Here is a 53,373-nt window from a genome sequence, read left to right as displayed (position 1 = left end):
TATAGTCCTCGCTTCGTGCACAACGGTGCTGACCCCCAAGCGGTGTAAAGACCTGCGGGGACTCAGAGCTCGCGCAGGCGGGCGGGCAGTCAGTCCAGGCCGCCGGCGCCAGGATCCCTGCGCGTGCGCGGCGCCCGCCGGCTGCAGCACTGGGGACAAACAGCTTCTGGAGCACCGCTCTGCCACCACTGTGCCGGACTAGGGGCTCCGGGGGGCCTCGTTTGGACCCTAAGGACCTCGTCGTAACTGGGCTGCCTCTATAAAGACTCTAAATAAGGCCACACAGTCTGAGGGGTGGGGGTTCGGCCCTCGCCGGGTGAACTGGAGGGCGGGGGTGCAACTCCACCGCGACAAGACTGGGAGGAGCAGCGAGAGACACACTAAGAGGGCGAGCTCTCCGCGGTCCCGCGAGTTCCCGCGGGTGCGGGCAAGGGTTTGGGCAGGCTGAGAGGTCACACCAGGGGTCTTCTGGGAAGCATACGACGGAGTGCTCCGGGGTGACGTTCTGGGCCGCGGGAGGCCCCCGGGAGCCTGGACTCCGGCCGTGATGGGTGAACCAGGGAGTCGACAGGCTGGCCCTGGTGCTGCGGGTCTCTTGGGCAAGATGGCAACCAGTTCTGGCTCCCTCTCTTCCACTCTTGGTAGTTCGCTGCCTGCTGGGAGCGCAGGCCTCCTCCGGAGCCGTTTCCTCGGGTGGTGTGGAGGGTGGCGGGGGTTCCTCCTAGAAATAAAGGGACAGGAGTCCCCCGTACGGCCATCAGGGAACCGAGTTAGCACTGCTGAACTCCACTGACTGTCCTGTGCAGAGGGAGGTCCGTGATCATTCCAGAGCCTTTTTGACGTCCCTCAGCTAACCAGAGGGCTCACCCCGACGACTTTCATTTTGTGATAAGATGGAAAACAACACCCCTAAGAACCTGGAGTGCGCTGAGGGCCCTTGGGAGGCGTCCGCCTTGGTGAGCGGAGGGGCAGGGATCCCTGAGGGGGCGGGGGCAGCCGCCCCTTGAAGACGAGCAGGTGATGCAGAGAATTTCTGGAGCCCACGAGAATCCGTTGCACCAAAGGCCGCCCCACTGGCCAGGCTGAAAGGGAGAAACAGTGCAGAGGGTCAAGGCCCCGGGCAGCACCCAGATGGGAGAGGCCCTGATGACCTTGACCCCGGGACCGATGGCCCCGTGTACCCGGAGTCTACTCAGTCTCCCCCCGCTGCCTCCTCACCAACACCCAGCCCCCCTCCCATCACCCAGGATGGTGTGGCGTCAGAGACCACGGCTGTCCAGTCAGCTCCCCCACTCCCAGGCTAATCACCCCAACACACATGCTTACCACTTCCTCTGCTGTACACAAGAAACTGTCAGTTCAGAAGAATCAGATGAGGCAACACGGAGAGCAGCCCAGAGATAGAGATCTGGCCAAAGCGTGGGGTGGACAGAGGCGGGAACCGACGGCGGACCTCGGGGAAGATGCGCTGAAATGAGTCTGAGTACCACACCGGTCCTGGACGGGGCGGCCGACAGCGGGATGGGGTGGGGGTTCCCCGAACGGGGAGAGGAGCCCCATGGGCCTCAAGCTCCCCTCCTCGCTCTGGGAGGCCAGTGCCCCAGGCTCCCCGTGGCTGTGCGGGACCCCATCCTCTCTGAGCGCAGCCCCCCACACCCACGTCTCCTGGCTGCTCCGTGGGCACCTCTGTCCTCGGAACACCCTTGGTCAGAGGCAGCTCCATGCCTGGAGTCCTACTCACAGGACCTCTGTCCAGGCCCCTCCCCAAGGTGCTGCCCAGGGGCCTCTGCGTTCTCCCCTAGAGCACGGCCCCAGGACAGTGTCCTCAGTGATGTCCTCAGACTCTCCAACACCCATGACCAAGCCACTGTCCCCTCAGGCCCCAGCTGGAGGGAGACACAGGTTCATTCTCAGCCGTAGCGCCAGCCCTGACCCAAGACGGGAGGGCTGCCCGGAGGGGCAGCTGCTCCTCCCCTCCCCTTGAGACCATCCCCACCCCTGGGCCAGCCTTCTTCCTGCGAGCCGGGGCCCACCTGTGCCCGACCCCTGAACTCCTGCGCTTCTGCCTAAAAACGCAGGGCGATGCTCGACGTGTTGAAGAATGTCTACAAAGAAAGCCTACCTCTGATGTTACACTCATGACGAGGATCCCACTAGGATCGGGTGCAAGCCGAGGGTGTCCCCTCTCACACCGCTTCTCAACGTCGCACCGGATGTTTGAGTGAATGCAGGAGATAAGAAAAGAAAGTGAAAGGTATACAGACTGTAAGTACTAAATAAAACTGGTTTTGTTCACAGATGATGCGATCAGTTATGTAGAAATTCTAAAAACATTGACAAAACACTTCCTGGAAATAAGTGATTACAGCAAGGTTGCAAGATAACACAATTAATGTACAAAAGTCAAAGGTCAATTCTTTCCCCTATAGCAGCAATGAACAAGTAGAATTCTAAATTAAAAACAGAATGGCATTTACATTAGCCCCGACAATAAAATGCTTATGTATAAATCTATCAGAAAAACATACAAGATCTATATGAGAAAATCTATAAAACTGATGAATAAAATCAAAGAAGAACAAACTAAGTGGAGAGGTACTCTGTGGTCAGGAACAGGAAGATGCATTATTTTCAAGATGTCAGCCCTTACCAACTTGCTCTACAGATTCAACACAATCCCATTCAGACCCCCAGGAAGTTGTTTTGTGGGTATCAACCGACACATTAGTTGGAGAAGCAGAAGACCCCGAATCGCCAGCACAGCGCTGAAGAAGAACTGAGTGGGAGGGCCGATGCTACCTGACTCGGACCTGCTGTAAAGCTACAGCAATCAAGATGGTGCGATCGTGGCAAGGAAACAGATGAACGCGCCAATGGGACCGAACAGAGAGCCCTGAATAGCCCTCCATCTGGATGGTCAACGGGACTCAGACGAGGGAGCAAGGGCGGCACAGTGGCGCACAGCCAGGCTCTGCAACAAACGGTGCTGGAACAACTGGACATCCGTGGGGGGTGGGGGGGGGTGGGGAATGAATCTGGACACTCTTCGCACAAATTGACTCCAAATGGACCCCCGACCTAAATGTAAAATGCAAACCCACAGAACGCCCGGAAGATAACACGGGAGAAAAGCTGGGTGACTCTGGGGACAGGGATGACTGGTACCTTCACCAGCCAAGGCACAGTGCATGACAGAAAAAATCGGTCAGGTGGACTTCATTAAAATTAAAAACTTCTGCTCTACGAAAGGCAATGTCATGAAAATAAGAAGGCCAGCCACAGAATGGGAGAAAACATTTGCAAAAGACACATCTGATAAAGTCCTATGATCCAAAGTATTCAAAGAACTCTTAAAACTCAACGACAGGAGCACCAACAACCTGAGTGAAAAATCGGCCACGTCACCAGAGAAGATGAACAGGCGGCAAATAAACATGTGAACAAGTTCTCCACGTCCTGGGTCGTCAGAGAAATGCAGGCGAAAACGACAAGGAGGCGCCACCACACGCCTCCCAGGGAGGCCAAGCCCAGAGCAGGGGCAGCCCCCCGGGGACGGCGCGGCTGTGGGGCGCCAGGGAGGCCCGTGCGCTGCCGTGAACAGTTGGGAGGTCCCTTCCAAAGGAGCTGAACATGTATGTCCACACAAAAACCTGCACATGGATGTTTACAGCAGCTTCACTTACAACTGCCGACACGGGAAGCGGCGGAGATGCTCTTCAGTAGACGAATGCATAAGCACACTGTCGGACGTCCAGACAACGGAACAATGTTCAGTGCTCACAAGGCACGAGCTAGGAAGCCATGAAAAGACACCAAAAAACCTTAAATGCACGCTACTAAGTGAACAAAGCCAGGCTGCAAAGGCTTCATGCTGTATGATTCCAACTATGGGGCTTTCTGGAAAAGGCAGGACACCTGGCTGGCATAGCTCAGTGGATTGAGCACGGGCTGCGAACCAAAGTATCGCAGGTTCGATTCCCAGTCAGGGCACATGCCTGGGTTGCAGGCCACGGCCCCCAGCAACCTCACATTCATGTTTCTCTCTCTCTCTCTTTCTCCCTCCCTTTCCTCTCTAAAAATAAATAAATAAATCTTAAAAAAGAAAGAAAGAAAGAAAAGGCAGGCAGGACGATGGAGACAGGAAACAGATCAGCGGTCGCCAGGGGTGGAGACAGGACTGCGTAGGAGCATGGAGAACGTTTAGGGCAGTGAAGCTATTCTGTGCGGTGCTGCAGTGGTGAACAGGTGTCATTGCACATTTGTCCAAACTACAGAATGCACAAGACCGAGAGTGCAGCCTAATGTGACCTGCTGTGGGTGACGATGCTGTGTCAGCTTCACCGGCTGTCACCCATGTGCCCTCTGGGGCCGGATGTTGATATTGGGGGAGGCTATGCATGTGTGGGGAAGGGGGTGTAGGGAAAATCTCTGTATGCTCCTTTCAATTTTGCTGGGAACCTAAAACCGCTCTGAAGAAAATGAAGTCCTAAAGTTATTTTTAAAGCTCAAGATGAGGGCCTGCCGTGTTCTGCCCCTCACCAGCTGGCTCCTGCACCCGGCACCGGGTGCTCCCGGCCCCCAGCTCTTGGGGGCACCGACAGCCTGCCCTTCGGAACAAGCCTGCTTTCCCGGTCACTCTCCTGGGCCTCGGACAGGGACACCCCACTCCTTGGGTGACTGCTGCCTGCCACAAGTAACTGCCTGAAGTCTCTTAGCTCTGAGCTTTCCTGCCCGGAGAGCTGGTGAATCAGACCTCTCTCTCAGAAAGGAGCGGCCTGTCGGGCAGGGATTTTCCTGGAACCCCTGGCGCCGGAGGAGTTGTCTATCTGCCTCTGCACAGAGGAAACGCCGACAGGCTCTAATCTCCCTCGTGACTCCAAACCACACAGTTCGGTTCCTGCTATCTCCTTCACCACTCTGGCCTGCCCTTGAAAAACAGCAGGCGGTTTCGGGGGCCCCCTTCACAGCTCCCCCTTTGGGGCTCAGGACGCCCCTCCCTGGGAGATGTGTGTTGGGCCCCCTTCTGGCCTGGGAAGAGCTACTGGTGCAAGGCAAAGCCGCTGAGATGGTCCGGTGATGGGGCGGGAATTTTGAGGGCTCAAAACACAAATCCTCCAACTCCAGGATGTCAGAGCGGCACCCCCAGCAGGGAAACCAGTTCCTCCCACGAGTCCTGAAAGAACATTTTCCAGGTCTAGGACTCAGCAGCTGGCCCAGAGCAACTGCTCTTGGGGGCCTTGTGCCCCCTAGCCCTGCCCCTGCCCTCCCTCCACCCCCTCAGCTGCACAAAGAAACAGCTAGTCATCCCCCTCCCTGCTCTGCAGGGTTATGGGTCAGTGTCATAGGCAGACCCTGCGATCCTGTCCTTTAAATAGGTCTAGAGTCCTCTCACTATTCTCTCTTCCTGCTGTCGCCACCAGAATCCCAACCAGCGTCGTCTTCCTCTGGTGACTGCCCACCCCGTGGTGCCCCGTCTTCAGCCCGTTCCCAGCACAGCACCCTGAGCCATCTGTCTAAAACATAAATCTGATCCGATCACTCCTCTCCTTGAAACGCTCATAGCTTCTCAGTGCCCGCAGGATAAAGTCCCAAATTCTACCGTGGTCCCAAAGGCCCCCAGAACCTGGGCTGTTCCCGTGTCTCCAGACACCTGAAAAATAAAGGTCTCATGGAAGAGAAGAAGGCGGCGGAAAGGAGTACAGAAACTATCCATTGCTGTGCGTGAACTGCCCCAGAGCTCAGCCATCTGAAGCAACGACCGTTACCTGAAACAGTGTTTGAGGGTCAGAAATCTGGGAGTAGCTCAGCTAGGCGGTTCTGGTTCAGGATCATTCGTGAGGTTTCATTCAAGTTCATGCATGGGGCAGCGGCCCTCTGCAGGCCGGAGCGGGGCTGAAGGATCCATGTGCAAGGTCACTCGCATGTTCCTTGGCAAAAGGCTTCAGCTCCATGCCCAAGGGCTGCTCATGACATGGCCACTGGCTTTCCCAGAGGGAGGGATCTGGTTGGCGGGGGCGGGGGTTGGGGGTGAGAGGGACAGAAAGAGCCAGGATGGAAGCCACAGGGTCTTTTCATAGCCTAATCTGAGAAATGGCGTGCCATCGCGTGCCCTGTGCTGTTGGTCCCACAGACCGGCCCTGGCACACGGTGGGGGGGACTCCATGTGTGTGAGTGAGTTCGGAAGATGGGAACCACTGGGGGTGACCTTGGAGATGACTGTCAGCAGACAGCAGGTCTCGGCTGCCACGTTGCCCGCTCGCTGAGTTGAACGGAACAGAAACGAAGGGAATGTGTTGAAGTGAGGGGTTTCTGCTTCCAGGGGGAAGAGAAGGAACAGGAGAAGAAAGCTCACACTAACTCTGTGCCTGCGACACACGAGCCATGTGCACAGGCCATTGCATCGACTTTCCCCAACGGCGCTGCGACAGGTAGGAGGCGATGCCTCCGTCTGGTGAATAAGAGCACCGGAGGCCAGCCCTCGGCCTGCCCTCCCTGCCGCCGGCCCTTTCTGAAGCTGCCCCCACCCGCAGCTGGCTCCCGGTCTGTGCTGCTTGAATTAGCTGAGTGTGTTTGATTCTCTTCCTTGAACCTGCACAAGGGAGGCTTGAGGAGAGAGTGAGGATTTGGAACCGGGAACAGAAGCTGAGACCCACACTGTGGGGACCACTGATTCGCCACTGGGACTCCCCATCAGTGAAGGACTGGTACCCCAGGGGCTGGGAGGGAGGCTGGCTGACAGCCCTCGCAGGGGCAGCCTCCGCCGCAGAGCTCCGCCCTGCTCTAAGTCAAGTCCCTTGTGTGGGTGGGGGGAGAGGTGCAGGGAGGGGGTAATACAGTGACTAATGGATACAAAAGGCCTGACCGCCTTGGCCCAACTCAAGACAACTCCAAAGGGACCTCCTGGCCCCTGCGGGGTCGTCCAGGGCAAGCTGTAGGTCTGAGTCACAGTTCAGCGTCTCCCTCTGCCCGGTCCTGCTCCCATCCCCGCCCTTTCCCCCCGTTCTCCCCAGGGCTCGCCTTAGCCAATGCCCTGCGCACGCAGCAGCCTCCGAGTCTACTTCTTGGGAAACCTGACCTGTTGCCACAGTTCAAGAAAGCAGGCACGGAGACGGAGATGAGGTTCTGGATGTGCCCCTGGCAGGGAGACCCGGCCCTGGTGGTCAAGATGCAGGGGGGGTGGTCCCCACCGTGACTCCAGCTAATCCTCCAGGGCACAGCCCCTGGAGAGGGCCAGTGGTCTACTGCGAACTCGACCGGGCAGCCGCAGCTCCAACGGCGGCTGACGTGCCTCGTGTTGCCTCTCTATTCTCGGTGACAATAGAATCCAGAAACACCCGGACCCCCTGGACAGCCTGTAGAACAGCCCATTGACCCCAGTGACCCGTCGCAGCAACGGCGCCACACTCATCAACCCAGGTGAGCGAGCAATGGCCAGCACATTAGCAGCCTCGACAAGGCACGTGAACTCCAGTGGGTAGAAAACAAACTTTCCCATGGAAAGTCAGGGATTTTCACTTTTTCAGGGTGTAGTGGTTGAGGGAGTCCTGGGCCATTCCATCCACAGTGAAGGACAAAGTGTCGCATATTCCAAACCTGGGAAGACGGCTGTGACCTGTCCCCCCGCCCCCGCCCAGGGGGCCACATAAAACGCTGCCAGGTCTGAGAGGGACCCAGAGAAGCAAAGAGTTCGGCAGTAGGTCCAGCTACGGTGCCAGCAGCCCTGCCACTCGGGCCCCATGGCGCAGCAGACTGTACCCTACTGGAGGGGTCAGTGGTGGGTGAAGACGCCACGTGGCAGGCCCCGGTCGGTGAGAGCGTCGTGATGGGGACCCCTGGGGTCCTGGGGCAAGGCCATGCCATCTGCAGGGGAGAACGGTGCACTGCTTGGAAGACAGCCCTTTGCACGCGATGCGGCCCCAATAAAGACACAATGCTTGGATGGGGGGCACCCCATGACCATGTGGCTGCAACTGGCTACAGTGATCTGGGTTCTGTCGAACACACCAGGTCATCCGGTGGAGGTGGTGCACCTGGGCTCCAGCGTGAACAGGACCGAGGGCAGAAAACAGACACGCGGCAGGAAGGGGCAGCTGCCTGCACCGGGGTGCCTACTGAGCTCACGATTAGGTGATTAGGAGGCAGAGGGTAGGAGGCCCCGTAGGCCAAGCTTGACAGAGGAAGTAAAAGCTAAGCGTCATTCATACGTGGGCCAGCTGGGTGTGCGGGTACCAGCAGACAAGGAGAGGCAGCCCACAGAAGAGTGATCTGGAACGACGGGGCAGGAAGAGTCCTCCTGCTGGGCGGAGCTTTGGGCAGGGCATTTGCTCCTTTACTCTGTGTGGGAGGAGAAGCAGACGCAGGTGAGAACAAATGTAGACTCATCACGGGCCCAGGCCGTGGCTGGTCCCGCATCACAGCTCAGCTTCTGCTATCTGTCCTGCTTCCTGTCCTTCCCTCTTCTAGGTTCGGGTCCCGAGGGCATATAAACACCCGCAACCCGCTAACCTCCATCCATCTCAGAGCCTGCCCATCAGGGGGGATCCCAGCCTGTGACACAGAGAGAGAGGCAGGGGGCAGACCCTGAGACAGAAGAGCCCGGGGGAGCCCTGAGCAGCGCAGGGAGCCGGACTGAGGGTGCCGATGGGCAGGGGCAGGAGGGAGGGGGTGGAAACAGAGGGCAGTGGTCACAGTGGTGGCAGGTGCCGCTGTGCAGGGACTGACAATGTAACCGGTTCCTAGAGCTGTCTAAACTTCTCAGCCACCTGCAGCGCCGCGACCACTTTCTCGGTTCTGCAAAGCTGGGCTCTGTGGGTTCTCAGGGGTACCCATCCTCCTGCACGGGGGGTAGGCTGCCCGCTGTCTCCCAGTGTCTGTACCTCCCTTTTAATCCTCCTAATAAAAGAATGTGTACTGGACACACAGTGTATTGGGTTAAATGGTGTCCCACCCCCCCCAAAAGATATGTTCACATCCTAACCTCTAAAAAATACACATGTGGGCATGACCTTATTTGGAAAAAGCTTCTTTGCAAACACAACCAAATTAAGGATCTTGAGATGAGATCATCCTGGATTACCCAATCGGACCCTAAATCCCTTCTAAGGACAAGCATCCTCCTAAGAAAAAGGCCGGGGAGAGCTGTAAGGGGAGGAGGGGAGGCCGTGCGAAGGCAGAGGCAGAGATGGCGGTTATGCAGCCGCAGCCTCGAGCTGCCAGGAGCCACTGGCAGCTGCAGGAGGCCAGCCTGCACCCTTCCTAGCATCTCCAGAGGGAGCACAGCACCCCCTCCCCACCCCAATTCAACAGATTTTGGCCTCTGAAACTATGAGAGAATACATTTCTGTCGTCTTAAGCCACACAGTCTGTGGTGATTCGTTACTGCAACTCTAGGAAGCTAACACGCATAGCGACCAGGAATGAAGAGGAGGACAGTCCCACTCTCCCCTGCTCCTCAGTGTGGCCAGAAGACGGAGCCCTGGTCCGTGGGAAGAAGCGGAAGGGACGTGTGACTCTCCCAAGTGTCGCTGCTACCAGCCGAGGTGGCCTTGAGACACTGAGGACCCAACAGTGGAACCTGCAGAGGTTCCCTCCCAAGAAGAGCAATTAACCAACTGTTCCCAAGTTCAAGTCCAAGACTGAGTTCTCACCAATCCACAGTGTTAAGGGCGGGGGGGAGGGGATAACAATGATAAATGTAAAGGACCGTTCTTTATTCTGAGATTAAATCTTTCCCTTTTGGGGAAAGAAAAATTCCCTGGAGAAATTAGCAACGGTGGATGGTGTGGCGACCACCCCTGACCTTCACATCTCCTGGTTCCTCTTATTCCTGACATTCCAGGAAGGGAACTAGAAGAAGAAGGCACATCCCCAATTGAAGAATTAGGAATTGATGGCAAGTTTCGTGAGCAGCCCTTAACCAGAAAGGAACCGCTAGCCAGTAAGTTGCTTTTAAAAATGTTCCTACCTAGTACCAGACCTCCAGCCAAAGGCTGGCAACGCTGCAAGGGTCGCTCCAATAATCTGGGGAAAAGCGGGTGGGGAATGTCACTGGGTCTGAGACCCTTCCGGTAGCGCCCAGCGTGGGGCAGCGGCCAGGGGCCAGGCAGCATTTTCTGCAGAGAACTCCGTGTGTTACAGGCTCCTGAGAGGGTTCAGAGGGGGAGAAATATCCAGGTGAGGAATCCGGGAAGGTTTCATGGAGAAGGGCAACGTGTCTGAAATGGGTTTCCAGGATGAATAGAATTGATTACTTTGTACATATTTTGAATAGGTAATACAATCGAAAATTACAGGGAGAATTCTTGCTCTGACCCGAGAACAGTCCCCTTCCATCCAAGGTCGAATTTAAACCTTGAGTTTTATTATATATTTTTTAAGTGATTCTAAAAGCTCCTACATCCCTACAGTATAAACTTGAAAAAGTTGGCGGATGCCATCTGGTTAGTATCTCTCCACCTCTCCGCACCCCTACCCCCTACCCAGTTATTTCCTAGGGTTTTGTTTGTTTGTTTTTTGCGGGGCGCGGGTTGCGGGGTCATTTCTTTCATGTCTGCTCCGGAGTCGTGGAAACCCAGCACCAAGGCCCATGCCTCCCCAAGGCCATGCTGGCTTGTGACTGCATGGGGAAGCTAATTTGCAGCCCAGTGCTCTGTCCTTGGAGGAGAGAAAAAAGAGCCTTCAGCTGGATGTTTGGGATGACGTCAAAGAGCGTGGAAGGTTATGACGCTGGCCATCTTGCAAAGTTCTATCTGGGTTCTTAGCCAAACATGCTAGAGGATTAACAAAAAAAATGCCTTATTCCTTTCATTTTAAAATTATTTATTTATTTTTTAGAGAGAGGGGAAGGCAGGGAGAAGGAGAGAAGCATCGATGGGCTGCCTCTCGCACGCACCCGGGCCCGTGACTGGGCCCGCAACCCAGGCGTGTGCCCCAACCAGAAACCGAACCGGCAACTTCACGCTCTGCGGGAAAGCCGACACACCCCACTCCCCACCCCTCACCCCACCGAGCTGAGCCGCACCAGTCAGGGCGATGCCCAGTTCCTTTCAGATGCTCGGTTACTTCCTGATAACATCTTGGCTGAATGCGCAGAACAGAAACTTCCCCTTGTTTTTAGATTAAAAGGGGGCTGTGAGCATACTTACTTCTCCATCGCAACCTGATAATGGTCAGCTCTGACGTTATGCATGAAAAGCTTCGGATACTAGAATCTCTTCAAAGTCATAAAACTAATACATGAAATTGCAGTGGAAAATTTCAAAACGTTGGCGTTGCTAAAAATGGTGTCCCCGGGACGGACGCGGGACAGCGACAATGCTCACGCACCCCTCGCGAGAGGCTGTGCTGGGGCAGAGTCGCTCGGGGTCTGAGGCTCCCATAGGGCGGTGCCTCGGAGCCCACCCCCCAGCAGGAGACACTGGAATGTGGGGGGCAGGGATGCGGTGTTGATCAGAAGGAACGGTCTATGGTATGAGAGGAAGGAAAGGCATCAAGGAGTGAAGTAGGTGGATTCAGTAGCTTAAGCAGGTGCCAGTGAAGTGGATTGTTTGGCAGTTTGAAGTCTGGTCCTCACTCTATCAGTCAGATCTTGTGTTGGGGGAAAAAAGGTAAACTGATCAGCATCAAGCCATAAGTGAGGATCGGCTTGCACGCTTCTACCCTCAGGAGGGAGGAGCCCTGGAGGGAGGAGCCCTGGAGCGGGGCCCCAGGCTGGCCCAGCAGGGTCGGGGAACTCACCCAGGGCCACGCTGCGCATGCTCCGCTCGGCCGCCCCGCGCACCCGCGGTAATGGCGTTGCTGGTGAGACAAGTCAAGTACAGACGACAGAGGCAGCAGGGGCTGCCATGCAGCACGCCTCAAGCTTTCACGGGCTCACACGTCACCTGGGGACCTCATTGAAATACGGGTTCTGGTTCACTGGGTCTGCAGCGAGGCCTGAGATTCTGCTTTTCTGACAAGATGCCCGCTGACGCTGCTGCTGGTGGCCCGGGAGGACCACACTTGCAGGGACAAGGGCTTGGCTGGCATCACTTTTGGGGATGATCCGGGGCGGTTTGTGGAGCAGCCCGAGAAGGACGTCATCAAGGGGAAAGAATATGTGTCTCATGTAAAAGGGCGCAGCGGGGAGAACCCCGTCAGCTGCAGGCAACCGGAAACTGCCGAGAGCTGAGCCCGGCGCGGGGCGGCGCCCGCGAGTCCGCGCAGGGTCTCAGCTCATCCTGAACCCACGTGCTTCCCCTCCTTGTGCTCTGACAGGTAGGGCCCTGCGTGACGGTGGCTGAGGTGGCTTCAGGTGCCACAGGCAGAGCACAGTGTCCAGAGGTAGGAAGGAGGTCTTCTCTCGAAAGGGGGGGTCTCCCGCCACGTCTCCCCGGCCAGACTGAACGCGTGTGCCCCTCACCAAGCCAGTTGCTGGCAAGAGCAGAATTATCCCGAGCAGCCCAGATGAGTCACGTTCCGCCTTCTTGGCCGTGACGACATGAATAGTTCCAAGATCTGATTATTCCGATACCTGTTCTATTGTTTGTTGTTTCTGCTTACTTTCACCCGTGGTGGCTTGTTCCCCTTTGCGTGTAGTGGTTTTTAGTCATGAGTCCATGTGGGGAAGGGTACGTGGAACGTCCCCTTCTTTGTGGCACTCGGCCATGGTGTCCTCTATAAATGGTTAGCGGGAGCTTGGTGACAGAGAGACATCTGGGGCCCAGGTGTCCCACTGCTTCTCCTGGGGACGGGCCAAGTTGGTGTTTGAAATAAGTCACGTGGCTTCATGTCCACACTGTGGCACCTGCTCCCTTGAAGGGAAACCAAGCAAAACAGGAACTCAGGGCAGGCAGAGGAGGGGGCTGTCTGCCCCCTAACACCCTGAGCTATTCAGGCCCATGATTCCAGGATTGGGCGCACACGGGGCAGGACACCCCCAAAGAGAGCCATTCCCACCCCCAAGGAGTTCTCCCTTTGGGCTTCGCTTGTGGCCATATTTCCAGGGTCTCTGCACCCCGTCCCAGACCATCTGGTCCTCTTCTTACCCCAGACCTCAGGCCCTAACCCACTGCCTCCCTTCTGGGGGCGCCTGAAACTTAATTTACTCGAGCCGCTGGCGGGAGGGGCGTGGCCTCGCCTTTCCTAAACCAAAAGGAGGCTGCAGATCTCTCCGGAGGTCGGCGCCGAAACAGAGATTTGGGTTTCATAGCAGATGTGCATGGAACTCTCGCGAGAAAATCGCTCGCTGTGAGCTAGGGACTCAGGAACGCGGTCACTTACGGGTTGGGCAGAGAAAGGAGAGAGGACAAAGGAGGAAGAGAAGAAAATCGGAATGTGTGGTGTCCTGGAGGCCGAGGCAAAGCACGTGACCCGCACTCCGTGCGCCAAAGCCTGAAGCCGCCGCCGCCGCTGTGCCGGGCGGCAACCCCGGCTTCGGCAGCGTGGGGGGCCCTGCTGTACTCGCCAGCCGCAGTGCTGTGGAGCAGAGTCCCCTGGGCTGAGGAACAAGTTGCAAGGGTGGGAGGCGAGAAGTGATGCCGGGAAGTGTAGAGAGACTGTAGGAACGGCACGTATCTCCTCTGCCCAAGGAGGTGTCCCCGACCATCCCGTTTACGGCCCCAGCGGGCTCTCCCCTCGCCTGCCCAGTCCCCTTAAAGAGCTCTACTTCTCTTACGCAGGGCGCGTATCCCCTCTCCAAAGACTACGTGCGTCCCCTTCTTTACCAATCATTACATTCCCTGTAGATTGTGTACCTCCCTTCTGAGACTGCGAGAATCCCAAAGGCCGAGAACCTTGTCTGTTTTGCTCACTGATGTGTCCTCGGGGCCTAGTGCAAGGGGTTGGCACTCAGGAGGTGTTCAAAAACTCTGAATGAATGAGTGAATGAATGAATCGGGAGAAGAATGGAGTTTGAGAAGAATGTAGGGGGAAGAAAGTTTTGTTTTTAAAGATGGCGGCAATCCAATGATGTCTATGGCGGAGGGAAACTCTTGGTGTGAAAACAGAGTACGGAGAAGTGGGGCTGGGCGACTCAAGGGCTTAGAGATGAGGAGTGTCCCAGCGCACCGGGAGAGGAGAGTCGGATTCCGCGCAGGAGGGAGCGGGCACTCAAAGGCCGGGGGGGGCAGGGTCACGGAGTGTCTTCAGTAACTGTGACAGACTCGGGGTTCGTGCTCCGGGTCGTGGAAATCCCAGGGCTGACGGCCTTTTGGGGCAAGACGGCGACAGGTCATTCTGGTGGCGCCTCAGGATCACTGGGTGGCATGACGCCAGAGACCCCCTGGAGACCCCCATAGACACAGCACACAGGAGGCGAACGGTGCCCCCCGGAGCTGTGCGGCAGGGAGGGCCAGTGCTGAGAGGGGTGCGGGGCAGGACCGTCCGATGAGGAGCTCTTGGAGACGTAATAAGGCCTGACTGGGGGTGGCAGTAGGGATGGGTAGAAAGTTCCAGAAGCCCGAGTTGTTGCCAGAAGAAAATGAGCACACATTCAGGTCTAAGAGCAGGAGGGAAGGCACGACCGTCAGACGTACCAAGCACTGCCCATTTACGGGAAGTCCTGCGCAGCGGGGCCGGCTGTGCCCAGGAGATAGCGAGCCGAGGTTTTGATAGTTGCAGTTGCTCAAGAAAGAAGAAGGAAGTCCTCTGAGATACCATAACATTTTTTTAAAAATATGATTGTAGATAAATTCTCAGGCATGACCCATAAAGGGGGTTCACTACTTATCAAAAAAGGGGGGCACTGCTGAAAGAGTCAGCGACTTTGGAGGAGGTGATGTAGGGAGGCCACCTCTGTCCCCTGAGCTCATCTCTGGTGCCCGCACCTTCCTCTCTGATCCGATCCCATCCTGACACTCCATCCCCCTCAGCAACACTCTACTTCATCCAACAATGTCAGGGGAGCGTCTACAGCTGCTCAGCATCAGAAGTGGGAAATAAACGGTCCCCGCTCCTGACTGTCTGTGGGGCTGACGAGGGAGACAGAAGCACAAGCCACTGCAGCAGAGCGTGGAAGACGCTAGAAGGGAGCCCCTGCAGGTCGCGCAGGGAGGGCGGAGGCAGGAGAAGGACGGGAGAGGCAAGGCTGCTCCCCTTGCCAGGTTTCCTGTGGTGCTGAGGCCATGGGGAGCTTTCCTGAGTCATCTTTCCAGCCCGGGGCCCAGGCGCCGGGGCGTGCAGTGGGGGAAAGGGCACAGAAAGCGCAGGACCTCACACCCCCCTCTGGGCTTCCTTCCTGTGCCCACAGACAGGAGAGGTAGCATTGGCCTCCACTTGGCCACTGACTGTAGGGAATGCCACCCCCTGCCCGCGAGACTCCGGCCCTCCGGACGGCCTTGTGCTCTCCTTAGCGAGCCGGCCCAGCGAGTAGGTCCCAGGGAGGATGAGTCCAAGGGCAAAAGCCCTCACCTCCAAGGAGGCTTCCCAGATATCCCTTTTCCTTTGTCTGGCAAGAGCCTTCCTAAACTCCAAGACCCAGCTCTGGGGGCTCCTCCTCAGTGGGGCCCCCTCTCACCTGCCAGGAGACACGTCTCCGACTTCCACGTCCTCCCATTGTGAGTGGGGGTCCTCCCAGTGCAAGGAGGGTGGGGTCTGCACATCACCTCCCTAGACCGAGTCCCATGTGGTCAGGCAGTGTGAGCTTACTCATCTCTGTGTCCCATTATCTGGCACAGGGCGGGGCCGAGTGGATGAATAAATGACTGAAGGTCAACATCTTATGTCACTTTCCCTCCTCGCAACCAGCCTACGCCCCCGGGAGCCCTCGCATGCCCATCTGCGTGGCTGTCACCTCTCACGCTCTCATCAGATGCAGGGGCTGGCAGACGTTTTCTGCGGAGGACCAGGTAGGAAATACGGCTTTGCAGGCCGCACGGCCTCCGTTTCCATTGCTCGACGACGTCACGGATGCAGCGCAGAGCCCTAGCGCAGCCTCAGACGACACGTGAGTACCTGGGCGCGGCCGCGATCCGATCAAACCCTGATCTACGGACCCTGAGATATGTTCAATGTCATATAATCTCCCCGTGTCACAAAACGGTTGTCTTCGTTTGATTTTTCCCGACCAGGTAAACAGTTTCAAACCGGTTTTAGCTCGAGGGCTGGACAAACACAGGCTGTAACCCATGCTTGGCCCGCGGGCCACTGAGCACCGGTACCTGCTGTCGACCTGACGAAGCCCTGATTACTCAATAAAGGCTTATGTTGACCTGATGACTCAATAATCAGGCTTCTTTTGGTCTCTCCCGTTGTGTGTAAGAAGAGTAAAATAACTAAGGACACAGCTTTGGGAGGTAGATGGGCCCCTATGTAGGCTCCGAGTCCAGGCGCCCTTCCTCCGTCCCTTCCCCAGAGGCAAGGAGCGGAGACAGGGTGGGGCGGCCACTAGGACTCACGGCGGGGGGGGGGAGGGCACATTCCGGTCCCTGGGGCTGCCGTAGCAGAGTCCCCAAAATGGGGTGGCTCAGGACGACCCAAGTTCATCGTCTCACAGTTCTAGAAGTCCAAGATCAAGGTGTGGGCAAGCCACGCTCTCCCTGACGGCTCTCGGGGCTTGAATGGGGTTTGCACGCCCAAGGGTGTATTGGAGTTCTTTGGACCGCCCTGAACACTTTCCGTAGTTTGAAATTGTTTGGTAATAAAAGTCCAGGGAAAAGAAATGCAGCGTTACCGCAGACTGGCTATGTTACTGTCGGCAAGTTATGTCACCTTTTATGCCTCAGGTTCTTCATTGTAACCTGAGAATAGTAACAGGTACCTCAAGGTTATCTCGAGAAACGGAAGAAATCGTGTAAGTGAAGCGTAGGGTCCAGCATCCACAGCGCAGATGCCGAGTCCGTGGCCGTTATTCCCGGTACGTCCTTGTCCGTATTTTACCGTGTTTCACAGAATCGGAGCCGCCATGCAGTGCAAGACACACCACTGTTTTCTGTGCCCCTGGGATAAGAAACCCACGGCCAACTACGCTGACAATGTGCTCCTTCCCACTTAGAATTTTTCATGCTTATTGAGAGACCTCTTTTAGCCTTTTTAAATGCAGGCCTTTAAATCCTGGGCCACTCTGCTGAACACACAATAAACAGGGGAGTATCCGCAAAGTGAATCGGTCGGAGTGTGTCTTAGGTGTCTTCACCCTTGGGCGGAGCCCGGAGCCCCGTGTCTTTGCTTTTCCCTCCGTCAGCACCCCCCGCCCCGTGCCATGGAGGATGCCCCCGAGGCGGTGTCTCAGACGTGGGTGCTCCGCTGTTGTCTCTGGAACTTTCTTCCCAGGCACCGCGGCCCACCACTCCGCATATTCAGACTTGTTCTATGAGAAAAATGAGGGAAGAAAGAAGCGGGGGTGGGGGGGGGTGGAGGTTAGGAGAGAGAAGGACTACGAGTTGTATCTCCTTCTTAAACATTGATTTTCTAGCCGGTATCTCATTATTCCAATATCTTTGTTTCTTGTTCCTTTGGGGTCTGTATCCACTGCTGGCTGTTTCTGCTCACACTCTCCCTGGCAGCTGGTTGCCCTGTGAGTCTGAGGACCTGTGGTTTGGGGCTCATGGACGGGAAATTGGGACGTCCCTCCTCCAGAGAGAGTTGCACCTGTTTCTGCCGGGAGGCAGGAGAACCACTACTTTGGAACTAGTCTTGTTCCCTCCAGGGCCCGGCATGCAAGGCGAGAATCGGCCCGTGTCCTCGGGAACCCCAGTGTCCATTTCGGGTGGCCAGAGTGGCTAATTCAGCATTTGCACTGATGGCAAATTCAAGACCCCATTTCCTGTTTTATTTTTTTTTTCAGTTTTACTTTTGCATTGTATTTTCCCATTACCATTTAGTCCCCTTCTCCTTCCCTCCCGCCCCCCGCACAATCTCTTGCAAGTCCACGAGTCCTTTTTCTTTCTTGCTCGGTCCCTCCACCCCCTCCCCTCCCCAGCCCCGACAGCCGTCCCCTGCTCTCCGTCTGCGAGTCTGTCTCTGTTTTGCTGGTTAGTCCAGTGTGTTCACTAGATGCCACGTATGAGCGAGATCACATGGTACTTGTCTTTCTCCGACGGGCTTATTGCACTTAGCACCATGCTCTCCAGGCCCACCCATGCTGTCGCCGAGGGTAACGTTTTCTTCTCTGTCACGGCCGAGTAGAATCCCACTGTGTAAAGGTCCCGTAGTTGTTTCGTCCCCTCGTCCGCTGATGGGCACGTGGGCTCTGGTTTCTTTATTCCCCGGGTTTCGCCTCACCATCCTTGTTGACTTTTAGCTTTCGGTTTCAGTTTTTGTTTGAAAAATGGGGTTGCTTAAAGAGTGGCTTCACCTCCCAGGAGTCCAGCGATGCATCTGGAGACAGGGTTCATCCAGGGTCCGGGAGTCCGGTAGTCAAGGGACGCTAGTGTGTTCGGGTCACGCGCCCACTGAAGTAACAGGTGCTCCACTGTCTTCCCGCACCGGACCCCTTCGGGGAGTCGCTGTGGGGCGCGGGGCTCTCTGCGCGGGCCTCACCTGATCGGATTCCACGCAGGTGGTGTGCAGGGGGTTCAAGGGCCCCCCCGCCCAGATTTTAGCAGGGTGTCGTTTTGCCCCTAGCCTGCCCTTGTCCACTTCAATGGTCATTTCTGCCAGGATTCCTTCGCTTGCCCTCTTTCCAGGTTTCGCTCCTGAACGGAGGAGGGACAGAGGGACACCCCGCACCGGCTTGCCAGCCTCGCCCTTGACTTCCCCTGCTTCTGCGTCGCAACATCGGCAGCAGGTCACTTCCGTGCCCTGGACTCATTGCTACAGATACGTTTTGGCCTGGATTTCTGAACCCATGTTTTGCTCATTTTGATCAGCACCGGAGAGACACAGTCTGTGGTCTTGCTTTGCTCTCTCATTTCGCCTGGGAGTCTGGCAGCCGCGTTTCGAAGAGCCCCTCGGAGGGCCGGTCATCGCAGAGCCGAGCGTGGGGCATCTGAGCCACAACCAAGCTGGGACGGGTAAGCAGGGCAGAGCAGGCTCGGGGGCCGCGCTGGCGTCAGAGAGCCCCCGCCTGTCACTCTGTTTAACTGAAGCCTTTGAGATGCGAACAAGCGTGAAATGATTCCATGCAGCGCAGTTCAAAGACAGGCGCAATCCAGTGTGGCAGGTCCCCGGTAATTTCACGTAAGCACCATGTGACCAGCGGGTCTGCCGCTGAGCGCACACCTCAAGGAACCGAGAGCGGGGGCTGGAGCAGACCCCAAGGAACCGAGAGCAGGGGCTGGAGCAGACCTGCGCGCCCCGGCGCTCCAAGCAGCGTCGCTCACGGCAGCGCAGAGACCTAAACGACGACCCACAGGTCTCCTTATGGCCGAACAGGCTGACACATGCGGGCTGTGCATGTAGGGAAATACGATTCGGCCCTGAAAGAAGGGCATTCGGACACACGCCACAACGTGAACGAATCGTGAACACACTGTAGTAAGTGAAATAAGCCAGAAACAAAAGGACCCAATATTGTGTAGTTCCACTTACCGGAGGTCCCAGAGGAATCGGAGTGATGGGGGGCAGAGAGGAGAAGGGGGGGCTGGGCGGTGGGGGGGCAGGGAGAATGCGGGTTCGTGTTTGGTGGGGACAGAGCTCCAGCTGGAGGTGCCGAGAAAGTTCTGAAGGTGGACGGTGGTGACAGTCGTGCAACAGTGTGAGCGTGTTGAATGCCACAGCAAAGAAGGGCTTCCGGATTCTGGAATGTTCTGCATTCCAAGTGGTGGCTCCATGAGTATACAGATTTATAAATATTCACTGCACCGTCCACTTAAGATTCCTACACTTTCAAATATGGACATTTAAAAAAAATTTCAAGCAGATAAAAGCAGAGAACTTTTTATATATTTTTTATTTATTTATTTTTAGAGAGGGAAGGGAGGGAGAAAGAGAGAGAGAGAGAGAAACATCAATGTGTGGTTGCTGGGGGCCGTGGCCTGCAACCTAGGAATGTGCCCTGACTGGGAATCGAACCTGCAATGCCTTGGTTTGCAGCCCGAGCTCAATCCACTGAGCTACACCAGCCAGGGCAAAGCAGAGAACTTTTTAAAAAAATTCCACGAGCAGAACTTTCTAAGTCCCAGGCAGAGAGGAGCCAGGCGTCATGGCACTGAGGACAGCAAACCTGTGACCCAGACTGGACCCCCCCACACTCCCCCCGCCCACGGCAGAGCCACCTGGAGTAACCAACCGCAGCCCTGTGTCCCCTGTGGTGTCGTGCACCCACATCAAAGCCACCCTCGAGAGCATGATTGAGCTTTTCTCTCTTGCCCAGCTTCTTACTGCTATTGCTAGCTGGCCTATTTTTATATCACTGGCAATTTTCTGTTTCACAGTCGGACCGTGTTAAATTCTGCTCTTCTGTTTTCAAGCTGCCTCACTGCCGAGTCCTCGTCACGTGGGGAGCCCGGAAGCGGAGGCGCACCTCTGCCCACCTGCGGAAGGTCTATGACCCTATGAGCCCCTGACCCTACGACCCCCGACCCTGGTAGTCAGGAGCTCCCCAGGGCTGGGAGAGGGAGCCTGAGCTGCCAGGTGTGGGAGGAGCCACGGGAAGCACCCCTCCCCAACCTGGAAGAATAAAGCCCTAATCACTTACTACTAAAGGTAGTGTAAGCAAGAGTGTAAAACCCAAGAAAGTACCCAATGCCCCCTTCTCCTTGTTTCCGTGGAAAGAGGTGCCCCTGGGGGGAGAGAGGGACCCTCTCACTGTTGCCGGGGAAAGAGAACGAAGACCCCCTGGGGCAGGGGAGGGCGGAGAGGGAAAGTACTGGGTGCTGAGCCAGTGGGGAAAACAGGGTTTTCCCCCTGCTTTTTCCTGTCCCCCCTCCAACAAGGAGGCCTCCTTAAAGGCACCTGAAGAAGACAGAGGTCTTGGCTGAGAACAGGTGACTGGCCAGGGCCTGAGTCCTTGGCTGCAAGGCCCACAGAGGTGGCCCTGAACTCCGTGCTCGAGTCCTGTGTGCACGGCAGCCTGGGAATCGCCTATGGTCGCACCTGCCGATCACACTCAGGTACTGAATTGGGAGCTGGACGGAGGGACATCTCATAGTGCGGGTCTCCTGCCCTCTCTTGGTGGGCAGTGGGGGTTAGAACACCCACCCCCGTGGGGCAGTGAGAAGGAACTTCCGGAGCTCCCACCGTCAGCAACCCCACCGTGGCCTGGGGAGCCCAGCGCCCCTGTTGGTTTTCCAGGCCCCGATGCTTTGGGCCAGTGATGGGCCAAGCCAGCCACCCACCTTGACCTCCAGAAGGGCCCCCTCTGCCTCCAACTGGGCTCTCGCTGACCGGGCCTGAGTGTGGCCCTTCAGGACTGGCCGGGGGGAGCAGCTGGGAGAGAAGACGGGCCCTGGGCATTTCCTGCACTCCCTCCTCCCCAGCCCTGGACGGACCCTGCACGACCTCCCCACGCCAGGGGGGACTCCACGCCAGCAAACGGTCCAGAGCACTCGGGCCCGCAGCCTGGGCCTTCTCCGCCACCAGATGGCCAAGCGGCCCCTGCCCAGGCTCACCCTTCCTGGCAGGAGGATGGCCGGGAGTCCAATGGCTCTGCTACAGGTTCCCGGACCCTCTTGTCCCCGCCCCTGTCCCTGCCCCTGTCCCTGTCCCTGCACCCTCTTCCCTGGGAGGCGTCCTCCTCCTCCCTCTGCTCTGTCCTCCTGCCGCAGACTCCAGGAGGCCTTGGTGCAGCGCGTTACCGAGCTCGTCTCCATGTAAAATGCCATGTTTTGCTTATTGTGAATTTTTGGCATGAATCTTGACTCTTCACAATATTGCATTAAAACATTATGTATCTCGATCACTGAGGGGTTGGGTGGCCCCTTAAGCTGTGCACCCAAGGGTGCTCCTCACTCAGCTGGCCTTAACCCCAGCCCTGCTGTGCTCAGGGGAGAGTCCCTCATCACCCACCGTCACCCACGGGCACCGAGGGCCTCCTCTGCCGGGGCGTGTGCTGGGTGCCGGGGAGAGGAGTGCCAGCCACTCACCGCCAGGGTGGGGCAGACAGCCTGGGACACGGAGGACTGTGGGACGGCGCGGGGAGGTGCGAGACGAGAGGACCCTGGGGGGATCAACATGATCCCGACTCACCCTTGGGGGTTACTGTGGCCAGGTCTGAGCCCAGGTCTGGCCCTGCGGCATCAAGGCGGGTCCTCTCAGCGACCTTTCGATGGTTTGGGCGCTCGTAAGTAGCAGATGGGGATCCTCAAGCTTGGCAAAGTCACACGTGGGGAATTGGCACAAGGTCACACTCTGAGCAGTAGTGGGCGTGGGCCCAGGTGTCTCTGGGCTCTCCCCTGCTCTGGGCATCGCAGCCACCTCCCCCTGCACCCCCCTGCGGCCCCGGGGGAGGCTGCCCGGAGGAGCTCAGCAAGGAGCCGACAGGCGGAGGAGGGTGTGTAGGAGTTCCCAGGGAGACGGGGTGGGCATTAGCAGAAGGAATGTCTGAAAAATCAGGAAGGCTTAGAATGAAAATTGACATCCTGGTGTCCGCAGTTCTAAGAAGCGGGCGATCCTACGAAAAGCCACTTGAACAGAAACGGGCCTGGGCACCGCTTCCTCTTTCTGCTTCTGTTTCCTAACAACGTCAGCATAAATAGGAAGCGCGAGAGGCACAGCCGCCCGAGGCTCCAGCAGGAGGTCGGTCTGTCCCACCAGGGAGAGGTATGGCCCGGCTTGAGAGGTGGGGTGGCGGGCAGGGGAGTGTGGGGAGACTGGGACAGAAGGGACAGGGAGAGGCTGGGGGAGGGGGGTTGGGTAGGCAGGTGTGCTCTGGGGACTTGGGGAGGTTGGGGTCTGACCTCTTGGAAAGACCTGAGCCCGGACTCCCAGGGCAGCCGGTGGCTGAGGAGGCAGCCCGGGTGCCGACCTGCGTGGGTTCTGTGTGAGGGACTTGGGGAGAGGACGGGCCCCACTGGTGGGCTCCTACTGCCCTGGTGGGGAGTGGTGAGGGTGGAGAGCTCAGACCTGCGAGTCGGACACCGTGTCCCCTCCCTCTCTGCTTTGTTTACTAAGGTGTCTCTAGGTGTGGAAGCAGTGGGGACATTTACTTTCTGCTCTGGGCTTCTGTGGGAAGAGTGCCATAGGCCTGACACCCTGTGGGGCGGGGGGCAGAGAGAGAGGGAGCGCACAGGACGTCTGTGGGAAGCGGGGATGCAGGAATGTGGAGGCTGAAGGGGAAGCCGGGGAGGGGGGGGGGTGCCCTCGGTGCTCAGGCCCAGGGCCTGGTGCGGCTTGGGAAGCTCACTTCGCCCTGAAGTGCTCTCACTTAGCTGGGTGTGTGTTCTGTCCTCAAGTGTGCCGCCCGGGGCGGGTGGGGGGAGGCCAGACAGGCGTCCAGGGGTGTCTGCACACACGCGCAGGTGCGTGCAGGTAGGCGCAGGTGTGTGCATCGGCCCCGTGGCGGGCAGGGCAGGTGTTGCGGGGCCCGAGCCAGGGCACGGGGCCGTGGGGCCTCGCCACACAGCCTTTAGTGACGGGTTGCTGGTGCGTGGTTTCTCCTCCTCCAGGGCCCTGCTACATTTCGTGTGACCCGATTCCGATTTTCTCTGCCTGTCACCCTTCCTGCTGCCTAGTAGTGTCACATGGGTAGAACCTTTCCTAGGACTCTCACCCACTCTTTCTTCCCTCATCAGCTTTTCCCCCTGTGGGCTGTATCCACCAGCACTGCAGGCGAACGCAGCTCATGAGCGTCTTTAATATTAAACAAGCGAATGCACGGGCAGCTGCTCTGTGAGAAATTGGAATAATCTGAAATTACGCAGCAGAAAAGACAAAGTCCTGGTCACCTCTGTCCTCCAGTCCCACATCCCACCCTCGTCATCATCCCATCCTTCCACAGCATTTTCTAAGGGTAGTGTACGTACATAGTTTCTCTTTCTTTTTTTTAAATCCTCACCTGAGGATATATTTTTATTGATTTGAGAGAGAGAGGAAGGGAGCGAGATAGAAAGACCAACTCGAGAGAGAAACGTGGATTGATTGCCTCCCACACATCCCGGGGATCAAACCTGCAACCTAGGTGTGTGCCCTGACCAGGATTCGAACCCGCCACCTTTTGGTGTATGGAACGATGCTCCAACCAACTGAGCCACCTGGCCAGGGCAGTATATATTTTTTCTGTATACATAAATGGGATGATTACATACATATTGTTCTATGACTTATTTTCTCACCGAATAATGTCTTAGCAACTTTCCACAATAATACACACAGATTTAATTCATTTACTGACCCTAAGCAGTGTGTGGCATTTATCAGTGCGGACACGCCGCAGTCTACCCAGTCCCTTATCCACACTTAGGCTGTTTCCGACTTTCCCACACCCGCGAACGCGACTCTGCAGCCCAGATCCCTAGAGGCAGAATTTCTGGGCAACATGAGACAATGCGCTTAAAAATGTATACAGATCTTTTCAGATCATCCTGAAGGTCGCAGAATTAACATGCACCCACACGGTCGTGCATGAAAAGGCTGACTTCTCTTTAGAAAAAGAATCTTTTAATTGGGCCCAAAGGAATGGATGAACATGATCTGGCTCTTCTTGGATTTTTTTCTCTGATTACGAGCGAAGTCGTGCGTCCTCACCAAATGGACTCCTTTGATGACGCCCACGGGAGTGTCCTTTGTCCCCTTTCTGACGGGTTCCTTGACTTGTACACCTTCACTTTGGAAATGAGTCAGTCTTTTGTGCGTTAACAATTTATTTGCATGGGTTGAAAACATATCTTCCTGATGGTCACTTGTCTATTGTTGTCACCACATGGAAGATACCTTGTTTCATTTAAAAAATGTGTTAATTGCTTCTAAATCGAATCTGTGTGATTGTTTCCTTAGAGCTTTCTAGATTTCATGTGTGGTTCAAGCCCTAAGGTTAAAGAAATATTTGTGATGCTTTTATCATTTTAGTTTGATTTTTAGATCTTCGATCCACCTAGAATTGAGAGAGGAGGGTGCTATGTAAAGTAATAATCTAACTTAAAAAGCTATCAGCTAATTGTGGCAATATCGTCAATGGCGTGTATGCAGCCCATCCTGGCCTCGGTGGTTTGAACTGCCATCACAGCTCCCTGATGAGGTCCTACTTGCGTATTCTCCTTGCTGTATTCTGTCCTATCTGTCTATTATTATCTTCCCTATCATTTGTGTAGCTAATAGAGCGGGTCTCTCATCTTTGGCTTGTTATCATTTACAATGAGTCTGTCACACCTATTAAAAATCCTGTTGAAGCTTGTTTGGGAATTTTAGTGGAGACTGCGTTGAGTTTAGAGATGATTCGGGAGCAGACTGACCATGAGGGGCAGCCTCTCCTGTGCGCCTCTGCCTGGGGGGGCCCTGACGTTCTCTCTGCCTCTGATGTAGCCACAGGCTTCTAGCAGATGAGCAGAAACGCCAGCCACCTCTCCTCCTCTCCTCACTCGCCGGGGTTGTTTGTTTGTTTGTTTGTTTAATCAGGAATGGCTTTTGTACCAAATGGCTTTTGCATCAATTATTTAGGAGCGTCTACCAAGATAAACTTACCTGGCCCTGGCTGGCGTAGTTCAGTGGATTGAGCGCGGGCTGCGAACCAAAGTGTCGCAGGTTCGATTCCCAGTCAGGGCACATGCCTGGGTTGCAGGCCATGACCCCCAGCAACCGTACATTGATGTCTTTCTCTCTCTCTATCTCCCTCCCTTCCCTCTCTAAAAATAAATAAATAAAATCTTAAAAAAAAAAAAAGAAATTTACCTGCCCTAGCTAGTGTGGCTCAGTTGGTTGGAGCGCCCTCACTGTAACCAGAAGGTTGTGGGTTCAGTTCCCGGTCAGGGCACATACCTAGGCTGCAAGTTCGATCCTCGGTCCAGGCGCGTGTGATCCCCAGTCCTGGCACAAACAGGAGGCAACCAATTGATGCTTCTCTCTCAAATCAACGGTCTCTCTCTCCCTTCCTCTCTCTCTTTTTCTCTCTCTAAAAACAATGAAAAAAAAGTCCTCGGGTAAGAATAAAATAATTAATAGTAATAATAAAGATAAACTTACCCATTTTCCTCTTTACTCTGTCCATGTGTTTCTTTTTACCACAAATAGATTTCTCAACAGCTCTCTGTCAGACTGTGCTCTGAAACTGTTTTTCTCTGCAGTGAACTTGGGTTTCTGTTTTCATTTCCAGTTTTTATTCCTACCATCAAAGTTCTCCACAAGTTTGGGAATTTTGAGGGGTGTGTTTGTTTTGAGCGAGAAGGTATTTGGTTTTTCTCTTCTCGTTCTCCCCTCCCTCCTTCTCCTTTCCCTCTGGGTCATCCTCTTGCCCCCGCGGTTACCTCTGACTCTGAGTGACCTTTCGCCCTTAGGGTTTTAACACACGTATTTTCCGTCAGCAGCGGGGCTTCATCACCGTGTGCACCCGCTTCCAAAACAGGGCAAGATCCTTATGAGGCAGGCTTTCACTTCTCCTGTGCTGCCCACCCCACCCTCACAGCCAACTGAAGCATTAAAATCATCTGAATTTTTAATTTAATGCTGTTATCTTGTACTGATTTCTTTTCCCTCTATTCAGTGACAACTCTTTACGTAACCGTAAGTCTTACTGGTTTATTTTCTCCCCACTGATTCCAGTATGACATTCTTTCTTTCTTTCTTTCTTGGATTTTTTTTTTAATACATCCTAGAGTCATTTTTCAGAAAAGATGTAAAACCCTTTTTTGGTCCTTACATTTTCAAAATGTTGTGTGGGGGGGCGGGGGGAGGTTGGCCCTTGAACTTCAAAGTAAGCTTGATGTTTTATGAGTCTAGGTTTAAACATGTTTTCAAGACAGCACTATCTGTTTAGAGTTCAGAGTCACTAACTTCTTGAGAAAAATCTTTCCCACCTGATCCTTGCTGCATTAAAAATAACCTGTGTGTTCCCTTCCTTCTGGAAGCTTCTAGGACTACACTTTTATTCTTGGATGACTGGAAGTTCGCCAGTGTATGACTGAGTATGGCGCTATTCAAAATTAATCTGGCTCTTCACTCAGTGAACTATCGCCTCCTTCAAAGCCCTGGGACATTTTCTTCTGTTTCTAATTGTATCTATTTGGGTGCACAAGGAAACATCCCCAAATGACAGTGGTTTAACGATACAGAAGTTCATTTTTCTCTCACATAAAAGAGGTGTAAAAGTAGGCAGTTCCAGGCTGGTGCGGTTGCTTCACAGTGAAAAGATGGGTGCCGGTTTCCCTCTTGCTGTTGCACTCGGCTTTCATCCTCAAGGTAACCTTATGGTCCAAAACAGCTGCTGGAGCTCCGGCCATCACTTCCAAGTTTCAGGCTGGAAGGAGGAGGAAAGGTAGGAGAACAAAAATGGATCTCTCCCACTTGAGCCAACTCCCTTTAAACGACCTTTTTGGATAGCTCGTCTAATGTGTCCACTCACATCTCCCTGGACAACATTTAGTCACATGACCATACCCAACGATAAGAGGCTGTAGGGAATAGTCGTTTATTCTGTGCAGCGAAAGTTCCAGGTAAAACCTGAGCTTCTAAGCCCTGGCTGGTGTGGCTCAGTGGATTGAGCGCGGGCTGGGAATCAAAGTGTCCCAGGTTCGATTCCCAGCCAGGGTACATTCCTGGGTTGCAGGCCATAACCCCCAGCAACCACACATTGATGTTTCTCTCTCTCTCTCCCCCTCCCTTCCTTCTCTCTCTCTAAAAATAAATAAATAAAATCTTTAAAAAAATAAAACAAAAAAAATAAAATAAAAGCCCAGAATACATAATGGGAAACATTTATAAAAAAAACAACAACAACAACAAAAAAACCTGAGCTTCTGTCAGCTCGTTGCCTGACACTGTGTCCCACACCTGCCCTCAGCTCTCTCTGCCCTCTGCTTCTAGATGCTGGGACTCCCGGGTTTCGTGTCCAGGTGTCCACTTCCCTCGAGGACGTTCGCTCTCCTTGCCCTTTCTCTCTGTCTTTAATATGCGCCATCGCCACGTGGTTGTTTGTAGTCTCCGTTCCATAATTTGGCCCATTACCGAGGTTTTCTCTAGAATTACGGCTGTGTTACCATTAAATTCCAAGACCTCTGTTTATTTGTTCTCTGCATAGCGGCTTATTCTTTCGAATGGCTGTAATTTCTCCGATCTCCCTGAGGGCGCTCGTTCAGATGTTCCGAAGCGTTAGTGTGTTTTGGTGGCGTTTACGCATGCCCGTAGACGCGTCCACAAGAGTGTTGGGTGGGGGTACGGCACAGCGGACTGGGAAACACAACCGCTGTTGATGCGGTGGTTAAGAGCACAGACTCCGGCGCCCACCCACCACGGCCTTCGGTCCCAGGCTGTCATCGTGGACCACTTACCTGTTTCCTCATCGACAAAGTGGGGATTCTCACAGTAACCAACACATGCATTATTAATATATGTAAAGCCCTTTGAACCTGGCCAGCCTCACGGTCAGAATTATTTTTTTTTTAGATTTGATTTATTTATTTAGAGAGAGGGGAAGGAAGGGAGAGAGGGAGAGAAACATCAATGTGTGAGAGATATATTGATCCGTTGCCTCTCACAGGCCCCCAGCTGGGGTCCTGGGCCGCAACCCAGGCCTGTGCCCTGACTGGGAATCGAACCGGCGACCTTTCAGTTCACAGGCCAGCATTCAGTCCACTGAGCCACAGCAGCCAGGGCTCAGTCAGACTTTTAGCATTGTTCGCCACTAACAGGAATTTTCTGTGTGTGAGTGATCTTTACGCTTATGTTCTTGGATGACACTAATTTGTTTTAACCATTTACAACGTAAAGATAGGAATCTGCTCTCTGTATTTTTGCTGCACGCATGTCTTCTTTCCGTTATTCTTCACTTCACGGTCTCGTTATTTTTATAAAATATGGAAAATTTTGCTTTGATGTACTTTCTGTCAGCCTTCATCTCTCTGATTTCCTCTCCTGCTTTTAAGTCTGCGTGGTTGAAAGGTACTTATTCACTTCTACGCTTTGTGAGTTTAATAGGCTGCGACTTCTTCCACCTACATTTTAAAGGAGCCTGATACTGGGGGGCGGGTGTGAGAGAGGGGTTCGGGCTGACAAGTTTCATGTTGCTCGGTTATCTTAGCACTCTTCTCATTCCGTCCCTGCGTGGGACTCACGGCTCCCCCTTCAGCAGAGAGCACGTTCTCGGGCAAAACAGAGTTTGTCTGGTCTGCGGCCATTGGTCTGTCGTGGGTGTGTGTGTGTGTGTGAGAGAGAGAGAGAGGTCGGTCAACACACTCCTTTACTTGCCAGATCTTTCTAGTACATTTGCTATTGGGTTAAGCCTCCTCGTCTTTAAACATCTTATTGACTCTCCCCACACATATGTTTCCTTCTACTGAGTGTTTGCAAAAAAGAAGTTTTAGATTTTTATAAGACTCGTGTTAAACCTTTAACTTACTTCGGGATGAATTGCTTTCTTTACTCGAGTAGTCTTTCTGCCTGTGATAAGACCCCAGTGAAGCTCCAAGTTCTGGGGCCAGTGCAGGGGCGCTGGAGGGAGTCGACCAACCTCGCCCACCCGCACAGCCTCACTCTCGCGCCCCCCAGGCCCCGCCCCCTGCAGGACCAGAAGTGGGCCCTCTCCCCCCAGCTCCCAACAAACCTGCTCCTCTCTCCTGCACACTTCTCAGCCCAGCTGGTCTACAAATGTCATCGCCTTTGGTTCTTCTCCTCATGACAACCATGCAAATGACATGCGTGCTTGTGGCCACTTCACAGAGGCAGAGTGAGGTCCAAAGGGCATGGGGAGTTAGTCCTGGCCCCTGGCCCCCGGCCAGAGCGGGGCAGAGCCTGTGTTGCAGGTCAAGGTGGCTGAGCACAAGAGTGCTGCTTCTCCCAGCAGGGTGGCTGCCGGTGTGTGAGGGTGCTCGTGTGTGTGTGCGTGCGTGCATGCGTGTGCATGCAGCTCCCGCAAAACTCGAGTGAAGTTTCAGCCCGTCTTCCTAGGGGATGGAAAGCGGAAAACCCCGGCCTCCTGTGGAGAATAGGGAACTGGCATTCAGACGGCGGGCCGTGTGGGAGGAATGCCAGGAAGTGGGGCAGAGGCGGGGAGAGTCCCGGTCCCGGGGGGTGTGAGTGAGCATGTGAGCACACCCAGGGGGGGCACCGTGTCCCCAGCACCCGGCGGTGCTCCAAAGCAGACACAGGTCAGTAGCCACGGGGCACTCAAGGCCAACCAGACGCCAGGCCTCCCTCCCAGGCTTCCCCACCACCAGGGCACTGCACGGGGGTGCCGGGTGCACGGCCCAGCGGGAGCCCACTCCTCCGGAGGCCACGAGTGCTCCTCCCTCATGGTCACACCCAAGGACACCGAGGCTCAGGGCCAGGGACCATCCAGGGTGCCGGGCTGAGGCAGCAGTGGGGGCTGGAGCCTGTGCATCAGAGCTACTCCTGGGTTCACCCCAAAAGTGAGCTGAGGCCCTAGGGACACAGGACTGGGTGGGGCAGCTTGCCGACGATGCTTCCTCCGCAGGCCTAGAGAAGCCGAGTTCCGGAGGGAGGACTCTCGAGAGCAGATGACGAGGGCATAGCCTGGCCCCCCGCTGGGGAGGGACACAGGACTCCAGGCCAGGAGGACCCGGGCCCCGCTGAGGCCTGCACCCGCCTGCGCTGGCCCCTGCTCATCCAGAGCTGATCCGGAGATGGCGCCGCCCCGGTGGCTGCTCCCCGTAGCGCTGCTGGCTCTGTGCTGGGGGCCCAGCACGGCAGGGGCCCCAGGTGAGCCCGACGTCCCTCCCCTCACAGCCCCACTGCTCACTGCTGGACCCCCTCACATCCCCCAGGGGGCTCCCAGACCTCAGCGACTCTGGCCTCCCTCCCCTCCCTCCTTTCCCCCACTTCTTCTCCCTCCCTAACCTTCCCAGGCGCCCCCCTCTCTTTCCCCCCGCACCCTCCCACACTCCTGCCCACCATCTCAAGCCTCCGCTGAAGTCCACCTTGGCTTATGCTTTTTCTCCGCCCGCAGTTTTCAGTGTGGCATTCGAGGCCTCTGACCTCCGGGCTGGCCCTTCCAGCCTTTTCTCTGCCCCTTCTCTCTTCTCCGCTTCCCCACCCTGCTCTTCTGACAGTGGCCTGACCGATTCCCACCTCCCCGCGGCCCTCGGCCTGGGGGTCTTTCCCTGCTTCAACCCCAGCAACCTCCTCGTGCTTGGCGGCCTGGCTGGGCTGCTCCTGAGGCTCACGAACCTGGCTTCTCAAGGGCTCCCAGAGGACTTGGCTCTCTGGTAACCGTGGGAACCACGTTCCCCTTTCCAACCATCGGGCCTGGCCGCTGCCCCGCAGGAGGTCCGAGAGCAGGGTGGGCCGGTTGCCTGCTGGTGGGTGTGTGCCTCTCCTCCCGGGATGCACCGAGGGCTCCGGGAGCAGGGCCTGTGCCAGATGCATGTCCCTGTCCTGGGGTGGCAGGGACCCTATTCCAGGAGAGGGACACGGCAGGGGCTCTGGAAATGCGCTGAGAACGAACTAGAATATTGTTTCTGTTCAGACAGGGGAGGGGAGAGCGGCGATCCCCTCCTGGCCTCCCCCGGGCCGGGGACCGTCCCGCTGCAGACCCTGCGCTGCCACAACGACTACACCAGCCGCATCGTGTGCGGGTGGGCGGACACCTGGGACTCCCAGCGGTTCGTCAACGTGACCCTCTACCGCAGGCTGAATGAGTGAGTGGCGGGGGCGCGGGGTGGAGGGCCGGGAGGGGCCGCTGTGCGGGGCCGCGCCCGCTGGGGGCCCGCACAGAAGACGGAGGAGGGGAGGCCCAGGAGCTCCGGCTCCGTGGGGTGGCCTGCAGGCCGGGGTGCTGGCGTCTCATGCCAGGGTTTCCGGGGAGAGCATCTGCGTTCAGGTTGTTGCTGCTGATAGTGATCATCTTCTCTGATGTCATCGCAGTGTAACAAAATCGCCCTGCGCAAGTGCAAGTTCCGTTTCAGAGGCAGGCAGGGCAGGGATAGACTGCCCAGCTCACAGATGAGGAAACCAAGGGTGTGGAGCTGAGGACCCCCTTCCGCCCATCCACGTGGTGGCTGGAATCCTGTGCCTGGCCTGTAGGGGTGGGGTCCGTGTGTCCCCGAGACCCCAAGACCTCCAGATGGAGGAGTTTGTCCTTCCCCTCAGGGCGCCTCCAGGGCATATGCCATTTGGCGAGCCACCTCCCACTGTGCTGGGATTTGGTGACAGTCTGACTCATAGTAACAGGAATAATTAAATTGTCAGTGCCACAGGGATGGGCGGACCCCCGGGGGGTCACTCTGGGAAGGAGCCTCTGTCACACCCACAGCATGGGTGGACACAGCCGTCCTTCCACTCTCCCGGGAACTTCAACCTTTCCTCTCTACCCTCCCCATTACTGCCGCCACCACCCGCCCTTGGCTGTGACCTGCTTCCTCCAGCGCTGAGGCACCAGGCTCCCAGGAGAGAAGCCCCACCCAGCCCCTGTGTGCTCTCCCTGCGGCCGCACACCTGCCCCCACCACCCCCCCGCCCCCGCCCCTGCAGGGAGGGATCTCCCGCGGTGACTCTGCAGCCAGGGTCCCACCCGGTCTGGCTGCCCGAGGACATCACTGCCACCGCGGTCTCCACTCCTCCCTGTGGTTTCTGTGGACCCTCCCTGGGATCGTTCACAATGGCTGAGCCGATGTGCCCGCCCCCCACTTCCAGATGCCAAGGAGGGGGTGCGACTCCGGGCCACCTCCTGACCTCACCTCCTCCCGCCAGGGCCCACCCTCGGCCTCCCTTTGCAACAACACTCCTCGGAAGAGCTGTCCGAGTCGACGTGCCCAGCATCCTTCCAGTTAGTCTCTCCTGAACCACTGTCCCAGGGTCCTTCCGCCCCCAGCAGGCCACCCAGACCTTGCCTGCCAAAGGCGGCAGAGCCCTGGCCAGTGCTCAGGCTAACGGTCAGTCTGGGCCACTCCCTTCCAGACCCAGGGGCACGCCTGACTTGGACTGACCACAGGGTCCTTCTGAAGCCCCTGTCTCTCCTGACTTCTGGCCACCACACTCATCCCTTGTCCTGTGTCTCCCTGGCCTCTCCTTTCTGTCTGTGAGTCTGCTCCCTGCTTTGGTTTTGGACTTGAAGGGTGCGGTGCCCCAGGGTTCAGGCCCGCAGTCTTATTACATCCTGACCCGACGGCAGAGATCCAGCCGCAGGCTCCGGGTCCCTCCCCGCCCCCTCCGGCCCGGACCTCCCGCCCAGCTGCAAACCCACAGGGGCGCAGGCCTCTCCACCTCGTCCCTGAGGAAACAGGTGTCCTCAGCCCCACACGTCCTCAGCCCCACACGTCCTCAACCCAATTTCTGCCCCGTCCCCAAAAGACCGCTCCAGCTCCGGCCTCGCCATCTCCCCTCACTAAATGGGGGCTCCTAGGGGCTCGAGCCGAACACCTGCAGGGCTTTGTCGATCTTCAGATCCCCCTACCACCACCGCTCCTTCCCCATCAGAGCATCGAACCCACCTACAAACTCTGTCGACCTCGTCTTCCAACAGAACGTGAATTTGGTCAATACCAACGCCGCCGCCCTGGTTCGAACCATTTCCTGTTACGCGGGATAGTCCAGAAGCCTTCTAACTGCTCCTGGGGCTTCCCTTGTTGCCATCCCTCCCGACCCTAGCCGTCCGCAACCCGGCAGCCGGGGGAGTCCTTGCAAAGCATGTCCGAGGTCACTGCGTTGCTCACCGCTCTCGCAGTGTTCCCACTTAGAGTGAAACCCAGATTCCTTCCGTTCTTTCCCGCCGGTGGCTTCCCGTCGCCTCCCTCAGTCAGACTCCTGGACCTTGCACCTCGCGCACGCTGCTCCGGCGTCTGCCTGCCTAGTCGTCCACCCCGCCCATCTGAGCGTGCCCCAGGGCCTTTGCACTTGCTGCTCCAATGGCCCGAAATCTCCTGTCCCCGGGATGTGCGCGGCCCTGCCCCCACCTCCTTCAAGCTTCTACTCAGACGGCGCCTTTTCCAGGGGGCCTTTCCTGTCTCCCTGTTCCAAACTGCATTCCGCACTCCAGTGCTTCGGGGCTCCTCGCCCTCTCCTGCTGCGCTTGATCTCATAAAGTCTCCTCTGTCTGACACACGACTTATCTCCTCCAGCGGTTTCACGTGCGTCTCCCTCCGGCAGGATGTGTGGGTGTTCTGTTCACGGCCAGGCCCCTGGCCCCGGACGAAGTCCCGCACACGGGAGCCACGTGGACCCTGCGAACGAGCGCTTCTTCTTCACGCCGGTCTAACCTGTGTCCTCCCCTGGCAGTAACCCCCCGAAGCCCGTGTCCTGTGAGCTCAATGACGACATGCGCTGGTCGGACTGCCCCTCCACTTCCTGCGTGCCCAGAAGATGCGTCATTCCCTATGCGCTGTTCGTCATTTCCGACAAGGACAACTTCTCATTCCAGCCAGACAGGCCTCTGGGCGCCCAGCTCACCGTTACTCTGGCCCAGCATGGTGAGGCCTGGGGCCCTGGCTGGGGATGGGCCCCAGTGAGGACAGCGGGCCCCCGGGGGAGGGGGGGTGCCAGACTGCAGGGGGCGGGCCAGCAAGGGGTGGTGGAGACGCTGGCTTGGGGGTGCTTTGGTTTCTTGAGGGAAGAAGATACAGTCCCTTTATAATGAAGGTGCTGGAGCAGGAACAATGTGGGGGGGTCCCCGGAAAAAGTTGCCCCCCAGCCCTGGCTGCCCCACCAGTGCCAAGCCATTGCCTTCCAGCACAAAGGCTTCCCTTCCAGGAGACCCTTCCTCCGATTCACATAAAGACTCGCCAGCTCCCCCACCCACTGTCTGCAATAACTCTGCAATAACAGAGGAGGCCCCTTAGACCCAGAGAGGTTTGTAACTTGTCCCAGGTGCCGTCACTGAGCAGAAGTGACAAGTCTGAGTCAGGCTTGCCAGGTGCTTCCTGTGCGTCAGAAGGAGCTCGAGACCCTACTGCCCTCGCTGAGGGGCCCCCAGTGTCACACGACGGCCCAGGACAGCCCATGGTCTTGATGGTCACGTCACATAAATAGTTAGGCTTCCTTTGACCATACAGTGGACAAAAGTGTAACCAGCACTTCCATCCCATTAATTCAATTTCATTAGTGCTCAGAATGAGCCTGAAGGAAAGACAGAGGGTCATTTTTTCTAAATCCTCCCTCAAAGACATTTTTTCCTCGTTTTTTAGAGAGTAGGGGAGGGAGGATGAGAGAGAGAGGGGGGCAGCAATGTGAAAGAGAAACATTGACGGGTTGCCTCTTACACACGCCCTGACCAGGAATCAAACCTGCCACCTTTTGGTCTCCAGGGCAACACTCCAACCAGCCTAGCCACTGCCCAAGGCAGAGGGTCGTTTTTAAAAGTTAATGTCCACATGGCGAGAATCCTGCAGATGGCTGGCTATTAGGAAACACCACCCGATGTTATTTCATAGTTACAGGAGCATATGGTGCCGGGGGCCATTTCCTTTACCCCAATTCACTGAGGGTGAAACTGAGGCTGAGAGAGCCAGGGACTTGCCCAGGGCTCCTCAGACCTGATTTCTGACTTCGCTGTCCTGGGTCCCGGACACGGGCCACCCTGCGCTGCGTCTTGCAAGTGTCTGATGGGAGGGGGCTCGGCCGAGGCCGCCTGCCTCTTTCCGTCCCAGCAGCACAAAGCTGTGTCTGGAGGAGCGGGTGGGTTAGGCCAGGTGGAATTCATGTTAAACCGTGCCCCAAAGCATGGGTTCGATGGCTGAGAAGCAGCCCTGCCCCGGGCGCTGTGAACAGGCCAGAGAGGGAACACCAGGTGGCATTGTCCGGAGTGACCACGTACTGCAGGCAGGTGCCTGCCGCCTGCGGAGGAGCAGTGGGCAAGGAGACCCTGGGAGGCTGGGACGGGCTTTCCAGAGGTGCAAGCTTCGCAGGGAGACCTGCAGGGTGGGTGGGAGAAGGGAGCGGGAGGAACAGGAAGAGCAGGGGAAACAGCTAGTGCAGAGGCTGGGAGACTCGGGAGTGCGCGGCAGGCTGGGAAGCCCACTAATAACTGTGTCTGAGAGCATCAGCTTCGAGAGGGCCAGACAGCGGCGGGAGGGCCAGGGGCAGCGAAGGCGGGGGCCTGGCCTGGAGAGGCCTGTGCCCTGCGGGGGCGTTTACAGGTCAAAGTCTAGGCAATGGGAAAGCATTGAAGGGGCATGGCAGGGTCAGATGTGGGCGTGAAGAGGCCAGCAAGGCTGGATGTACACAGTAAATGGCAGGGGGAGGAAGTGGCAGGAGACTGGAGCCCAGAACGTCGCCTAGGGTCCTAACCGCATGGAGAAATGATGAGGATTCATCTGGGACAGGGCAAGGGGTGGGGATTCGGGCCATCTAAACCACAGCGAGGCTGTGCATGCAGCTCATTCCTTAAGCTGGCCCTTCACTGAGCACTGCATATACCAGGGAAGCGGCGAGCAAGCCTGGGAGGACCCCTGCCCTTGTGAAGCTCATGGCCTGGGAATGGGGAAGCTGTCCCAGTGGGTACGGGGACACCATGAAGTGGGGCACGAGGGGGCCGTTTGCCTTCTGGAACTCAGGCCCACCACGTTTATTATGGCAACGAGTCAGGGAGGCCGTGCGGTGCTGGGGAGGAGGCAGGGGTGCACCTGACACACTCAGGGCTCCCACATTTGGAGATCTGGTTGTTTCACTTCCTCAATCAGTTTCTCCATCTGTGAAATGGGCTGGTGGACTAAAACCTCTCAGGTTCCATGACTCAGGTTCCTTCCGCTGGCCTCCCAGTCAGTTCAGTTGGCAGCAGCTTCCTAGAGCCCCACGCAGAGAAGGACGCCCACTCCATGACAGGCCAAGGGGGGCTGGGAGTGCAGGGGTGGACGAGGGGTGCCCAGCGCGGCCATGGGCAGAAGGGGGCGCCCTGTCTCTGCCACTCGGGGCTGATGTTCTGCAGACCCCACTCTGAGACGCTCTCACACACCACGTTCCTCGCCCAGCCTCGAACGTGCACATCCTGTTCGGGCTCCCGTTGAATTCTTTGCGTTTGAAAGTCATCCGTGGGCAGCCAGGCACAGAGGCGTCACGGTCAGGGCCTGTCCAGCCCTCCAGGCCCCCGCAGGGGCGGGCTTGCTGTTTGGTTGAGGGAAGGACTTCCCGAGAAGACCCTGAAGGTCGCCTGCATGTCTGCACTCGTTTCTTCATTCACTCCGCCCCCCAAGTTCACTGACCCACTGCATCACAGGCCCTGGGGAGAAGGGAGGGGACCCAGGCCCAGACCCTGCCACCCACCAGCTCCTCTGCCTCTTGGGGAGGCAGATGGGGAAACACACACCCACCAGGGGAAGGACCGTACAATGGACGATGGTGGGACTGGGAAAGGAGCAAAGATTCTGCCTGGTGGAAGGGATCCACGAAGGTTCTAGAAGAGGAACGTCCATGCTGGGCACTGAGAGGTGCAGGACACCTAGGGCAGGTGGAGAGGGGGAGCACGGAGATTAACGCGAGCCACAGCGCCCTCTGCTGGGTGGCGAGGGGCACACCGCATCCCGGGCCGTGGGACCTGGGGACAGAGAGAGGCTGCGTTTCCAGTTGAATTGCCAGCGCCTTGTATCAGGGCACAGCTTGCATTCACCGCCCCACTGGGTCCCCACGGTTTGGCAGAGGAAGACCTGACACCCACAAAGGACTGGGGTCTCATCCGAGGTCAGTCAGCCGGTGAGGGCAGTGCTCCTCCCGGAAACCCGGGCTGCCCACGCCAAGACCACGCAGGGCCTTGACCGCCCCGCCGCTGCCCGGCCCCTCACGGTCCCTTGCCCTCCTCTCCCTCAGTGCAGCCCCCCGCGCCGACGGACCTCCGCATCACTGCTGCCGCGGACCATTTCCAGCTGACCTGGAGTGTGACCCTCGGGGGTCCCCAGGGCCAGTGGCTGTCAGACCTGGAGTTCGAGGTGGTCTACAGGCGGCTTCAGGACTCCTGGGAGGTAGGGACGCCGGCCAGCTCGGCCCCGAACCCACAGGGACTCGGCCCGGCCCGCAGCCGCTCCAACGGCCCCTTTCTCCCGGCAGGACGCCTCCACCCTCCTCGCCACCTCCCCGCAGGCCGACCTGGGGCCAGAGCACCTCCTGCCCGGCAGCACCTACGTGGCCCGCGTGCGCACCCGGCTGGGCCAGGGCTCAAGGCACTCTGGGAGGCCCAGCCGGTGGAGCCCGGAGGTTCGCTGGGACTCCCAGCCAGGTAAGGGGCCGAGGGGAGGCGCTGCCCCTCTGCAGGGAGGGCGGCTCCTTGGGCTCCCGGGCGGAAGGAGTTCAGCGGTCCCCACTGCGGGCTCCGCCCACCCGCGCTGGGTGTTTCCAGTCGCCTCCCCGGCCCACCTGTCCCAAGCAGCTCTGCGAAGGCAGCCCAGCGGCCCCGCTGTCTGCCTCGTAATCACGACACTGGGGGTCACCGTGGCATTCTGCACGGCGGCAGTGGCGGCGTTCGCAGGAGAGCTGCACCGTACTGGGACCTAACTCCATTCCTGCGAGCAATCCTCAGACCCCCAGCCTAGACGGTGTCCCCATTCCCGCAGAGGGGCTGAGGGTTCACAGAATTCACGCTCTGACCTGTGGGCATACAGCTGGCAGGCTCGGGCTGAAGTTTAACCCCTGGCCTTTGGGGCCCTAAAGCCCAGGAGCTCTCTGGGGCGAGCCCCACAGTGGGCAGCCGAGCAGAGCTGGGGAGGGAATGCAGGAGTGAGTGAGTGAGGGACCGTCTCCCCTCCAGGGGACAAGGCCCAGCCCCAGAACCTCCAGTGCCTCTTCGACGGGGGTGCCGTGCTCAGCTGCTCCTGGGAAGTGAGGTCCGAGGTGACCAGCTCCGTCTCCTTCACCCTGTTCTACAAGTCCAGCCCCAACGCAAAGTGAGTGTCCCCTTCCTTGGTCCCCTCCCCTCCTGCAGGCCCTGCCCTCTCCAGGCCGCCGCCCCCTGCCCCTGGGTGCCCAGTAGTAGCCACAGCTGGCCCCGAGGTCCCACCCCTCCCGAGGTCCCTGCCTCCTCCTGCGCTCACTGCCCCCGCGCCCCCCCATGCCCAGGGAGAAGGAATGCCCCTCCATGCTGAAGGAGGCCCACGGCCACTACATGCTGCACCGGTGCCAGGTCCCCGTGGCCGACCCCTGGAACCACAGCCAGTACCTCATCTCCGTGCGGCCCAAGGTGGAAGAGAAGTACATAAAGAGCTCCGAGAACAGTGAGTTTGCCCTCAGCCTTCTGCGGGGGGACACGGGGATCCTGGGGCAGCTGTGTGTGTTGTGGATGTGACTGCATAAGCTCGGGGCTCCTTATGTCCCCGTCTTGACGTTTGTCACTTTGAAGAAACTCAGTCCAGTGAGTAAAGTGAACAGTGCTCATTAGAATCTCCTCTTTAAGTTCTCAAGAAGCATTAATACAACAAGGCCCTGGCTGGTGTGGCTCAGTGGATTGAGCGCCTCAAACCCAAAGGTCGCTGGCTCGATTCCCAGTCAGGGCACATGCCTGGCTTGCAGGCCAGGTCCCCAGTAGGGGGCGTGCACGAGGCAACTGACCCATCTCTCCCACATAGATGTTTCTCTCCCTCTCCCCCTCCCTTCCTTCCCTTCTCTCTAAAAATAAATACATTTTAAAAAATAATGACAATGGCAGCTAACATGTAGGAAGGTTCGTTGACCTTCCCCGGGAGTCCACCTCGAATGCCCTTCCCTTTGAGGCCCGCCTTCCACTCCGGTTCCTCCGCGGCACTAAATCTCTCCGCCCCGCCTCCTGGTCCTCCCACCAAACTTTTCTTTTTATTCCCCGATTGGGTTTTCTGCTTTCATGTTTCCAGAGTCCTCCCCCAAGGATCTTTTCAGCCTTCAAAATAACTGACTGAGGATTCACTCCTTCTCATGGGGGCTGGGGAGGGGGCAAATGAGCCGACACTCCTTGCAGGTTAACATCCCTGGTTCCTGTTACGCAGCAAGTGCCGCGCAAAGGAACCCCCGCATTGTCTCAGGGCGATCGAGGTCTCCCACCCACCTCCAGGCCGGAGCCCCTTTGTCCGAGTCGCCTGGGTTAGGATCCCCCACTTACTGTCTGGGGATCAGCCAGGCTACAGCCTTGATCTCTGCCCTTGCTAGCTGCCTGTCCTTGACAAGTGGCTAATTGTTCTGGGGCTCGTTTCTCTGTCTGCAAAATGTGACGAGCTAATAGGACCCACCCAAAGCGTTGCTGTTAGACTAGAGGGAACTAATTCGTGCAGGCTGAGCGTGTCTAAGTGTCTCGAACAAAGTCACAGCTCTAGAACAGAACCAATTACTGTGATTTTATTTTTACTTAAGTATTATGAGTACCGTATTTTGCCATGTACAATGCACATGTTTTTGGCCCAAATTTTCAGGGGAAAAATCTTTCATTTTAATTTTTTAATTCCATTTTCATTTATATTTAGAAACAAACCTGATTATTGTATCCCAGGGTGTTATTTTGCACCAGGGATATCATTATTGCTTTCTAGAATTACACTTTCGATGCATAAGCGTAAATAAAAGATGTGAAAACATTTAAATAGATACAGAATTACCACTACCCACATATAACGTGCATCCTTATTTTCCCCTCAAAAATTTGGGCCAAAAAAAGTGTGTGTTATACACCGCTAAATACGGTACCCTGTGCTGTGGGTCACCTCACCATAAAACAAGTGAGACTCCAATGCAGCCAAGACCTGGGCTGCTCAGGCCCAACCGGGAAGAGATGGTGATGGCAGGCGGGCGTGCAGTGTCCCTGGGTGGGCGGGGCCTGGGGCCCGGGCTGCTGGAGACAGCACCTGGGATCCACACCCAAGGCAAGGAGCATCCCCTGGGAGGAACGCAGGCACAGCATTCCCTAAAAGTTGCCTCCCTCCAGTCCAGATGGCGCCCCCGATGCTCAATGTGACCAAGGGCAGAGACGGCCACATGTTGCGCTGGGAGGTGGAGAAGATGTCCTTCCCACACATCGTGTACACCTTCCAAGTCCAGTACAAGAAAGCCGAAGTCTCCTGGCAGGTGCGTGCACGTGCCCTGGAGGGGCCTGTGGCGGCGGGTGGGGTGGGGGCACGTGGGACACCGGCCTGGGAAGGCGCCTCCTGTCAGAGGCCTGGCTCCTGCGGGTGACCAGGCAGAATAAGCCAGTGGCACTTGGTGAGCACAGCCCTGGGCGATCAGTGGGTCCCTGTCTCAGCCCTTGGAGTGAGATTCAGAGAGGTGATGGGACTTGGCCGGTGTGGACCCCCAGGCGGCCCTGAATGTCAAAGCAAGCACAGATGTCCAGGCAGGGAGGGCTGGGAGATGCTGGGGGAGGGGTTCTCCAAGTCAGGAAGTGGGCATTCCTTCCGAGGAATCCCCCCGGACACCAATGCGCAGCCTCTCGGAGCACAGCTGCCCCTGATGCAGCAGGCAGGGCCCGGCCCAAGGCACGGTTGCCGGCCCCCCTTCCACCCGCCCCCCCGCCCCCACTGGCAGCCCTCCGTCCACACGCAGAGCCTGAGGCTCCACAGAGGCCAGACCAGAAACCTCGGGCTGCAGATGGAGAAACCGAGGGCGGAAGGGGATGGGTCAGTGGTGGATCCGGGCTCCTGAGCCCCTGTGTGAGATTGAGAGTTCAGTCGCCCTGCATGGCCGTCTGGGGAGGTCACAGTTGGGGTCCAGGCTGCCCCTGAGGAGCTGGGAAATTGAGGGGTCTCAAGATGCGATGGAACAGGGTGACCCCCATAGGGTTTCTGGGCCTTGGTGCCGTCATATGTCACAGGGGCGCATTGCAAGACGTGTGGCCCCCGGTCCCATCCGGAGCACTCCCTGTCTCTGGGAGTAAAGTAGGGCCCCTCCCAGTGGGGGGCGTCCTGCCTCAGATTTGGGGAATGTGACCCCAGCAGGGGGCTGACGGGCAGCAGAGACTGGGGTCCTGAGGTGGGAGGGGCGTGCGGCCACGCCCACGTGAGCCTGGACGTTGCCCCAGCACCCCGGCTGACACGCCTGCGCCCGCAGGAGAGCCAGACGGAGCGCCTCCCCAACACCCGCGTCATGCTGCTGCCGCCTCTGGAGCCCTCCACCAGGTACCAGGCGAGAGTGCGGGTCAAGCCGGACCAAGGCTACAGCGGGATCTGGAGCGAGTGGAGCGAGGAGTGCTCCTGGGACACTGACAGGGGTACGTCTCCCCGCCCCCACCTGCTGCCTCTCTGGCCACAGCCCCGTGGCGGTGACGCACAGGCGTGGTCAGGACGCAGGGCTGTGACCCCCCACCCCGCCCGAGCGCCCTTCGCTCCCACGTGTCGCCCGTCAGGGGACAGTTGCCCCCGGGGGTGCACCGCGGACGGCAGGAAGGTCTTGAGAGAGCGGAGAAGAGCAGGTCCCGCCGACCCGCCTCCCTCAGCCCGGACCTCCGCTCTCCATGACCGTGGCCCGTAGTGTCGGTACCTGTGTGTCGGCCTCCACCCAGTGACCCCGCGGCCCACAGCCCTGGCCGCCTCAGCGGACATCAGGGCCCACAGCCAGAGGCCTGAGCGGGGGAAGATCTGAGTCCAATTTCTTATCTTCCCCCTTCCCCTGCACTCGCCGCTCTCATTTGTCTCTCACTTTTTTCCTTTTTTAAAATTATTTTTAAAATAGATTTTATTGATTATGCTATTACAGTTGTCCCATTTTCCCCCCCTTCACTCCCCTCCACTCTGCACACCCCCTCCCACCCACATTCCCCCCTTTAGTTCATGTCCATGTGTCATAGGTTCTTTAGCTTCTACATTTCCCATACTGTTCTTGCCCTCCCCTTGTCTATTTTCTCCCTACCATCTATGCTACTTATTCTCTGTACTTTTTCCACTCTCTCCTCCTCCCACTCCCCTGTTGCTAACCCTCCATGTGATCTCCATTTCTGTGGTTCTGTTCCTGTTCTAGTTGTTTGCTTAGTTTATTTTTGTGGAGTTTTTTTGGGGGGTGGTTGTTAATAATTGTGAGTTTGCTGTCATTTTACTGTACATGATTTTTATCTTCTTTTTCTTAGATAAGTCCCTTTAACATTTCATGTAATAAGGGCTTGGTGATGATGAACTCCTTTAACTTGACCTTATCTGAGAAGCACTTTATCTGCCCTTCCATTGTAAATAATAGCTTTGCTGGATAGAGCAATCTTGGGTGTAGGTCCTTGCCTTTCATGACTTGGAATACTTCTTTCCAGCCCCTTCTTTCCTGCAAGGTCTCTTTTGAGAAATCCGCTGACAGTCTTATGGGCACTCCTTTGTAGGTTACTGTCTCCTTTTTCTTTTTTTTTTTTTTGCTGCTTTCAACATTCTCTCCTTATCTTTCATCTTGGGTAATGTAATTATGATGTGCCTTGGTGTGTTCCTCCTTGGGTCCAACTTCTTTGGGACTCTCTGAGCTTCCTGGACTTCCTGGAAGTCTATTTCCTTTCCCAGAATGGGGAAGTTCTCCTTTTTTATTTGTTCAAATAACTTTCCCACTTGTTGCTCTTCCTCTTCTCCTTCTGGCACCCCTATAATTTGAATGTTGGAACGTTTAAAGATGTCCTGGAGGTTTTTAAGCTTCTCCTCATTTTTTTGAATTTTTGTTTCTTCATTCTTTTCTGATTGGATGTTTCTTTCTTCCTTCTGGTCCACTCCATTGATTTGAGTCCCGGTTTCCTTCCCATCACTATTGGTTCCTTGTACATTTTCCTTTATTTCACTTAGTGTAACTTTCATTTTTTCATCTAATTTTTGACCAACTTCAACCAATTCTGTGAGCATCCTAATTACCAGTGTTTTGAACTGTGCATCTGATAGGTTGGCTACCTCTTTGTCACTTAGTTGTTGTTTTTTTTTCTGGAGCTTTGATCTGTCCTTTCATTTGGGCCATTTTTTCTTTTTGTCTTGTTGTGCCTGTTACCTATGAGGGACAGAGCCTTAGGTGTTTACCAGGGCGGGGCAACCCATGTTGCTGGGCTGTGACGCTGCATGTGGGGGAGGGGTCCGAGAGGGAACAAGGGCACTTGCTCCGCTATCCAATTTCAGTCCTCTCCACCGCTTCCCCCAAGCTAACTGGGCCTTTCTGGTGCTGATTCCCGGTGGGTGGGCTTGTGCACGTTCTAGGACCCTGTGAGTCTCTCCAACGAGCTCTCCCGTGAGGATGGGAGTCTCTCCCAGCATCTGAATCCCCTCAGGTGTTTTTGATTGGTGTTTTGAGGCTCTATTTTCCCACACTGCAGCCCTGGGTTGCATGGTCTGCAAGCCCTGGCTTGCTCCCCAGTTTCACCTGGTTTATCTGCGCACGGATGTGGGACCGCCCAGTCTGCCAACCACCTTGCACACCGCACCCAGCTTCACAATTGCCACCTCACTGGGTCCGCCCACTGCAGCCTTGCTGCAACCCCTCTCCACCCCGCTGCTGACCCTGCCCCTCCTACTGGTCTGGATGAATGTGTCTTGTTTAACTCCTTGGTTGTCGGACTTCCATACAGTTCGATTTTCTGGCAGTACTGGTTGTTTTTCATTTTTAAATTGTTGTTGTCCTCCTTTTGGTTGTGCGAGGAGGCGCAGTGTGTCTACCTACGCCTCCATCTTGGCCGGCAGTCTCTTGTCTCTCACCTTTCAGCAGAGTGGTCACCAGGAGACAAGCACGAGACTCCCCAGAGAGGGAGAAGAGGGATGTCCCAGGGGGACCCAGCCCCTGAGGGGCTGGTGGATGCCCAGAGGGGAGGGTGGGGGCCCTGGGGGGCCTGTGCCCCCGCTGGCTTCCCCACCAGCGCCACTTTGCCCGTCCCCGCCTCTCCAGTCCTCCCCGCGCCCAGGCGCAGCTGCACCAGCTGCCCCCCCTCCCTGCGCGTCTCCTGAGGGCACTTACCAACCTGGGGGCAAGCGCCCCACCTGCAAAGAGGTCCCGACTCGTGGAGGGCTCGGTGATAGTTAGCAATATTTAGCAATAAGGTATTTTAAAGTAAAGTATGTACATGGGTTTTTTTATTTTACTTTTCAATCACTGTTTATATTCAGTATCATTTTGTATTAACCTCAAGATGTACGGAGTAGTGGTTAGGCAATGACAGGCTTGACAGAGTGCCCCCCGCCCCCCGATATTTCCAGCGCCCCCTGCACCGCACGTGTGCAGTCGTCGTCATAATGTTGAGGACTCTGTTCCCTGTTCTGTGCTTACACCCCTGCGACGACTTTGTAACTACAGATTTGTGCTTCTCAATCCCTTCACCTTTTTCACCCAGTCCTCCACCCCCTCCCCTCCAGGAACCATCAGCCTGTTCTCTGTATCTATGAGTCTGCTTCTGTTTTGTTTGTTTTTGTTCTTTAGGTTCCACTCGTAAGTGAAATTATATAGTTCTGTATTTGTCTCTCTTTTTGATACTTTTCACTTAGCATAATACATTCTAGGTCTATCCATGCTGTCAAAATTGGTAAGATTTCATTCTTTTTAAGGCTGAGTAATTTTTCATTATATATATGTATATGTGTGTGTGTATATATGTATATACATGTATATACATATACATATGTATATACACATATATACATGTGTGTATGTGTGTGTGTGTGTGTATATCTATATCCCTGGCTTTTTCTTTATCCACTTGTTTTTTGATGGGAACTTGGGCTGCTTCCATATCTTGGCTATTATAAATAAAGCTGCAATGAACATAGGGGTGCACGTATTCTTTCAAACCAGTGTTTTGGGTGTCTTTGGAGATTTGCCCAGCAGTGGAATTGCTGAGTCATCAGGCAGTTCCAGTTTTGCTTTTTGGAGGAAGCTCCACGCTGCTTCCCACAGCGGCTGCTCCAGTCTGCACTCCCACCAGCAGTGCACGAGGGTTCCCTTTTCTCTGCGTCTTCACCAATCCTTGTTAGGTTTTTTAAAAAATGTATTCATGACAGCCATTCTGACAGGTGTGAAGTGATATCTCACTGTGGTTTTCATTTGCATCTCTCTGATGAGTAGTGAGGTTGAGCATCTTTTCATGTGTCTATTGGCCATCTGGGCGTCCTCTTTGAAGAAGTGCCTATTCAGATCCTCTGTCCACCCCCCTCTTTTTTTTTAAAGATTCTATTTATTTATTTTTAGAGAGAGGGGAAGGAAGGGAGGAAGAGAGGGAGGGACACATCGATGTGAGAGAGAAGCATCGATCAGTTGCCTCTGCGTGCACAACACTGGGGGACCAGACCCACCACCCAGGCATGTGCCCTGACCAGGAATGGGACCAGCAGCCTTTCACTGCGTGGGACAACACCCAACCAACTGACCCATGCTGGTCAGGGCCTCTGTCCACTTTGTAATTGGATCGGTGTATTTTTATTATTGTGTTGAGTTGTCTGTGTTCTTTATAAAATAGAAATATGCAATGTGAAAATATGAATATTTATAAAATATGAATATGAACAGATGAATATTTATAGGATGTATCCTTGGGGAGCATCTTCTTGCATTCAGTAGCCTTTTTTCACTTTGTTGGTGGTTTTCTTTGCTGTGCAAAATCCTTTTCATTTGTAGTAGGCTTGTCTGTTTATTTTTTCTCTTGTTTTCCTTAGGCAAGGAAATATATCAGAAAAAAAATATTGCTAAGAGAAATGTCAGAGATTTTAATACCTATGTTTTCTTCTAGGAGTTGCATGGTTTCAAGTCTGACATTTAAGTCTTTAATCCATTTAGAGTTTATTCTTGTATAGGGCCTAAGAAGGTAGTGTAGTTTCGTTTCTTTTCTTTCTTTTTTTTCTTTTTTGCATGTATCTGTCCAATTTTCTCAACACCATTTTTTGAATAGAGTCTTTACCGAATCATACATTCTTGCTTCCTTTGTCAAATATTAATTGGGCATATAGACATGGGTTTATTTCTGGGTGCTCTCTTCAGTTTCATTGATCTATGTGTCCATTTGTAATGCCAGTACCATGCTGTTTTGATTCCTATAGTTTTGTAGTATAGTTTGATCTCAGGTAGGGAGATACCTCCAACTTTGTTCCTTTTTTCTCAAGGTCATTGTGGCTATTCAGGGCCTTCTGTGGTTCCATGAAAAACGCCATTGGTGTTTGGACAGGAATTGCACTGACTTTATGGACTCCTTTGGGTAGCGAGGACATTTTGCCAATGTCAGTTCTTCCTCTCCTCGAACATGGCATCTGCTCCCCTCATCTGCATCTTCTTCTGTTTCTTTCTTCGCTGTCTTCCAGGCACAGAGCGTTTACCTCCTTGGTTAAATTTACTCCTAGGCATTTTATTTTTCTATATTGTTTTTAAGGCATAACACTATTGCACACACAACAGAGTATAGGCTAGTGTGAACATAAGATGTTTACGCCCTTGGGAAGCCAAAACATTCGTGTGACTTACTTTATTGCAGAAATTGCTTTATTGTCATGATCTGAAACCACACCTGCAGTATCTCAGGCGTACGCCTACGTACCACCCTCTTCAGGACGGCCCCTGTGGTTTCCATGGGCTGCAGTCACTCCTGCCCCCACCCCAGGCACCTCCTGCTACTGGAAAAGATCTGTCCTCTTGTGTCCTCTTTAGCACTGAAACATTGGCTGGGGGGCAGTGGGGTGCAGAACAGTGCCCCCTTCTTAGCCGGTGTCTGCCCCCTCTTCCCCACCCCGTACTCCACCGGCACCGACCTGGCCCCACCCGCCCCACCTCCAGAGCCCCCAGGTTTTCCATCTGCAGGTACTAATGTTCCTTTTTCTCTCCTGGCTACCCGGAAGTGCTGCCCATGTGGGGCCTGGCCTTCATCCTGGTCTTCACCACCCTCGCCTTACTCCCCGCCCTGCGCTTCTGCGGCCTGTATGGGTACAGGTAAGGGGACTCCGTGACGGGTGGGGGTGGGCACACCCAAGACCCCGGGGGCCACAGGGATCCCAGGGCTGACTGCTGCAGTCTCTCCTCTGCTACCCACTTCCTGGGGGTTCTCGGACAAATCTTGCCCTCTCCTTGGGCCTCAGTTTCCCCTCTGAATGTGAGCATGGGTGGCTGCCCTGAGGTCTCCGGTGGCTCTCACCTCCCTGCTGTCTTTCCAGGCTGAACCGGAAGTGGGAGGAGAAAATCCCCAACCCCAGTAAGAGCCACCTGTTCCAGGTAGGACCTGGCTGTGAGGGCAGCTGGGGGTGGTGGCGAGGGCTCCCCTGCGCCAGTGCCCATGTACCCGTGCCCACTCCTCCTTCCCTTCTCGGGGGGGGCTTTGGAAGTGGGGCATAGGTGGCCGGGAGGGGGCTGGAAAGCTCCAGGAGCAAGGCCAGCACCTGCAAGTTCATCCCTGAAGACCCCTGGGCCCCCCCAGGTACACAGGTGCCCTGCCTTCAGGGGCCCACATGGAGCAGGCGAGAGCTGAGTGTGGGGATGCTGGGAGGGCTGAGGTGGGCCCGGGAAGGGGCTAGTTTTACTGAGGGGGGGGGCGGGCAGAATGGCAGGGACAGGACAGCAGAGCTGAGCTTTGAGGGATCCGGGTGGCGCCAGGTGGGAAGGTCACTGTAGGCAGAAGGCATGTGGGGCAGGGGACGGGGCCACATCATGAGGGACGGAGGTGGGGGGACGACGAGGCCGGGGCCCATCGCAGGAGGCCGAGAGGACCAAGGAGCGCAGGAGCCCCTCGGTCAGGCAGGGCCAGCTCTGCATGGGGGGCCAGTATGGGCAGTCCAGGGGGTGAGCACAGAGGCAGCAACCCCCCAGATGAGCAGCCTCACCCGAACAGGGACCCCATCCCTCAGTGCTGGAGTGGAGGACCCCGGCAAAGTCCCAGCCCGTCTCTGGCCTCTCCTCCCAGTGTCTGAAGGCCACGTCTGGTCCTGACCATGCCGAGATTCCCCCCCCTCCCGTGTCTGAGGGCTCCCCGGATCCCCCGTCACCCCACAGCCCTCCCCCACCATCACCGTCTCGAAGCCCCACCCCCAGAGGCACAAATGTCCCTCTCTTCCAGAACGGGAGTGCGGGGCTCCGGCTCCCAGACAGCATGCGCACCCTCACCGGCAAGAGCCCCTCGCACAAGGGGCTGTGGGGCAGCCCCTTCCCTGGGCTGCAGGGGTGAGTGTCCGGGCCTGGGGTCCCCGGGAGGTGGGAGGGTGGTCCCAGTGTGCACCTCGGAGGCTCAGAAGAGGTGGCCTCTGGCTTGCAGCTCAGGGTGAAGAGGTCCAGGGGGGTGGCTTGCCCTGAATCAAGGGGCCTCCCCGCTGGATGGCTGGAAGAGCTTCCCAATGCCTGGGCTGGCAAGAGCCACAGCTCAGGTCGGACGGATAAGCTGTCTGTGCCCTGCTCCCCGCACGGCTTGGCCTCATGGGGTGGCCAAGGAGCCGAGAATCCTTCTGGTCAGCACCTGTGCCGCCAGTTCTCCACTGACCCCCGGGAGAGGGCGCTGCACGCTGGGGAGGAGGAGTGGGAAGGACTGGGCGGGCGCAGGCTGGGCACTGGCCTGGGCCCTTGGTGGGGGGCACATCCAGGAGTGGGGGGAGAGGGGAGCGCCTGAGAGAGGAAGCCGTCGATCCAGAGCACGGGGGCCACAGGGCCAGGCCCACAGGGGGATGGAAGGGACGTCCAGTTTCCTGCTCTGGGTTCCGTCCCCCACGCCCCGCAGCCCCAGCCCTGCTCCGGGCTGTCTGCAAACCCTGCTGGTCCCAGACCTTCCAGCACCCCGCCCCCACAGCCCCCCTCTGTGAACTGAGGTGTTTGCCCAGGGCAGGCCCAACATCTCCGCACCTGTCCCTCCCACAGGGTGTCCCCTGTGGACTGCGTGCACAGCGAGGTGTCACATCTGACTATAGAGGACCCTAACCACACCTGGGACTCAACGTCTGAGCCTAAAACGACGCCGGCCACCTCAGACCTGCCTACGGAGCCGCCCCCAAGCCCCCAGCCCTGCCCAGTGGCAGCCGCCTCGAGCCAGCTTGAGAAGAAGGTTTCTGGCTTTGACTTCAACGGCCCCTACCTGGGCCCGCCCCACAGCGTGTCCCTGCCTGAACTTGTGGACCCGGAGGTGCCCCCACAGACGGGCGTGAGCCACAGGCCGCCGTCCTCAGGGTCGCTGGAGTACATGTGCCTGCCCAAAGGGGAGCAGGTGCGGCTGGTGCCTCTGGCCCAGGTGCTGGGACAGGGCCAGGCCGCCGGGGGAGCGGAGAGAAGGCCCTGCCCCGGGGCTGAGGGGGCGAGCCCCTCCCTGGAGGCAGGGACAGACCCTGCCCCCGCTGCACCTGCACTCAGGACGGGGGATCAGGGTGTGAAGGGCAGCCCCACGGCTCTGTCTAGTGGGGCTGGGGGCCCTGAGGGCGGCGCCGCGGTTTCTGATTATGTCAGCACTGCGGACCTGGCATTCGCCCCACCCCCAGGGGCACCGACTGCCCCCTGGGTGCCCCCTCTGGGCCTCCCCTCAGACCAGAACCACAGCCTCCCTCCCGGACTGGCCGGCTGGCCACCTGAAGCCCTGACTCCCATGACATCAGTGTTTGACAGCTATGTGGAGCTCCCTCCGGCCATGGGCCAGCCCCCTAAGCCCGCCCTGGGCAGTCCTGCCCCTCCCGTAGCCAGCATCCCCATCCTGAGCCCACAGGAGCCCCGGGTAGATGTGACCCCAGTCTCCCCACACCCCGAGGGGCTCCTGGTCCTGCAGCAGGTCGGCGATTACTGCTTCCTCCCTGGGGTCGGGTCTGGCGCGCTCTCACCCAAGAGTAAGTCCCCTTCTCCTGGACCCTGTCCTGAGATCAGGGACCTGGACCAGGTGTTCCAGGGCAAGAAGCCCCCGTGTCAGGCCGTTCCGCAGGTGCCCGCCATTCAGCTCTTCAAAGCCCTGAAGCAGCAGGACTACCTGTCGCTGCCCCCCTGGGACGTGGGCAGGCCTGGGGAGGTGTGCTGAGACCCCGCAGACCCCCCTGGGGACACGCACGTGCAAGGAGAGTGTCCGCCTTCCCTCCCGCCTGCCTTCCTCTCACCAGCCTCCGGTTTTTTCCGCCCTCGTTTCTACAAAGCCACGGAAAGGAGAGCAAAAAAATGAGTGAACCCCCTAACTTCTCCCTTGGCCTTCAGGAAGGTCAAGCTTCCCTCTCCGCCCCCCGCCCCTCCCCCGTCCCACTGACACACACACACACACACAGCTTCCTTTCAGGTTCACCTATTTTTAGGTTCTGAATTATTAGAACATTCCATACACACTCATTTCACGTGCCCTCATTTTCTTTATTACCAGGCTTTTGCTCATTTCTTCTTTCTCTTTTCCCTGCGTTATTATTAGAGTGAGTTTGAGGTCCCAGCCAGGCCGGTTCTGAGAGGTCACGGCTCAGTCAGGGCCTGTTCTGAGGCAGGCACCGCGGGCTGTGTAGGAGGCCCCGTGTCCGGAGCCTGTTTCGGGGAGGCGCCTACGCCAGACCCCAGGCCGGGTGCGGGGGAGGCGGGCAGGGGGGCGGGCCTTGGAGAAGGGGGCTTGGCGGAGCAGCACAGGACCGCACCTGCCGTCCACTTGCCTTCTCCAGGCACTGCAGCCCCAATGTGGGGGCCAAGCACCAGTCTGTCACTCGGAGAAATGGGCGTGGTAAGGGGGCGTGCACGCGGGAAACCTGGCAGGTCTCTGCTAAGCAGCGGGAAGGGTTGGGGCCGCAGGACGTGCACCGAGGAGCGGCCACCAACCTGCGCCGTGGGCCGTACTGCTTCCTGGCGGACTTCCTGCACCCAGGCTGGCGGGCCAGAAAAGTCAGGAGGAGAGGGGCGTCCAGAACCCACGTCTGCTGTAGGCAACTTGGAAGAACTGCTCAGCCAGGGGTTCTGGCCCAAACTGGTCGCCTGCCCTTTTTGCAGAAAGGCCTGCAATGCCCATGGTCACAGCCAAGTTCAAGGGGCTCCTGGCCTACGTCTAGGCCTATAAGGGGGTCACGGTTCTTTTAAACCTTTGCCTTCCTGATAGGCAAACATGATGGCATTAAGTTGTTTTAATTTTCATTATCTGATAACTTTCAAGTTTGCACATACTTTTATATTTCATGGGCCTTGGTTTTTTTGTTTGTTTGTTTGTTTGTTTTTTTACTGGGCTGTGCTCAGGAAGGACTTGGTTCTGTCGGTGCTTGTCTTCGTCTGATGCAGATATTGAAGCTGTTACGTCTTGGTCCTCCACGCACGGTGCCCATTGTCCTTCCCCAGAGTGGGGTTTGCCTTTGAATGTGTGCGTGGGGCTCGTGGGTGCCCGCAGAGCAGAGTGTCCTGTTCAGTCTCCCGGGGAACGCCAGCAGGGCTCCCAGCTCGGTGTCCGATTTACAAGGGCCTTCCCCACTTCAGAAGTGCATTTGTCCTAATTTATTTTTTTTCTAGTTCTTTCTGTGTTTCAGCCTTTCCGTGTAAGATGTTCTTGCTTTTGGAATGCACACATGTGACCTAGAAGGCGGGCCTTCTGCTGTCTCCTGGCAAGTGGCCCGGGGGTCTTTGCATTATTGGTTGGGTTGCCTGTTCTTCACCCACGGGGGTGCAATGCCACTTTTACCATAAAGTCCCCGTATGTGCTTAGGCCATTTCTCAGCTCTCAACTTCCTTACATTGTTCTCCGAAAGGCACCTGCCACTTTGGTCTTTCTAGTTTTAGAACATGTTTCCGCATGTGGTGGAGCAAGCGTCTTTGTCACTTTTTGTTCACAAACCCCTGCTCATCGCAGCAGTGTGTGTGGTCGAAGAAAATGAGAAACGACTTGACTATTCACCAATAGTGACATTAATAACGATGCTTTTTGTACATTCTAAAGTAGAAACCTGTGTTACCAATGAATGAGGTGGGCCCACCTGTATTAGAAAAGAAGTTCAAGATATTAATTCCAAACTGTTTGGACATTGTTACCTGAAACAAAATAGCAATAAAGTGTTTTTTTATTATAAAACCTAGCCCTGGACGTGCGTGGCCGCGTCGGAGTAGTCGGGGAAGGGCGCAACTTGAAACATCCGTTGCTCTAGGAGGGCTGAGTCTGGGGAGAGGCGGAAGGAGAGCAGAGATGCTGCCCGAACAGAGCGGGCAGCAGGGGGCGCTGCTGGGACGAGCCAGGAGGGAGTAGGGGGAGAAGACGAAGGGAGGGGGTGGGGGTATAAAGGGCATACTCATGCTAAAAAAAATCATTGGTTGCCTTCTGAAGTTCAAATTTAAGCGGATGTCCTGTGTTTGCTCCCCCCTGATGAGAGGGAAGGCCCAGGTGAGAGATGGACGGACGGACTTCCCCGTACAGATAGCTGAGCACGGCGGAGAGCTGCTGGCTGGCGGGCGCTGCCCAGTGGACTCAGCAGGATCGGCTCATTGATGCCCACGGTCTTTGTCCTGCCCTTTTGCAAGGGAGGGAACCGAGGCACAGAGAGGTTCCACAGCTTGTCCCAGGCCAGCCGGCCGGCAGGTAGGCGGCCGAGCCGGCTGCCCTGGAGTCTGGGCTCAGGTCTTCCCGAGAGGGAGGTCCTCGGAAAGGAAGTCAACGTGATGGCGCCTGGCACTGAACGTCATAGCCCTCACTCAGCCGGTGCTGGCTGGAGGCAGTCTTAGTCCCCTCCGTTCCTCTTCT

At 56.5% G+C, this 53,373-nt stretch overlaps 1 protein-coding gene across 3 annotated transcripts; it reads left to right on the top strand.

Moving 5' to 3' along the window:
- Nucleotides 1-20,867: 20,867 nt before the first annotated feature.
- On the top strand, nt 20,868-52,710 carry CSF2RB (colony stimulating factor 2 receptor subunit beta). 3 transcript variants are annotated; one of them, XM_045835089.1, is made up of 14 exons: nt 20,868-20,969; nt 30,413-30,657; nt 31,424-31,595; nt 34,170-34,360; nt 37,689-37,840; nt 37,926-38,094; nt 38,623-38,758; nt 38,931-39,085; nt 40,759-40,898; nt 41,877-42,036; nt 47,582-47,672; nt 47,894-47,951; nt 48,790-48,893; nt 49,578-52,710. In XM_045835089.1, the coding sequence occupies exons 2-14, from the start codon at nt 30,582-30,584 to the stop codon at nt 50,710-50,712; spliced, it is 2,739 nt and encodes a 912-aa protein (XP_045691045.1). In that variant the 5' UTR covers nt 20,868-20,969; nt 30,413-30,581; the 3' UTR covers nt 50,713-52,710. The 3 variants fall into 3 exon arrangements, with proteins under 3 accessions (XP_045691045.1, XP_045691044.1, XP_045691046.1); XM_045835088.1 differs by lacking the exon at nt 20,868-20,969 and adding an exon at nt 22,496-22,617; XM_045835090.1 differs by lacking the exon at nt 20,868-20,969 and adding an exon at nt 22,571-22,593.
- Nucleotides 52,711-53,373: the final 663 nt, after the last annotated feature.

The sequence above is a fragment of the Phyllostomus hastatus genome, unplaced genomic scaffold (genome assembly GCF_019186645.2).
Source record: "Phyllostomus hastatus isolate PE091 unplaced genomic scaffold, TTU_PhHast_1.1 phas_contig_198, whole genome shotgun sequence".
Taxonomy (NCBI): domain Eukaryota; kingdom Metazoa; phylum Chordata; class Mammalia; order Chiroptera; family Phyllostomidae; genus Phyllostomus; species Phyllostomus hastatus.
Note: the sequence above shows the minus strand (reverse complement) of the source record. Positions and strands in the feature narration are given on the sequence as shown.

Bases quoted from the DNA above. Each gene is read 5' to 3' on its own strand.
- CSF2RB (XM_045835089.1), top strand. From the start codon at position 30,582: ATGGCGCCGCCCCGGTGGCTGCTCCCCGTAGCGCTGCTGGCTCTGTGC. The intron at 31,596-34,169 runs GTGAGTGGCGGG...CTCCCCTGGCAG, and splicing joins CTCTACCGCAGGCTGAATGA to TAACCCCCCGAAGCCCGTGT. The intron at 40,899-41,876 runs GTGCGTGCACGT...CTGCGCCCGCAG, and splicing joins AAGCCGAAGTCTCCTGGCAG to GAGAGCCAGACGGAGCGCCT.